General features: G+C 46.2%; 1 protein-coding gene across 4 annotated transcripts; it reads right to left on the bottom strand.

The window, feature by feature from the left end:
* Positions 1–23,132: 23,132 nt before the first annotated feature.
* Positions 23,133–47,966, bottom strand: Utp25 (UTP25 small subunit processome component). Of its 4 annotated transcripts, none has more exons than XM_059280818.1 (12): positions 47,790–47,966; positions 47,284–47,323; positions 46,110–46,344; positions 44,341–44,511; positions 41,997–42,085; positions 39,183–39,593; positions 36,692–36,911; positions 35,903–36,105; positions 33,057–33,239; positions 32,828–32,940; positions 31,958–32,203; positions 23,133–23,784 (listed from the first exon to the last, which is right to left on the bottom strand). In XM_059280818.1, exons 1-12 carry the CDS (start codon positions 47,894–47,896, stop codon positions 23,541–23,543), a joined length of 2,262 nt encoding a protein of 753 aa, XP_059136801.1. In that variant the 5' UTR covers positions 47,897–47,966; the 3' UTR covers positions 23,133–23,540. The 4 variants fall into 4 exon arrangements, with proteins under 4 accessions (XP_059136801.1, XP_059136802.1, XP_059136803.1 ...); XM_059280819.1 differs by lacking the exon at positions 47,790–47,966 and adding an exon at positions 47,586–47,721; XM_059280820.1 differs by lacking the exon at positions 23,133–23,784 and having other exon boundaries at positions 31,964–32,181.
* Positions 47,967–59,004: the final 11,038 nt, after the last annotated feature.

Here is a 59,004-nt window from a genome sequence, read left to right as displayed (position 1 = left end):
AACAGCTGGATTCATTATGTCCAGTTCCATGAACAACCAGATGGACTCTAATTGGCACAGACTCCGGGACTGCCAGCTGAGTGGCTGGTGTGGCCTCTGCCCTCCCACCGCTCTTGTAGTGTCCCACCACTCAGAGTCATCATTTGCTGTTCATAGGGCAACATACAGCAGACTCATGACACCCCATGGTTTCCGAGACAAGGGAGAAGACAAACAGGAGGCAGCCTGGGTTTAGGTGGAGAGAGGCAGTGGGTGGCAGGGGATGTGAGGCTTGACTTAGCTATACCTGCTGTCACTCATCACTGCAGGGCTGAGAACTGGGTCAGCAGATGCAGCCAGCCACTTGTGCCACTCAGACTCATACCAAAGGAGCAGACTCATCCTTACACCAACCTGGAATCCCAGAGACTCAGAAAGAGATGACATGGCCACACCATCCCTAACTCTGAATAGTTGAAACTGAGTACAAGATATTCGGTGACAGTTCCTCGGTTAGAGGAGTGAGAAACTTGGAAAAGTGCTTTTCACTCCTTCTCAGGCTTCCACGGGCCCTCAATGGAGCAGAAAGTGGCCCATGGACCCACGGGACTTTGTGCTAGTCACTTGTTCCATTTAACACAAGGTCTCGCTATGCAGCCCTTACTGATCTACAATTCACTATGTAGATCAGGTTGGCTTTCAGCTCACAGAGATCTGCCTGCCTCTGCCTCCTGAATGCTGGAATTAAAGGCATGTGGCACCATTCCTGGTTGCATTAGCTCCTATTGTTTTGTTGTTGTGGTAAAACTCCTAAGGGTTTATTTTACTTCACAGTTTTAGAGTAGAGTCCATCGTGGTGGAGAATTCTTGGTAACAGGAGCTTGAGGTGGCTGATCACACTGTGTCTGCAGACAGGAAGAGAGAGAGATGAATGCTAGTACTCAGCTCAATTTCTCCTCTTTATTCAGTCTGGAACCCCAGCCTACAGAATGGGACCATACACTTAGCCTGGGTATTCCCACCTAAGTTAATCTAACCTAGATGATCCCTCAGACTTTGGCAGAAGTTTGTTCCCCTGGTGATTCTAATCCCATTAAATCGACCCTTTTATCCTCCAGATGTGGTGGCACACACCTTTAATCCTAGCACTCTGGAGGCAGAAACAGGGGATCTCTGTGAGTTCTAGGCCAGCCTGGTCTACATAGCCAGGTCCAGGACAGTCAGGACTACATTGTGAGACCTTGCCTCAAAAATAAATAAATAAATAAATAAATAAACAAATATGAAATAAAATCATGACTTTCTTGGCATTGTTACTTTACACCTTCCTGTCAATCCCCAGACTGCTCAGAGGGAAAAAGAATTGTCCCACCCACCTGCACACAGCCCCATGCTCCACCCACCTGCACATAGCCCCATGCCCCACCACCTGCACACAGCCCCATGCTCCACCCACCTGCACACAGCCCCATGCTCCACCCACCTGCACACAGCCCCATGCTCCACCCACCTGCACACAGCCCCATGCCCCACCACCTGCACACAGCCCCATGCTCCACCCACCTGCACACAGCCCCATGCTCCACCCACCTGCACACAGCCCCATGCCCCACCACCTGCACACAGCCCCATGCTCCACCCACCTGCACACAGCCCCATGCTCCACCCACCTGCACACAGCCCCATGCCCCACCACCTGCACACAGCCCCATGCCCCACCACCTGCACACAGCCCCATGCTCCACCCACCTGCACACAGCCCCATGCCCCACCACCTGCACACAGCCCCATGCTCCACCCACCTGCACACAGCCCTATGCCCCACCCACCTGCACACAGTACCCTGCCCCACCCACCTACACACAGCCCCATGCCCCACCATCTGCACACAGTACCCTGCCCCACCATCTACACACAGTACCCTGCCCCACCATCTGCACATAGTGTGATGTTCAGTCTTCATGGCCAACTTAACTGGACTTAGAATCACCATAGAAACTCACCTCTGGATGTGTCTATGAGGGTGTTTCCAGAAAGGTTTAACTGAGGAGGAAGACTTACCCTGAATGTGGATAGAAGCGCCATCCCATGGGCTAGGATCTCAGATGAAATAAAAAGAGAAAGATGGCTGGACAGGAGTATTCATCTCTCTGCTTCCTAACTGAACATGCTCAACTGTGGTGAGTCCACTAGCTGTCAACCATGGTGGGTCTAACGGTCATTAATTAAGCCATGTTCCCTTTGCTCTCACTTATGGGACTTGCTTGAAGCTCACCATGGACACCTGTCTTTACCGCCTATGGGGAGGTGACTCCTACCACATCTCCAAGACAAAGCTGCAGCTTTCCTGTTACATCATTATCAAGATCCCTGTCTATGGGGTAGTTAGGGTGGTCTCCTTCCTGGAAGAGGTGGAGGCCTTTTAGAAGCCATCTCTACCCACAATTTAGTACTGTTAATTAGATTCAATAATATATAAAAAAGGCAACAGTGCCCTTTGTATTTTCCTTAGGAAGGGCTTCCAAGAGTCCACCAGAGCCTGCAAAGACTGACCTTGTTTTCCTCAGAGCCCTGACCTCCCTCTTATCTGGGCAGCTTGGCTATCTCATGCCCAGATGCAAACTCTCTTATTTACCTTCCTTAGTAAATAAGGAACCTCAACATTTTAACCCTAACATTCCTTTTATTTTAGTTTTATGTGTATATGTGTCAGTGCATGTATGCATGCTAAAGGAGGCCAGAAGTAGTCACTGGATCCCTTGGAGCTTGAATTACAAGTGGTTGTGAATCAATCATTGTGGATGCTGGGAACTGAATTCAATTGAAGAACAGCAAAGTGCTTTTAATGACCGAGCCATTTCTCCAGCCCCTCACATTGCTTTTAATATTGTTTATCATTTGATGTTACCATAAGAATATCTAGGTTTTCAGGCCTCCATATAGGAGAGGGGAAGATGACAATGAAAGACAGGTTTCTGCAAGGTCGAGGGTTGTGATTCCTGAGAATAGAGACCATGTGACTCATTAGTGCCATCACCTACTGTTACCGATGGACAGCCAGTGAAATGAGAAGAAAGGGGAGGTACGGAGAGAGCAGAACAGGGCAAGTGCTTGGGGACAAATGATGGAGAGGAGAGAGGAGATGGAGGAGGAGGGAAGCAGAGAAATGGGAAATGCAAATGAGAAGGAGCTAGCAGAGCCCCAACTGTGGCGTGTCCTGGTTGCTTGTGTGGTGAAGGACCTCTGAGAAACTGTAGCAAGGAGAAGCTTGTTCCCAACAGAAGGAAAACAAATCCAAACAGCTGCTGCCTCAGTGTGTCAGCAAAAGGGTGGGCCACGAGGTGTCGAGCCTCAGGGGAGAATATTGATTCAAGCCATAGATTTCTATTGCCTAGCCGGATGGCATCGTGACTCACACAGAGAACTGGCCCTGGTCCATTAGCCTCCCCAAGGGACCCTGTGCCTAGCAGAGCAGGTCCATAATCATCGGGTAATCACAGGGGCCAAGAGACTAGTGCTGTCAGGATCATGAGCACTGATCTCTGTAGACTCAATACAATTACTCTGTGCTTATCATAGAAGGCTTCAGTGGAATTTTCCCTGGAGCCAAGCTGATGTGGAAACTTGAGAGAGAGTTGGAGGACAGGAAGTAGCCAGTCAGCGCACAGCCTTCTCCAGGGTCCAGTGTTGCTGACTGCTGAAGAGTAAAGGGGTGGCCTCTGGGTACAGGCAACTCAAGAGACCATGAGGAAAGGGTTCAGGGAGTCTGAACAGAATCTAGGGCAGGGTCAGGCCAAGAACACAAAGTGGTTCCATTCAGTGACAACCCTGCATGCTCAGGCCAACCACAACGGCTCAGTTCCCAGAGGTTGGCATCTTCCATGCAGGGACTGCCCTGCTTATTTAAGCCAACCACAAGCACTCAGTTCCCAGCCAATAAAAGTGCTCACACTGTAGTGCCAGTTTCTGTCTATGTCAGCCGCAAAAACATGCTCCTGTATATAGAGTCATGCAAAATCCAGAAGCACTCAATGGTGCCCTTGTGACCTTGGGCCTCCACCTCCCCAGGCGTGAAGAGGGGAAAGCTTTGGTTTTGTTCATCGGCCACTAACTACGTTCTCTGACTTTTACCTTCACCCTCCTGAGAGGTAGGAGTTACTGCCATCTCCACAAATGAGGAAAATCAGCCAGAGAGAGAGAGAGAGAGAGAGAGAGAGAGAGAGAGAGAGAGAGAGAGAGAGAGCCCTGCCCCTTGTCCAAGGTCTCCCAAACTGCTTTGTGCTAGAGCTGATGGTGATACTCATACTCCAAGCACTGTGGCCCCTCCAGCTGCCCTAACCCAGTACTGAATGAGGATGGAGGATGCTTCTGTTCAGATACATGGAGGCGGGACCATTTCCCATCACATCTGATCTGCAAAAGGGAAAGCCTCCTGTTCATTTTTCAGTTAGCAAAAGCTTTTGTTTTATTTATCACAGTGGCCCAGAATGACCCTATTATACAGCAGGCTGCCAAGCACCAGTTGGCTCCCAGGTCTCCAGCAAACGGAGTTTTTATAAGGACTTGCCATTTGCCAGCTTTCCCGGGAACCTTCCCTGGAGCCAAGCACATTGCCAGAACACCATGGCTGTTTCTGTGGAACATCAGCGGTTACAACCTTGGAATTCAACCTCCGGCTTATTAAAACAACAAATTACCCACCGTGAGAACTGCAGAGTGCATTCGGATGGAAAATGGCATATTTTTTATGATGTGATTTAATTAGGAGCAATCTCCCCATCCGCTCAGTTGTCAGAGTGAGGCCGAGACAGTGCTGAGATGAGCAGTTGGCCCCTCTGCCTCTGGCTCTTCCTTACTGATGCCACCTCTTGGAGGAGTAAAGTGAAACCACTTTGGGAAACCAATTCAGTCTGGGGGAGAAGACAGACTAGGCCCGAGGGTGATCTGCAGTTTTCAAAGGCCTTTGGCTGTCTGTTATCCAGCTGTGCTGAGGTACCCCAGCACAGAGGGGGATGGGGCTTTGATACCTGTACCCCTCCTCTGTTCCTTGCCCCTAGCTACCACCTTCTGCATTGTGGTGATGGAGAAAACAAAATGAATTCCAAGGATCCCTTTGATGGAAGTGTGTACATCTGAAGGATGTTTGCAGGGAGAAGCAGTGGGAGGCTGAACCCAGATGGGCTGAGCTTCATGGGCTGAGGCGTTTCTAAAATTGAGTTGGAAATGTGAGTTTTTAAAGTCTGATTTCCATTTTGGACCATTTGGTTTTGACATTTCCGTTGTATCCCATCACACTTTCAACATTCAAAGAGATACTGTTCTAACATGTAGATAAATCTCATTCTACGTCACACACATGGGCCTTCATCCTCAACCCCCAGATTTGGAAAGAAGCAGGTAAATGTCCCCCCGATGGCAATGGGAACCCTCTCTCCCTCTCTCCTTCCTTCTTCCTCTGTCTGTGGTGCAGACGGGGTGTGTAGACAGGGGTGACCTTGTTCCTCAGATGTCGCCATCTTTTTTTCTTTCTTTTTGAGACCGGGTCAGGGATCTTCCTGTCTCCACTTCCCCACACTGGGATTACAAGTACACACAACCATGCCCCGCTTTAAAAGCAACACAACGAAAATCGTGGGTTCTAGGGACTAAACTCCTGTTGTGTATCAGGTACTTTACTGGATGAGCTGTCTCCTAAGTCCTGGAATATTTTTATTTTTGCAATTTTCCTAGAATGACGGGGTTCAGCATAAGCACCTGAATCTGTTACATAAGTGCACATCAGTGCTGGATCAAAGTTCTGGGCATTTCGTTTGGGAAGAATTCATGGAGGATATGAGTTTTAAACAAAATTTGAAAAATTTTGACAGATTTGGGGCTTGCTTTATGCATATTTAAAATTTTTTCCCAAAGAAAACAAGTCACAAGTTCTTTCTATGTACTTATGAAACGTACCAGTGGAAATGGGGTCCTTCAAAGGGAAGCATGTCAGAATCACCTTTTTGGGATATATAAGGATGGCATGTGACTAGTTCCCTGATCCAGAACCAAGTTCACCAGATGCCTGCTCTGACTTCACCCTGGGCTCAGGGTCTATCTGGTGGGTCACAGAAAACACTTTAAAAAAAAAAAAAAAGATTATTTATTTATTTAGAAGAGAGCATCAGATCTCACAACAGATGGTTGTGAACCATCATGTGGGTACTGGGAATTGAACTCAGGACCTCTGGAAGAGCAGCCAGTGCTCTTAACCTCTGAGCCATCTCTCCATCCCCTAGAAAACACTTTTTAAAAAGAATAATCATACACATTTTATGAGTGTGACACTCTGGATGCCAGAGTGAAATTTGGTTCTTCCGTGGTTCAGTTTGACATATGACTTCAGAAGATGCAAGGCCCACTCTTGGGTCTTCCATTCACTGCCTAAGATAAAGCCTTCATTATTTTCTTATGTAAACATATTTTCCATTTTCTGTGCAATGAACGCCTCAGATAGGATTACAGTCTGGGGTTCTAGCTCAATGGGAGAACGTGTGTGTACACACACACACACACACACACACACACACACACACACACTGAGCGAGCGAGACAGACAGAGACAGAGAGACTCCTGTCCAAGTGTACTACCTGCTAGTCAACTAGACATGATCTGAGTTGAGCTACCTATTTGTCACCCTCCAGTGTCTCTGGGTGGCCGTTCAAGGCCTCACTAAGCTGAGCCTGTTGATCCATCCAAATTCGATTTTGCTGCAGGTTTCATGGGGAGGATATATCAAGTTGTAGTGACATTTCAGAAATAAATATGTGAAAGACAAACCTTGGCACCAAAATTTGCTTATGGTCCAAGTTACTCCCACACCATTGACCTGCCTTGTGGTCCGAGGACCTCCTTTACCATTGACGTGCCTCAGAGGGAAAGACAGACTTTGTGTAGTTGGGAAAAGAGCCTCCTGATGGTTCCTGCTCATGTGCAATGTTGTGTGTCATTTCCTGACAGGTCCTGCTGCATGCTCTATCATGCCTGATATCATAAACGGCACTTCCTCTGCAGCTGAGCAAGGCCTGAACTTTATCAATGATGGCCACTCTCCAGGCCCCCAGTGTAAGCTGTCAAGAGTCTTGCTGTGCAGGCCATTCCTGGTATGAGCAGGGGCTCTGAAAACCCATACCCATCAATTCTCCTGGAATATATTTCTGATATTCCATCCAACTTGCACATTATGTTGCCATGTCCTGGAACCTGTTAGCATTTGAAATGTGTATATAATGAAACAATGTTCTTTGCATTATTTATATTTAATGTGTCTCTGTGTATATACCGTGTGTGTGTGTGTGTGTGTAACCATAGAGGCCAGGGGAAGTGTTGGATCCCCTGGAGCTAGAGTTACAAGAGGTTGTGTGCCACCCAATGTGGGTGCTGGGAAACCAACTCAGGTCCCCTGGAAAGGACGTAAAAGCTCTTATGTACTGAGCCATTTCTGCAGCCCCGAACTGAAGTCAGACACGGGCCTTTAACCAGAAATCACAGTGACATTTGGTTGTGACCACTCTCATTTAGGCTGTGAGCAATCTGATGTCTAGGATTTAGTCATTGTTAGATCCCCTAATAGGGAGAACAGGACCTGACATATGGCAGGCTCTCAACAAATGCTGTCAAAATGCAATGAATCATTGGAGGAAAGGGAAAAAACGATATCTAAAATAATACCTAAACTGTTGGGGTGGTTATATTTAGACTTTTACTCAAATGACTTGAGTGTGTGTTATCAGAGGAGCTTACTGTTAGCCTGAAGGGACTAAAGTTTAAAGGACTTTTGGAGGCCACCTAGGCCTGGGACTGGCAAACTGTGATTGACATGTCTAACATGGGCTGCTGCCTGTGTCTGAAGATGAAGCTGCATCAGAGCACAGCCATGCAAAGCCTTTGCACTACAGCCATGTAATGGAGTAGAGGTGACTGAATGACCCGCTATAGTTTAGATATGCAATGTCCCACATAGGCTCATGTGTTTGGAAGTGGTCCCTAGTTGGTGGCACTGTTTTGGGAGGTTGCAGAATCTTTAGGAGGCAGGAACTAGCTGGAGGAAACAGGTTGCTGGAGACCTGGACTCAAGATTTGTAGCTTGGCCCCACTCCCCACCCCAGCTCTCTAGTTCCAGCTGCCCCATTATCCCACTACCACAGCTACAGAGCTGATCCTGTCTCCATGCTTTCTCCACCGTGATGGACCATGTCCTCCAAATCATGATCTAGAATAGATATTTCTTAAGCTGTGTCTGTCAGATGACCTATCACAGTGATGAGCAAAGTACCCACACACCTACAGAATGTCTCTACTTTGTCTTTCACTGACGAGGCTGGCCACCTGCAACTACAACACTCCCCTGGGGCATGCAACAGAACTGAGGCTGTGGATGGGAAATGACTTGACTCAGGACTTCATCATCACTCTCTTCTTGCCTGTCTCTTTTTGACTATCCCTCCATGTCTTCCCAAGTCACAAGAACACACTTTAAAGTGCTGGTACAGAGAAAGCTGGAAGCTTCCCCCTGGGCTTGATCTACAAGCTGAAGAGTCGATGGGTGCTGTCCTGTTTTCTCACTTATGTGACAGGACCTTCTTCTGAACCCCAGGTTGGTTTTCCTGAATTCAGGTACTACTGAGCATGCTGGGAGAATTGTGGCTTGCGTGCTTAAAGGCCTTCCCACAAGCCTCCAGGAGAAAGCTTGACTGAAGGGTGGAGTTGCATGACTGTCTCTCTGAGATATGTAGAGCAAGGATGGTGCTAAGGCACTTGCCTGAGTCCTACAGAGAAAGAGCCATACAGAGGTAGAGCTGAATTGTTCTGTAGGACTGTGGTGGTATTGTGTTCCCCAAAATATTGTGCACCCTAATAAACTTATCTGGGGTCAGAGAGCAGAACAGCCACTAGACAGACATAGAGGCCAGAAAATGGTGGCACACACACCTTTAATCCTAGCCTTCTGGAGGCAGAGATCCATACAGATCTCTATGAGTTCAAAGCCACACTGGAAACAGCCAGGCATGGTGACTCATGCCTTTAATCCCAGGAAGTGATGGCAGAAAGCAGAAAGGTATATACAGTGTGAAAACCAGGAACTAGAGCTGGTTAAGCTTTTAGGCTTTTGAGCAGCACAGTTCAGCTGAGAGGCATCCAGTCTGAGGAAACAGGATCAGCTGAGGAATTGGTAAGGTGAGGTGGCTGTGGCTTGTTCTGCTTCTCTGATCTTCCAGCATTCACCCCAATAACTGGCACCGGGTTTGATTTTATTAATAAGACCTTTTAAGATTTGTGTTATATAGGACTCAGGTAGTCACAGTGGCCATCACAGCGCAGGGGCTTTGTGGCCTTGGGGCAGGGGCTTTCATACCATTACATGGAGATATCTGTGGTTGTTACCTGTGGCTTACTAGGCTATATGATTCCTACAACAGAACCCAGTACAGGCATCCAGGATGGACTGGAGACAGTGGGTGACGGTGACACCTAAGGACTATTTTACGCAAAATGCTACTAGGATGTCCTAGAACCAGCAGGGCACAAGGGGAACATACTGGATGGTCCACAGCACTAATGAGAAAGGGGCAGGGAGGGCGGTTATCAGACTGGAGAGTTCAGAGGCCAGGGGGCTGAGCTGGAAATGTGTCCTTGTTTGGCTCCTGGGCTGGGGATGTGGCTCAGTGGTCAAGTGTGTGCCTGGCACGCATGAGGGCCTACATTCAATCTCAGGTACCACAAAAACAAAGCAGGGGACAGTGAGATGGCTCAGTGGTAAAGGAGACTGCTACCAGGCCTGGGGACCTGAGCTTGATCCTCAGGACCCACATGGTAGAAGAGACCCAAATCCTGCCAATCCTCCCTTGACCTCCACGCATACACTCTGTGGCATGCACCCATACCCTACACACAAAATAAATACGTGTAATAAAAAAATTTAGGATGAAACAAGCAAGTGTGAAACCTCTCACCCACTTCTGCCAGTTTTCAAGTGCGCTGGACACAAATGTGGGCTCTTCCCAAGCATTCCCTCTGAGGCAAATGGTAAAACTGCCAGAATTCCATCGATGAGTTTATTAATCCTGGTTCAATAGGGCTGGGATATAGTCCAAGCTGACAAGCAATTCCTTTGCTGTCAGATTCTCTTGCCTGTAAGTAGAGTCAGAGTGGCTGATGGGATTGGCAAAGCCAACATAGACTTGAGTAGGACCCAGAGAATGACTTCTGACCCTTGAGGGGAAAACAAAGAAATCAAACCCATGGTTAACAACTGGGACTCCTTTTGTAATGGGAAATACAGCTTGGAGATGTGGGAGGCGTGTCTGAGAGATGTAGGGCAATCTGCTCTGCCAGGCTGGTGCCTCTGAAGGAGCAAACGAGATTGGGGACAGGAGGAATGGGAGTGGGTTGCTTTTTGGGCTAGATCGTTTGAAAATCCCTTTTCTGGGCTTATAGGAAGTGAGGTGTGATGACTTCTTGCTTCTTTGCTTCCTTGTGGATTTCTGAGATCATATCTCACTGTATAGTTCAGCCTGGCCTTGAACTCAAGATCCTCCTACCTCTGCTTCCCAGTGCTAGTGTGTACCACTATGCTCAGAATTGGGGACCTTGTTTAGAAGCAAATATCTTACTAGGAACGAGGCTGTATATTTTTGCATTATTATTATTCAAAATATGAAACAAAAGCATTGCATGTATCATTTAATGCCAGTACCATCTAGTAACAGGAAGCTGGCTGATCACATTTTTATCTATACACAGGAAGTAGAGACAGTGAGAACAGGAAGTGGGCCAGGCTACAAAAACCTCAAGACCTGCTCCCATTTAATTCCTCAGACAAAGCTCTGTCTCCTAAAGGTTCTATGACGTCCTAAAAATAGGTGTTCAAATTCTTGAGCCTATGAAGGTCATTACTCACTCAACCCCACAGTGGGTCTGTATGCTTTGCACGCCTATGCAAATCTTTACTGATTTATCTTCCCCCTTTGATCTATCCCTGTCCTGCACAACAGATAATGTGTTAAGAGAGCCTACCTATTCAACTATATGAGAATCCTACTTTGACGGATGTATAGCACTTCCTCTTCCGCAGTGGGCTTCCAATTTTATAAGAATCCGCTCTATGCGTTGTAATGAGTTGAGTTTGTCTGGCTTTCATTTCTTAGCTGGCAGATTTAAGTTCTTTGTTAAAAAAAAATAACAAGGAGCCAAGAGTAGTGCCCCACACCTTTAATCCCAAAATTTGGGAGGCAGAGGCATGTGGGTCTCTGTGAGGCCAGCCTGGACTGCACAGAGAATTCCAGGACAGTCAGGGATACACAGAGAAACCCTGTCTCATAAATAACTAAGTGGAAAGAAGAGGCAAGGAGATGTTTCAGCGGTTAAAGTAACTTGCTGCCAAACCTAAAGACCCTGTAACCCACCTGGTGGAGGTAGAGAACTGATTCCTACAATTCTTTCAAGTTGTCCTCTGACCTCCACATGTTCCCTGTGTGTACATACACATGCACACAACTAAATAAATATAACTTAAAATTTTAGAACAATGACTCAAAAGACAGTTCTTTCTTGGTCCACTTTTAAGTGTTTTGCTCCTGTAAGTTCTGGTCCCAGGGTTGCTCTGGTCACTCCATCCATCACAGGAGAGATTGTACTGCCCCTGAGAGGGGTCATACCACGAGTGTTTTCTAATGGCCGTCTGCACCAAAACACTGCTGTCTATGTGTGGGCCATGAAGCCATCTTGAGCTTTGAGTTAATGTGATTTTATTCTAGGATCTAACAAGGAAGAGTAGGGCAAAACGATAATGACAGTTGTAACAAGCTCCAGCCCTCTTGGCTCCCACCAAAGTACTTGCCAAGGAGATTGATATTCTCTCCAGCCACCGTCTTGTTCGTCATTGCTGCCTCAGAGGACTGTCTATCATTCCAGAACTGGCTCTGGCCCTCTCGATAAATCAGCCCACAAGCTGGGTATGTAGAATGAAAACTCAGAAAACATCCCTACATTATGGGCTCAATCCCCCTCATGACCTTGGCTTCACATCAGGACCAGAGGTGAATCCAAGTCAGGAGGGAGGGAAGTGTGTGTGTGTGTGTGTGTGTGTGTGTGTGTGTGTGTGTGTGAGAGAGAGAGAGAGAGAGAGAGAGAGAGAGAGAGAGAGAGAGAGAGAGAGAGAGAGAGGTGTGATGTGTGTGGTGCAAGAGGAGAGGAGCAGTTCAAACAGGAGCCCATGGGCCCATCTGAGTTCCCACCCTTGAGCAATGCTTTAGACCCGTTTCCCTGTCATGTCAAGGCCAGCGTGTTCAGTGTGAATGCAAAAGGCCAAGCAGGATCAGGCCCACATGTTGATTTGGACAAGAGGCCAACGATTGGGGGTGGGACAGAGGGTGGATACAAACATCGAGGTATTTCTGCCAAATCACTCTCTAAATGGAGCCCAGCTGGGCCCCAGGCCCTCCTATCCAGAGAAGGCCGGCTGGAGCTGCAGGATGGTGGCTGGCAAGGGCTCTCTCCCAACGCTGTGGATTACTAAAGGGTTTCTTGAGCTCTGGCTCCAGCTGCCTCCCAGATGAGTCCTTGTTCTCTGTCCTGTATCTTGTGGTTGTTCCTTTATGTTCATGTCTGGGCTTCATCAAGAAGCCCCCACCCCCCCACCCCCGCCCCTGTCCTTACTTTCCACAAAATAACCGTTCGCACAAGGAGACAAGGAGGTTTCTGTGCAGCAGCATGAACTATTTAAAACTGAGTGGTAGACATTCCTCTTTGTAAGTCTTCTGGCTACCCACCTTCCTGCCGTCACCCCCTCTTCACTGTGTCCTTGTGGGGAAGGGCTGTGACACCAGTCTGTTCCCCATGGACTGTGGAGAGCAAGTCGCACTTGCTGCCTCATCCTTCTCTTGTGTAAGGGAAGCTAGCCAGCATGAACTGCACGAGGTAGTTGTAGGCACACAAGGAAATCACCTGTCTTTTTGGGATACAAATAAAAACTGAGATGAGATGTGCTGCACCCTCCCCTGACCCCACCCCTGAGAAGGGGTGGAACCAACAATTCAAGTGTTGATCTTCAGAGAGCTACATCATGACGTGGCAGTTAACCCCAGGTAGACATGAAAGAAATGGAAGCATGCACAGAGACACACTTACCCCTCAAAGTATATAGCAGCATTGCTCACAACCACCCAAAGGGGGACAATCCAACAGCCACCACCGGCCAATGGATGACTAAGTGTGTTACGTATCAGCTGGAATTCCAACTAGCCACACCAAGAGTGAAGCATGGATGCAGGCTCTAACTTGGGAGATCCTTGAAACATCACGCCAAGGGGAAGAAGTCTTGACAGCAGGCCACATTATTCTAGTCACATAAACCCAGAACAGGGAAACCCAGCTGGCCAGTGATTGCTTAGGTGTGTCTGGGAGTGGGTAACGAGGTAGCTAGAGGAAATAAAGGTTCTTTCTTATTATACGTGGATGTGAAGGTGCATACATGTCATAGTACATGGGAACTTTGGGCAGGTCTCTGCTTCCACTGTGGGATCTGGGGATTTGCATGTCTTTATCCTCTGAGCCATCTTGCCAGCCCTGAGGGTGCTTTCTGAAGTGACAAACTTATATATAAAATTGGCTGTGCTGATGTTTGCACATATGTGGGAATATTCTTTACACAAACAAACATTGGTTATATGGGTTTTTTTTTTTTGTTTTATTTATTTTCAGACACACTCTTGCTTTGTAGCTCTGGCTAGCCTAGAATTCTCTATGTAGCCCAGGATGGCCTCAGCCTCCTGAGTACTAGGCACAGGCATATATCACCATGCTTAGTTTGGCTGTATCCTTTCCCCCCCCGTTGAGACAGGGTTTCTCTGTGTAGTCCTGGAACTCTCTGTAGACCAGGCTGGCCTTGAACTCATAGAGATCCGCTTGCCTCTGCCTCCCAAGGGCTGGGATTAAAGGTATGCACCACCACCACCACCACCACCACCGGGCCTGTACACTTTTAATGACTCACTAATTAGGTGATTTGACAGTGCTGAGGACTGAACCCAGGACCTTATGTGTGTCAGGAAAGCACTCCACCACTGAGCTGGAGTTATAATCTTTAAATGGGTGAGTTAGAATGATATGGTATGGAAACTGTATTTCACCAAAGCTGTTTTTCTAAAGACGAGACACATATTTATATTGTAACCAAGCCCAGCACACAGGGAAGCTCAGGGCCCTGAGAGGAAACAGCTGGCACACTGAAATGAGTTATTACAGAGATTAATGAAAGTCTATTCATAAAGATGTGGGCAGGCTATAGGTGCCCAACCAGAGATGAGGGAGAGTCCTGGGGGGGAGGAATCCAGACAGTGCTGTGGCACACAGGGCTGCCTTCCAGGAGAAAGCAGCTACTGCCCACGGCAGCCCAGCAGAATCACATACAACTCACAACCTCCATCTATGGTAGACCCCACCCAAAGCCTGAAGACACGGAGTCAGCCTTGTGGGGAACACGGGACAGTTATGACAATCTTGGCCACCATTTAGCTTCCTTTGTTCTGTCCCCTCCCGCAAACCCCACTATGGGGCTAGGCTTGGGCACCATATGTTCTAATAAGGAACTTCTTGATTGTACCCAGGTGAGGTGGCTCACACACGTAACCCCAGCACTTGGAAGCCTGAGCTACAGAGTCAAACGACACAAATAAAACTGCTTATCACAATGCTTGAGTACTTTCCTGGAGGAAAATCCTTGCAGGCTTCTGCAGATGCCCCGGGTTTTCTTCTGGAGAGGCTGGAGAGAAAGCAAGGACTCCAGAACTTTCCCCAGGTGCTCAGAGCGGCAGTGGGAGAGGGGGTGGGCAATGGGACAAACTGGACTGGGACCTTGGTTCTGCAGGGCGGGTAGAGAAAGTACCAGAAGTCCACACCGGAAGGAGGCAAATTCTCCACTTCCTGTTCTAGTAACATTTGCTGCTCTAGGGTCACTTCTTCTGGAAGTATGGTCTCCTTCCTCAGCAGCCTTTTTTTTTTTTTTTTTTTTTTTTTGCATTTGGATCAGTCTGGGTGGACAGACGGAATGACTGACTGCTGTGGACAGAACTGTACCCCTGTCTGTTCTACACCGAAATCCTAACCTTCAGTGCAACAGCTTAGAGTCTTTAAACAGCAATTGAAGTAAAATGAGGCTATTGTCCTCGTCCTGTCTTCATAAAGAAAGCGCAGGGCACATACACACACAGAGGGAAGATCGTGGGAGGATAAACATGGTCACCATAAAATCCTCAGAAGGAAACCCAGGATGAACACCTTCGAAGACTGCAACTGAGGTTCTGGCTGTTGAACCCGCCCAGCCTGCATTGTTATGGCAGCCCCAGAAAACCAATGCACAAACACCCCGGTGGAGGTTTAGAACCAAGCAATGCCCTCTGTCTATACAGCAAGGAGGTTAGTTCTGCATGCAGAATCCTCCCTCCTGGCTGGCTGAAACAATGTCAATTATAGTTGGGAGTTCTCCGGATTTGTAGAGACCCTGAGTGCGGACCCAGACTCTAGGGAAGGTGCCTGACCTGGCCTTTGGTCACTGGTCTCTGACTACTCATCACCTGGAGCTCACTGCAGCCACTTTCCTGCTGTGTCCCATTTGCGACTGGGGCCTTTGCAATGTCCCAGTCTGGACAAAGTCCACAAAACTCTCTGACCCCCTCACCCCACCCCCAGTCCTCAAGACAGCATCCTATCTCCAGGCTCTCTCCACAGTGCTCCCTAGGCACCAGGAAGAACTAGTTAAGTCTTGGAAATATGTCCTCAGCAATAAGAGCAGCATTGTACCTCAATGTACATGCTGCTTTGCTCTGATGCAGTTCAGACAGATGTTTAAGGCAGTGCAGCTGGGTTCTGCCACCTAAGGAGCTAGAAACTGCTTGGTGTTTCCTGTGAGTCTGAGACCCCCGTGGGCACAGATGAGACTGCTGGGTTCTCGCTTTTCCTGACCCAGGGAGACAAGTCAGGCAGCCAGATTTAGTCTTTGCCTCAGGTTTCCTAGCAGGGAACCAAACTGGTGCTGGGAGAATGATGCACAGGTGTGACACCCACCTCCCGACCTGCTGTGGCTGGAGGTTGTCATGGAAACAAAACCCTCCACTTCCAGGGTGTAGGTAGCCACCTTCTGGGACCTGTGTTCAGGGCCATGAGCAGCCTTTCACTAAGAAGCCAGAATTCGCTTTGTGCAGGCACTGATGGCTCTCTAGGGCAGAAGGACCAGGAGACTCAGTTCCCCTCTGCTGGCCTTCACATGAAAACGCCTGCCAGAAATAAAGCCCCCTGCCCAAGTCTGTTTTGTTTTGTTTGAAAACCAAGTATCTCTGTCCAGAATGTTTTCCTCTCCTATCAGCCTTTATCCTGTTTAATACACACACACCATGGAGGAATGACCCATTTTGTTTGGAAAGTTTTTCTTGGTACTGATTACAGGTGGTGGGAGACCTGTCAGTGTCCACCTGTGTTCACAGAGGATGCATCGTCTTCACGCTCACACAAAATCTGTGCAAACTAGAATTTGTGTGTATGTGTGTGTGTGTGTGTGTGTGTGTAAACATATGCCACATGGGAGCAGGTCCTTCAAGAGGCCAGAAGAGGACATTATAATTCTTGTTTGGGTGATAATGTCAGCTTTCTTTGGTATATTTGGGGAGCTCTTCTCGAGGGAGGACCCTCAAGATGTAATGTAATGGTGGGCAGGACCAAGTGTCCCCAGCTACCAGAAAACTCAGGTGAACTTCAGGAAAGCCTGGAGAAACAGAACTGTAGGAATGGAGGACTGCAACATGGTGGCAGGGACTGTCTCTCAAAGAAGCCTTGGGGGTGCTCAGAATTCAGCAGAGGTTCTAGATCAGATCTCATTCTTCACTGTGATGCATCTGCTTCTGCCATTCACCAACACCTGAAATCAAACACACACACACACACACACACACACATGACTTTCTGAGACAGGGTTTTGCCCTTGTCCCTGGCTGGCTTAGAACTAGCTATGTAGACAAGGCTGTTCTCAGAATTATGGCTATCCTCTTGTCTCTGCCTCCAAAGTACTGTGATTACAGGCATGTGCCACCATCCCCAGCTGAGATTTTACATGTGTGTGTAAATATTTTAAGATTGTGTGTTTGTGTGAACATATGTCACATGGGAGCAGGTGCTTCCAGAGGCCGGAAGAGGTCATTAGATCCCCTGGAGCTAGAGTTGTAGGTGGCTGGAGGCCACTCAATGTGGGTGTTCGTAAGTGCTCCTAACCACTGAGCCATCTCTCCAGTCCCGAAATTGGGTTCATTCACCTCCCAATTGTTTCTTTCCCTTTCACTCATGCTGACATGTCTGTCTCTTCCACCACCATGTGCTGCAGGATATTTGACTGCACTGTGACATCCCGAGACCGTTAATAAAGTTAACCTTGAATTGGGACGGAGCCAGCAACTAGCTGACCAGGATTAGCCATAGAGAAGCCATGAATATGGACAGAGAAGACACACAGGAAGGAGAAGGGAGGGTCTTTGAAGTCTCTTCGATCTGGGATGTGTGGAGAGAGAGGCACTTGCTGGGTCTCCAGTTTAAAAAAAAAAAAAAAGAAAGATCAACTGGCTGCTCCTCTGCTTCTTTGATCTGTCAGGTTTTCACCCCAATATCTGACTCCTGAGTCTTTACTGGTAATAGAACAGCTTAGATAAACACAACAGCCATGAGCTAAGTGGAACGGTGGGAAGGGGGTGGTGGTGGTGGCCAGGCCGGGCCTGAGGCTCTGGGAGCAGCAAGGCCAAGGAACCCAGAGGGAGCTCTGGACTACACTTGGTCCCACTGCCACCTGGTGTTTGTAATGCATAACACTTTCAAGCCTCCTCACCCTTGAAATCTGCAGTGAGGCATGCTCAAAATCTTCTTTCACATAAAAAGTACAAATGTGGTGGCACACAGCTATAATCCTAGCACTTGGGAGGAGTGAGAATCATGAGTTCAAGGTTATCCTCTGCTACACATGAGTTCAAGGCCAGCTTGGGACATTTAAGACCCTGTCTCAAAACACACACACACACACACACACACACACACACACACACAGTGCCAAACATGTTTCACTTTTCGTTTGCACTATTTTTGGTTTGCTTTATTGATTTTGGTTGTTTTGAGACAAGATCTCACTATATAGACCAGGCTGGCCATGTAATCAGGATCCTTATGCCTAGGGCACAAATGCCTGGGTTGTTTCACTTTTTCTGTTTGCTTGTTTTGATCGAGCAAGGATTACTCTTTTAAAAGACTAAAAGCAACACATACTTTTCAGAAAAAAGTCTTGAAGGAAGTCGGAAAAATTGCCTTGGAGAAAACTAGGCTCATGGACAGGGTAGCTATTTTTAAACAATAGGGAGGTCGAGAAAGATCTGCGTGCAGCTTCAGAAACAGGACAAGGACTAGGGAGACTCAGAGCATCTCCACGCAGCACTGCTGACTAGAAAAGCCAGTCAGACAGAGCACACCATTTGGAAGCATTTGAGGTCCTTAAAGCCACTGCTCAGTGACAACCCAGACATCCTTTTTATAATCCCCATAGGATCATGTCTGCTGGCCCCTCCCCCATCCTTACAGTACAGTGTGCACTGGGGATGTCCGAAGTGAAGGCCCTGGGACTTGGCAGTGTTAACTCTGCGCTGCTGCTTGCTAGCAGTCAGGCAACCATCATGGAACACTGTCCCAGTGCAGGCCTTCATGTAAAGTGAAGGGACTATGCAGGACTGCATGGAAGCTGCCCTCTGCTGCACCCTCTATGCAGAACACTTGACTTGCAGAGTTTCAGCCTTTACTTAGTCCTGGTAGGTGAAGAAAGACAAAGTCCTGGGTGTCCCCTCCATTGGGAAGCACTCTCCCAGCGGGCTCCGCCTTTGTCTCCCTGGGCCCATCTAACCACCAGAAAGGTGGTGGGAAATGCAGGTTTTCACTGGATACTATTTCACCCATTAAAGTTGGGTTCTGATGAAGGGCAGAGAGCATCCTCCACTTTTACCCTCTCTAAGGATAGGGCAGACCGTTCCCTGCTCCATGATGGTAAGTAGGGCTGGGACTGCAGCTCAGTGAAGGTGCTTCTACTGCATTGCAAGACCTTTGGAAAAAGCAAAAATCAACCCAATACAAATCCCAGCAGTAACTGGACTTGCACATAGTGTGTCAGGTGCTACGCCATCCAACACCAGGAGACTCACTCCAAAGTGAGTGTCTCTGGCTTCCAGGAGACTTAGACAAAAGTGAGCATCCCTAGCCTTCAGGCTGACTTTGAAGAAAGACTAAGAAGAAGTCTAACCTATACGAGTCTGTGAACAGACCAGCTGTGAGCCCAGAAAATCTCACCCTGCATGACCTTGCTGGAGAGAGGAACAGAGTTCAATGAGGACAAAGATGGCAGGATGCTGGACACCCCTATCATTCCTGGCCTTGCTCAGCCAGGAAGGCAGATGGGCAGCTCTAGAATAGCTCCCCAGTCAGATGTCAGCTGAGGCCATGGTGCCCAAATGGTCAGCCAAACGCAGAGGCCCCAGAATGACAACCACAATGACTTGGTCAGGGCACCTCTGACTTGTGGGCCTTTGGGAGAGCAGGCTAGCAGGATGCTTACCTCAGCAGCGAGGGGACAGTCAGGTTGAGCTGCCCACCAGCACAGGCTCAATCTCTGTAGAACAAAGAGTTGCTTACGGCATTCCAAGCCCAGTCCCGACTTCTCAGTACCAGGACTCCTCTACTGAGATGGCCACCATCTGCTTCTGAGATTGAGCTCTGTCCTCATGTACATGATCCCAAGTCCCATAGGAATGACAGTAGTGTGGCCAGAGGCATAGGGGCATTTACACTAAACACAAATCATAGGCATCTAGAAAAGGGGTGGAAGGGCAGGAAAGCTAGAGGCCTCAGACTCCAGAGGACGTACCCTGAAGAGCATGGCTTCCAAAGCACTCTTTCTGGAAGCTTCCAGCACTTCACAGCCATCTATAGCTAACACATCAAGGCTCTTCAGGTGGTGTAAAGAACTTCCCAGTCCTGCTTTCTTTCCCCAGGCCTTTCGCCATCTTGAGACTCTAGGCTCATCAAATCTAAACTTGAGCTGTCTGAAGACAGATCCCAGGGAGGCCCAGCAGAAGGCAGTCAGCAAGTATGAGCACAACCTGTCTCTCTCTACCTTACCCTGAGCAGCCGTATCCTTACCCACACACGGGGTACAATCAGGCATCAAAGCTTCTGGAAACCCCTTGGTCCTCTGAGCTATGAGTCATCAGGAACATGTACCCCCCATCTTGCCTGGGCCATCTGCACTCAATTACAAGCCCTTTGGAAGCCGGCAGAGGGCTGAATCTCTGCTGTGGGCACTCTGTGATTAGCCTGTTCTTGTTTTGAACACTGCATATGGTGCAGCCAGCTGTGAGCAGCGGTCACGATTCAAAGCCTTTTTCCTCAAAAAGAAAAGTGCCAAAGTAGCTGTGATGGCTATGCGGAGTCTAAAAGTCTCACTTTCTGGATAAGCCCTGCCTTCCTGGGATCACTCCAGACTCTGTGGGCTGCAAACGAGCCTGCCTGAGAACTACCAAGTTAGACACTGGGAGAGGGGAGATGTCTCTAATCAGAAGACTGGAAAGACTGGCAAGAAGATTCTAGTGCACATGACCACCGTGGCTGCTGTCTGAGGCCACTCCTCCTTCGCTGTGATGTCATCTCTTACATCAATCACACCAGCTCTCGGCAGTCCACACACTCTCGGAAGTTACAACAATCCGTCCTGTGAGCTGCAGTTCACATGAAGTCTGTGCAGACAGACCTGAGGAACTATGGTTCCTTTGTTTCACGGTTTTCAACAAAGCAACAAACATTTCCTTTCTCATTATTAATGAAGAATACGGCAAACAGTGGCACACAGATGCCAATAACCACAGGGAGATCTGTCATCCAGGAAGTTCGTGCTTGTTTGGGTTTGGTTGGCTTCTATCAATCATTTAAATATCCTGAAATTTAGAACTCAATCTGGAATAACTGGTTTTGCTTATGCTGAGAAATCAAAATGCCTGTTTAGCATAAAAACTGCCCAAAATTACATCACTTTAAAAAAATTTTTTTTTAAAAAAAATAAATCTGTGTGGTATGTGTGTGTTGTGTGTGTGTGTGGTGAGGTGCCATGGCACCCATGTGGAGGTCAGAGGAAAACTGTTGGAGTTGTTTGTCTCCTACCATGTGAGTTCTGGGAATAGAACTTAAATTCCCAGGCTTGGTAGCAAGTGCCTTTATCTGCCAAGCCATTACTGTTTTGTTTTAAGAAACTTTAAGTATGTACAAGAATAAGAAAATATGTACCCATTGTGGCTTGTCTCTGAGGACAGGTGAAATCACTCAGAAGGAACCCTGCAGCATACACTGGAAATAGAAACACTAATCTGAATTCGCAGTTTCTAATATGTGGACAAAAAGTAAATTTCAATGTTTGTGTGTGTTCACACATGCATGCACATTCAGACAAACATTCCGAAGCTCTGATGAAGAGCCTGGGGCTGGCAGGGAAGGTCGCCAGGAGCCCAGCACCCAGAGCTGCTGGGTCTGTGATCCTCACTGAGAGGCAGAGGCAGGAGGGTTATGAGTTGAGGCTAGCCTGGGCCACAAGGCCATGGCTGTCTAAGTGTCATAGCAAGATCCTGTCTCAAAAATACAAGGGTTGGGGACTTGCATGCAAGGGCCTGGGTTTGATTCTCAAGCACTGTAAGTCAATCAATGGATCAATCAATCAATCAATCAATCAATTAAAAACACAAGACAAACAAAACTCTCAACCAACAGCCTTGAGGACAACAAACAGCCAGATGTGTTAGTGGCACATGGGAGGTGGAGGAAGGAATAGTAAGACGTCAAGGTCTTCTTGAGCAACCTGGACCTAAACACAAGACCCAGGACACACATTACTGTCCTCACGACAGATGGGGCTTGAAATAGAGAAACTTGAATGCCGTATCAGGAAATACAACAATCCCTGATCCCTAGGTAGAAGGGGACAAGTGAGAAGGACACAGGATCCAGCTTGAAGGTGATCCTACTGGTCATATCTGAGACCAGGGTAGTTCCTGAAAAAATAATGATGGCAAGATTGTAACCCATTCAATGAAAAAGGAAGCACGTCTATAAATTTAAAATAAAGTGAGGCCAGGCATGGTGGCTCAAGCCATGTGATTCCAGTGCTCATTGTCATGAATCCCAGGCCAGCCTGGGGTGGATCCTCTACCTAAAAAAAAAAACAAAAAAAAACAAAACAAAAAAAAAAAACAAAAAAACAAAAAAACAAAAAAAAACAAAAAAAAAAAACCCAAAAAGAATAAAGTAGAAATTAATTTTTCACTTTAAAGTGAAGTCTGACAAATCCTGTCTTAGACAAGTGTTCAGTCAGGTCAGCAGTAATGGGGCTCGGTGAGGCTCCTGCCACAAGTGCCATTTAATCTAACCTAAGAAACATCTGAGGGAGTTCCTGGCCTCAGAGCGTCACGGTCAATTCAGTCCATAGGAAACTGTGTTTCCGAGTTCACCGGGAGGCTGCAGTCCCGCCCCGTCTTCTCGCTGTCTAGAACAAGGCTGGTACACGTGGTTAAGGCTCCAGTGGAGCCAGGGATCTGGTGGCAGCAGCGAGTTTGCTCACTCGAGGCAGGCCGTGCTGAGGTCCCAAAGAACAAGACTTGCTCACGTGAACACACAAAGGGATGGGGCCACACTCCTGTGAGGTTGGCAGGCAACTGCCAACAACCTCGTCGGCTCAGACTCCACTCTTCCTTGTCACCTGAAGCAACAGTCATCTGTGATGGTTCTTTGTTTGCAATGGCGTTTGTTTTTATAATAAGGCTTAAAGTAATGTTTTTAATGTTTCAAGTATGATTTCCTTTTCACTTTCACCTGCTACATGACTTGAAAACCAGCTAAAGCAACAAGAGACAGTGGCAATAAGGACAGGCATCAAACATGGGTCCTAAAAGGTGTTTCTGGAACTGTAGAAATAAACGCTGCTTTATATAACTTGACTGTAAATGTGTTAGCTATTAAAACACCGTGAGGAATTTCAAAAGAGCAGTGATGGATGTACTCTTCTAGATTAGAGTGTTTGTATTTTTTTACTTTGGCTGCAAAGGCAGTTCCACAGGACATGTGCCAAGACCGAGACGACACAGCAGTAGGCGTCACCAACTCTCTTGGCCAGCCTCACAAACAACACTACCAATGCTTTGAGAGAATGGAGAGCAAGTCAGAGAATCCTCCTCATGTAAAAAGTTAAGATCATAATTGGAGAACTTACAGCTTACACGTTTGACAAGCACAAGCTTCATTTCTGAATGTGACAGTTCTTGCAGACTGCTCTTGGATCTGGCAGTTGTGTCACCAACACTAGTTATAATGCACTTCACAGGGACACAGAACTTCAGTGTGTCTGGAGCTTGCTCCTGGGGAAGTGATGAGAATCAGGTCTATGTGGCTCATCCATGCAGACTGTCCTGCTCCACACTCATTTCTCTCCGGTGACAAAGAGGTGGACATTCTTTGGAGACCTGAGCATCTGTGCCGCCCGCTCGACACCAACCACAGCGGCTAACCTTTGGGCATCGTACTTGGAATAGAGCACAGTACAGGTCCACGTGGCCTCCTCTCCTCTACTGGTGGCTCTCAGCATATTACAGACTTCACTGTAGAAGTGAGGATATGTTGGCAATTCGTAGAATATCAGGTTCCTGATGCCTTTTATTGTGTACCTGTGAGAGAGGGAGGGGGCATGAAGAAGCCAGCCAGCGGAGCTGTGCTACCAATGGCTTCAAAGACATGGCTCACTGTGTTGCTAGATGCCTGGGGTGAAAACAAGAGCACAAACCATGGACAGAAAGCAACCAGTGAGCCAGAGGGTTAATTTTGTGACACCATAACTGAATTCCTAATGCTGAGTTTAAGATAATGGTAACAAGCCGGGCGGTGGTGGCGCACGCCTTTAATCCCAGCACTCGGGAGGCAGAGCCAGGTGGATCTCTGTGAGTTCGAGGCCAACCTGGGCTACCAAGTGAGTCCCAGGAAAGGCGCAAAGCTACACAGAGAAACCCTGTCTCGAAAAACCAAAAAAAAAAACCAAAAAAAAAAAAAGATAATGGTAACAAAAATTTGTTTGTGGTGATATATTGTGTACCCTAACAAAATTTGCCTGAAGATCAGAGAGACAAAGGAACAAGCCACTGCCACATTTCACCTCACCAATTCCACAAATCCTGACTGAAATCCTCTGAGTCTTCATCCGAAAGACTAGCTGAAAAAGCCTCTAGTTGAAAGGGACGCTTCTGCTGAAAAGCCTTTAGTTCCTGTCTCCTCACCCCTTATATACCTTTCTCCGCCCAGCCATCACTTCCTGGGATTAAAGGCAAGTCTGCTTCCCAGTGCTGGGATTAAAGGTGTGTGCCACCACTGCCTGGCCTCTATGTCTAATCTAGTGGCTTGTTCTGTTCTCTGATCTTCAGGCAAATTTTATTAGGGTATATAATATATCACCACATTTCCCCTTTTTTGTCTAAAATAATAAATTTGTATTTCTTAAAAATACATATTTTTTTGAGACAGGGTTTCACTATGTAGCCCACCCACCCACCCACCCACCCACCCCCACACACAGGGTGTCTGTGTAGCCCTGGCTGTCCTGGAACTTGGTCTGTAGCCCAGGCTGGCCTTGAACTCACAGACATCTGCCTGCCTCTTCCTCCCAAGTGCTGGGATTAAAGGCGTGCGCCACCACCAACACCCAGCCAGCATGTAGCTCTTGCTGACCTGGAAGTCAGATAGTAGACCAGGCTGGCCTCAAACTCACAGGGAACCACCTGCCTCTACCTTCTCCTGAGTGCTGGGATTATAGACTGCACCATGATGCCTGGCCCAATTTTTAAATATTTATTATTGATTTATTTTTATGTGATAGGATCTCACAGTGTAGCCTTGGTTGGCCTGGAATTTGTGGTGTAGGCCAGGGTGGCCTCATCTTACAGAGATCTACCTGCCTCCCAAGTGCTGGTGTGAGCCACAATATCTGACCTTAAAAAAAAAAAATTTCTTTTTTACTACATTTATTTATTTTACTCTGTGTGTGTGTGTGTGTGTGTGTGTGTACACTACAGCATACATGTAGAGGTCAGAGGACAACTTGTGGGAGTCAACTCTCTTTTCACCATGTGGAAACCAGATGCCTTTACTGGCTGGGCCATCTCATCAGCCCCATTCTTCTTTAGAGACAAGGTCTTTCTATGTAGCCCAAGCTGGTCTCAAACTCATTATGAAACCCACAACTCACAACAATCCTCTCGCCTCAGCCTCCCAGAACGTTGGAGTTACAGCTGTGTGTCACCAGAGCTGGCTGAAATGTACATTTTCTGAGCCTGTTCTGCATGGGCTGAAGTAAAGACAAGACAGCAGAGCAGGACTAAAAAGCTGCCAGAGGAGGAGGGATGCTCCGTGGGTGAGGGAACCTGAGGTCCATCCCGAGCTCAATTCCTGGAATCTACACGCTGGAAGAGAACCAATTCCGTAAGGACGCCCTTCGATCTCTACCTGTGCACATACTAAATAAAGACTAATAAAAAGAAAATAAAGTTCTGCCAGAGAAACTACACACTGAACAATTTAACATTACCTTCATAATCAAGCAAAATGGTGATGAGGTTGGAGCCAGGGCATAAAACCAACGGCACCGATTCTAGCACCTGTCGGTCCTTTCTCATCTCCATGGACACAGATGCCCAAGTCCATCCACCTTACTAGATGCTGCCTGAGGCTCCACTCAACATCAGAACAAGGCAGTTAGTTTCAACAGCTCACAAATTTCCACCTCATTCCCTGCAGCATGGTGGGGTGGCGGGGTGGTGCAGACCGTATGGACGCACTTAAGCAGTGACTACTAATGCTCAGGTCTGTCATATGAAATGATATACTCGAACAGAACCTGCATACTTCTGTCCTGAGAGACCAGGACACCCAGAAAAATCCATCAGTACCTCAGACACCAAGCTAAGCGTGCCCTCTATCTGCTACAGGAATCTGAATCCTGTGGTATATGAAAGGTCCCTATGGCAACCACCAAATCCAGACAAGACTAAAGCAACCACCCACACCAGTGGCTAGCAGACAAGGTGCATATGAACATATGGACTATTCATTGCAGAGTGTGTATCCAACTGAAAATTACAGAGAACACAGAAAAGCAAGAAAAAGACACTGTAACAATGGGGTGTCGTGTGTGTGTGTGTGTGTGTGTGTGTGTGTGTGTGTGTGTATATGTGTGTGTGTGTGTGTGTGTGTGTGTGTTGCGAGGGATGGTACTCAGAGCCTCCTGCACACCAGCCCTTGAATTTGTGGAGTGAGGCAGAGGAGAAGATGCAAAAGGGCGAGGGACAACGGACTCACTTTTAACTGTATGCAGCCTTTATGACGGTAAGTTTTCCTTTCAAAAATCTATTGTAAAGAAACAACTAGGGGCTGGAGAGATGGCTCAGAGGTTAAGAGCACCGATTGCTCTTCCAGAGGTCCTGAGTTCAATTCCCAGCAACCACATGGTGGCTCACAACCATCTGTAATGAGATCTGGTGCCCTCTTCTGTATACATAATAAATAAATAAATCTTAAAAAAAAAAAAAAAAGAAACAACTAGGTAGGTCTATCATCAAAACACATGCATATGGATGTACTTGCAGAATTGAGCACTCAGTTTGCCAAGGAACCAGGACAAACTGGGCTGAACACCCTCTCTAACACCTAAGACTACAGATGCTCAGGTCTATCACACGAAAGATGCAGTATTTGCACAGAACCTGATACTTCTGTACACTCTAAGTTACCTCTTATTTAACACAGTGTCAGTGCTGTGTGGAGGGCTGGAGAGATGGCTCAGTAGCTAAGACTACGTGCTGTTCTTTCAGATGACCCAAGCTGGGTTCCCAGCACCCACATCACAGCTCACACTGTCTGTAAGCCCAGTTCTGGGGGATCTGATACTCTCTGTGGGCACAGGCGCACACATATGCACACTCATACAAAGGAAATAAATATTTTTTAAAAGCTGTATTGCTTAGGGAACAATGACAAGAAATCTGCACTTCAGTACTGATACACAGCCTTATTTCAGTATACAGTTAGTTGAATCTGAGAATACAGAACCCACAGATATGAAGGGCTCACCATAATTTCAAAAACTGAAAAAAAAAAAAAAAAAAACCAAAACTACATGCTCATTAAAAGGAAATGAGGTTCATTTCATAACTAAACAACTGAATGGCACATATCCATGGCAAATACAGCATAGACTATGTATTAATGGATGAGAAAGGCTCTTTTACACCAGGAAAACCTGGCAGACCCACATTGACCCAGTGATTGTGGTGAATGGCACCATCCCAAATGGACAGGCTGCCATCATGTGTATGGGTTTCTGTTGCTGTGAAGAGACACCATGACCATGGCAACTCTTACAGAGGAAAAACATTTAATTGGGGTGGCTTACATTTTCAGAGGTTTAGTCAATTATCATCATGGCACAACTAACTTTTGAATGATTCAGGAAGAAAAAAATAAGAGAGGTGAGTGGAGAGACATAAATGTGCATACATTATGTATACATACATTGTTAAGTGCCCGTGGCTGGAATAGACACAAGCAAAGTTACATGCATACGTGGTAAAGTACCCACAGCTAGAGTACAGAGACACAAATGTGCACACATATGTGATAAAGTACCCATGGCTGGGGAACTCAGAGACAAGGGCTACAGATGCTTATTAAGAATCTTACAATTTCCTTCTGAAATGAAATCTTTCCACACGGGAAATCTTTCTTTCTCTAGAAATCTAGGGAAAAGGAGGATGTATGGGAAAGCTGTATACATTAGCTTAAAAATGTATCCACAATATGCAGATAGTGAGATAGTACGTGTTTGAATTTTGCTTTACAATGAGCACGTGGGACACTTAAAAAGAGGAAAACCCCAATGCATACAGTGGTATTTTAAAAAGACTAGTGAAGGGTTCAGGCACATATATATGCTCATATTTCTCATGTAAAAAATGAAAGTAAAAACACATTAAAATATTTATGTAAAGGATGTATTCTTTAATTTTTAAAACTTAGTTACTGTGTATGTGCATGTGCACTATGGCATGCATGCAGAGGTCAGAAAACAACTTGAGAGTGTTGGTCTCTTTCCACCACGTGGGTCCTGGGGATGGAACTGAAGTGATCAGACTTGGTGAAGCAAGCCTTTACTTGCTGAGCCATCTCACTGGCCCAGTTGTTTCTCTTTAACCCTCACCCCACGTAACTAGGCTGGCCTCCCACCCCTGACCCTCTTACCTGGATCTCCTAAGAGCAAGCATTACAACAGGTCTAGCTAATAAAAGTATTTGTACTGATCATGGGTGACTATGGTTTCTTTTTAAATTCAATCTCCAAGTTATGTACATTTAATAAATACCCTCAGAAGTGGGAAAACCAAAGAAGACAAGAGAAGCATGACCACATTTTAAATAAAAACCAAAAAGGGTCTGTTTCAATTTGCTCACAAGAGAGACTAGGAACTTCCTAGAAACAGCAAGACTGAGCCTGTTCAGAGGCAGTTCATGAGAGTCTCCCGTCCTGAGCCCCCTTTCCTATCCTACTTTTATCTGTATACCTCCCGATTGTGAATGTACCAAGCCATCAAATAAGCCTAATCCTGACAGGACCTTTATAAGGCCTAGGACATCCCACATGTCTGTTTTCCCTGACAACTAGTAAAGACTACTGTAGCTGCATTCCAAAGCTGCTTCTGTGTGGTGCAAACACCAGATTCATCACTTCTAGAACCTGGACTCACACAAGTGCAGGGAGGACCCAGCCCCGCCCCAGCAGCCATTCTAAATGCCATGCAGCCTAAATCTAGTTAGCAACTTGTCTATGGCTTGGAATCTTGCCCACCGCAGCAATATGCAGGAAAGGTACAATGAACCCTCCTGGAAGAGAAGTCATGACCAAACACCCACCCAGCTCTAAGTTGCTTTCATTCTCCTCTTCTCAACACTGTCAGCCAGCCAGTGGGATACGACTATGACAAGCAGGGCCAGCCCAGCAACCCGAGGCACCCCAATCCTGTAATCCATGGCTTGCAATAAAGAGACTGGTGTCGGGCACAAGTACAGTGAAGGCCTTATCTGTCCCTGAAGGAAAAAACCATACCAAAACAAACAACCCCTATTTATGACCTCACATGTACACATGATGGGACATACATATGCTTACAATTATGGATATATGAACCAAATATATACAGATTATCCAAAGTTATAGAACAGCCATCTGTCAGGGTAAGGACTGCTGCATACCTTCCCCTGGTCCATATGCTTGCTACTGCCTGCTCTACCCTGTGGAGTGTTCTCTATCTTTACTTCCACTTTTTTCTCTCTTATTCAACTCTTTGTATGAGACACAGAACCCTGAGACCCCCCTACTCGTAATACACATACTGTAATGCTAGGCTGAGCTCAGTGGCAGAGTGTCTGCCCAGCACATGCAAGGCCCTAGGTTCCATCTCTAGCATATGCCCTCAGGTGCTTCCTCCTCTCAGGTTAAATATAAAACTGGATCCAAAGTAATTAGAGGTTAAATTTTCATCATCTCTTTGATAACTTTTTTGTTTGTATTTTAGAGACAGGGTTTCTCTGTGTAGTCCTGGCTATCCTGGAACTCACTCTGTAGACCAGGCTTGCCTTGAACTCACAGAGATCCGCTTACCTCTGTCTCCTGAGTGCTGGGATTAAAGACGTGCACCACCACAGCTGGCAAAGATTTATTTTTTTATGTACACAGGTGCTTTGTTTGCATGTATGCATGCAGACCAGAAGAGGGCATCAGACTGTGAGCAGCCATGTGGGTGCTAGAAACTGAACTCAGGACCTCTGGAAGAGCAGCCAGTGCACTTAACCACTGAGCCATCTCTCCAGCCTCCCAGTAACTTTTTGACAGAAGGAAACCCTGAGATCATTAGCCATGGCAGAGATGTGTGGCACTACTGCAGTCTACCTCCACCCTAAGAAACCTGTGAGTGGCATAGGCTGAGACTTGTCTTCACAATGAGCTTGAGGAAAATTTGATCTGAGTGTAAACAGTATACATTGGGACTGCTCCGTCTCCAGGACTCCTTTCACAGATGCCTTGAAAACCTGCTGAGATGTCTGAAAGCAGTGCCTAGCCCAGTTACATTTGAAATGGCTAGAATCACCCTGGGAAATTTTCCAGCCATGCAGACAGCATGCTTCCATTTGCTGGAATGACACAAAGCTAACAGCTTCAGTGAGTGTGACTCCACCATGAATGGAAGCAACCGTCTAGAACCCAGCCAACAATGCGGCCAGCAGCAGGCACCCATGAGCTCCCTGGCCAAGCAGCCCAGGTTGCCAAGAATGGAGCTGGGAACAAACAACTCAGTTTTTGGCAATTCATTACATGTAATGTTACATCTTCGTGTATCACTAGGTATAATATGTAAAGAAGTCTTCATGCCTAAACTGTCAAGCCTGTGCAGGCTGCTAGGATACCTCCTTCATCATCCAGGAAAACATAACACACTTGGGAAACAACATTCCCATACCAGCATAAATGAAAAGGCCTATAGGGTCATGGTGCATGGCTGAATGTCCATCAAAGCTTGGAGAACAGAATTCTGGCTTATATGCCTGGCTGATCCTTGTTGGTCTATATTATGGCAAGTTAATAAAACAGAAATATCAGCTAGGTGTGGACGTATGTGCCTGTAATCTCAGAATTTGAGAGGTAGAAGCAGGAGGATCAGGAGTTCAAGGTTAGCCTGCGCTACACAGTGAGTTCAAGGCCAGCCTGGGCTACATGGATAGTTTGAAATTTCCCTTAATAAAACCTTGTCTTAACAAAATGAAATGAAACAACAACTCAAAATCCCACCATAAGAAGTCAGAAAGAGGGCTGGAGAGATGGCTCAGCGGTTAAGAGCACTGCTTGCTCTTCCAAAGGTCCTGAGTTCAATTCTCAGCAACCACATGGTGGCTCACAGCCATCTGTAATGAGATCTGGTGCCCTCTTCTGGCCCGCAGGGATATGTGCAGACAGAACACTGTATACATAATAAATAAATAAATCTTTAAAAAAAAAAAAAAAAAAAAGAAGTCAGAAAGAAGGATTTGGATATAATTTCCTTCTCTATAGTAAAGCATTAGAAAGGTTTGCATCTGGCAGCAGGAAGCCTGATGGAGATTTGGGGAGCACATAAAACCACAGCTTTCTGGAGAACCCGTGTGTCAGTTCTCTCCTTCCACCATGAGGGTCCTGGGAAGTGAGCTCAGGCCATAGCCATTTAGCAGGTCCAGAAAGCTCTTATTAACTAACAAGCAAATTAGAATTTAAAAAGTACTAGCAAAACGGCCAACATGTTCTGTTCTGACTGGTAGTAATCTAAGCACACACTGAAACACTAAAAACACTCAACTTGGAGCCTCTTCAGGTTTTGCCCCTGCCACCATCAAGGTGTTTTCCATAGTGAGATAGTCACCCTGGGCATGACTCCTCAGTGAGGCTGACACTGCTCAGCCTCCACCTCCCCAAACTCACCTGTGTGGATCATGTCCTGCTCTTCAACTCTGGACTGGTTTCTGTGAGGTGTTGGACCACAGCTGCATTCCAGACCATACAGGGCAGTTTCTATCCTTCCCAACAATGCCCATTTCTGGAAGTAACCAACTAACCAACCAAGCAACCAATGAACCACCTACCCACCAATCCACAATGCAGAGACCAGCATCACCAACCCCTGTGGCTTCTCTGAAAGAACAGAGGTAAGGGATGTGTGCACAGCCCCACAGAGCATGCCCAGGCCTCTCAGGGGTAGAGCCTGTACTGTTTTACCTCTTGTAGAAATGGAAGCGTTCTGTGAGGAGCAGAAACTGCTTCTCTCCTTGGAGGAAGAAGTGTCGAGCCCTGGAGACCCCAGACTTCTGTGTATACTCGCAGATGTGTGTGAAGTTCAGCTCTTCCTTCTTGAAGTAATTTCGGAGACGCACAAAGTCAAAGTAGGAGGGGACATAGATGAGTGTATGGGACATGACGGCATCCCGGTACTGAGGCAAAATCTTGTTTATGAAAAAGTGAAACCTGATTAGGAAAGGACAAGGACAAGGTTAACAGTCTAGAGCTGAACCTACAGTAGGCAGTAACAGTGTGGGCCAGCAAGCCACAACCTGAGGGATCCTGAGGCCAAAGACTGACTACAAAAGGGTAAAACTTGATAAGCACGTAGAAAATGAGGTGCTCACAGTAAGTGTAAAGGCAGGCTCAGTGCCATATATGCCAGAGAATTAGTGCAGTTCAGACCACACTCCTCAGTCACTCAATAACAAATAAGCCCTGCCTGTCCAGCACACGCTAAGCACACAGGCCCACAGAGGCAAATGTGGAGAGAGTTAGCTCTTCTCTGAAGGGTTTACAATTGAGTGGAATGGCATTGGAGTATATCACAGCCCACAGCAGCACGGCGTGATTTTGCAATGTCTCAATCAAGGGGCCAGGAGCACAGGCTTCAGTCCCAACCTTGCTTCTTTTTAGCTCTGAGACTGAGGCCAAGCCCCCATTTCTCCCCGGCTTCCTTCTGTCATGCTTGAGTTCAGTTTTGGGACCTAACTGGTAATCAGTACTTACTAAAAGCAACAGAGTCCAGTGCTAAATATGCATCCAAAATCCTATCTCTCTAGGAGGCCCTCTGGGCATGGGTGGAGTTACCTGGCATCAATCACTGAAGGTAGATCTTGGGCGTCCATTCTCTGGAAGACATGTGGGAGCTGTACCAGCACGTGACTGATAGAGCCTGTCACTGGGACATTCCTCACAGCCACCTGCCAGGAGGGAAGAACTTTAGGCAGGCGTCCTTTGTTGATCACATGCCATCAACTCTTGTATTTCATGACCAAACCCAGTCTGGGATGCAGGACGATCTGAGGACAGGACTCACCTGGCCTTGCGCATTGACACAGTGCTTGTTGAACACAGAGTTGATCTGGGCATCCTGCAGGGCACCAAAGAGCAACGTCTGGCGGTAGTACTTGGCCCAGTTATTGAGGCTCCACATGCGAACTCGAGAAAAGTCCACCCCATGTGAGTCCAAAGGTAGCAGGTTCATGTGGTTCATCAAATGCTTGGAGGAGCAAAACAACACCACCATTAGTGTCCACTGAGCATGTGTGCTGGGCACCCACAAGCATTTATAATCCACCATCTCCTTAACCCCATGAAGTAAGTATTACCATCTCCTAGTGACAGCAGAAAATAAGGCTCAGATGTTGACCTGCTCAAGGTCAGCTGAACATTCAAGGAAGAATAAGCACAACAAAAGAACACAGGCTAGCTATTGGAGTATTCCTTTAAAAGGAATTTTTAGAACTAGGCATGGTGGGGCACTATGAGTCAGGAGGACTTGAGGCCAGTACTAGTTACATAGTGAGTCTGAGATAAGCTGAGGCTGCAGACTGAGATTGTCTCAAAGACTACAAGAACTACTGACGGGATCAGTGGGAGGGTGGACGGGGTGAACATGACAAAGTACAATACACATTCATGAAAGGGTCACATGAAACCCACTACTTTATATGTCAACAGAGAAAAATCAATAATAAAAATACAAAATATAAAGAAAACAAGACTGATAGAAGAAAGGAACTTGTGAAATGGAGACGGGCCACTCTTGGGGCTGCTGTCCCAGACCTGGACAAAAAGGGGAGCCACAATAGAAGCAGAACCTCTGTGCTTCAGTGACTGGATCTCAGAACACTGGTGACAGGGATGCCAAGGATCCTGTTCGCCTCCTAGCATGGCAAACAAGAGAAACCAAAGCCCTTGCGGCCCAGAGCTGTGCCACTTGCTCCTCCTCAAACTCCTTTTCTGTGTTTTCTTTCTTGAGACAGGGTGTGTAAGGTCAAGGTAGCCTGAATACTGTAGACCAGTCTGGCCATAAACTTACTGTAATCCTTCTGCTTCAGCCTCCCAAGTGCCAGGCTTACAGGTGTGAGCTACCACGCCAGGCTTGCCTTGCCTATTTCAGCTGCATTTTAACATACTGCAGGACACACTCCAAGAGTCATGAGTGCTACAAGTTTATTTTTCAAACGTGTCAACTGTCCTTGATGTACCCCAAACTTCCCATAAACTCTAAGTCCTTAGGTGGAAGCAGAGGTGAGCTGTCACCTGCCTTAAAACTATCATAGCTCTGTGGTAAGAGTAGTTCCACAGTCTTTTCATCCTAAAACCAAGGGCACCACATCATGTGGAGGAAAGAAAACTAGAACGTGAAGACAGACTTTTCATGAAACAAGGTCTCACATAAGAAATGCTAGTCAGAGCTGAAATGTCTCAGCAGGTAAGAGCACTCACTGCTCTTCCAGAGGACTCACATTCAATTCCTAGAATCCATACTAGGCAGCTCACAACCTGTAACTCCATTTCCAGGGGATCAGATGCCTCTGGCACCCCCACACAAACAAGCAAATTAAAAATTATAAAATTCTTTAAAAAAAAAAAAAAAAGACAAAGAAACTAACAAGAAATATTAGGCAGTTGGGTATGGATGCATGTGTATAATCCCAGCACTCCAGATGCTGAGGCAGGAAGATAGGGTTTAAGGACTGCCTGGGCTACATCGCAAGCCTTTGCCCCTCTCCTAAAAGAAACTTTATGCCATGTTTTCCCATCTTGGCTGAGAACTGTATGAGGGCTTGTCTGGTAAGTGGGTTCTTGGTGAGGATTTCCATCCACCCATTCATCTATCTATCCTTACTAGAAAGAGACCTTTTTTTTTTTTTTTTTTTTTCTTTTTGGTTTTTCGAGACAGGGTTTCTCTGTGTAGCTTTGCACCTTTCCTGGATCTCTCTCTGTAGACCAGGCTGGCCTCGAACTCACAAAGATCTGCCTGCCTCTGCCTCCCAAGTGCTGGGATTAAAGGCGTGCGCCACCACCGCCCAGCCCAAAAGAGACCTTTTAATGGAAATCTCTGGGGATTTTTGAAAACACTGACAGGAACTTCTCCCTCTCTGGGTAGTTTAATAATTGACTGCCTGTGGTGGTATTATATTCCCCAAAATATTGTGTACCCTAATAAATTTATCTGGGGTCAGAGAACTGACAGCCACTAGATACAAAGGCTAGAAAATGGTGGCACTCATACCTTTAATCCTAGGATTCCAGAGACAGAAATCCCTCTGGATCTCTGTGAGTTCAAGGCCGCATTGGAAACAGTCAGGCATGGTGACACACGCCTTTAATTCCAGAAAGCAGCCTTTAATCCCAGGGAGTGGTGGTAAAAAGCAGAAAGGTATATAAGGCGTGGAGACCAGAAACTAGAAGCATTTTGCCTGGTTGAGCATTTGGCTGGTTAAGCTTTCAGGCTTCTAGCAGCAGTTCAGCTGAGAGCCACTGGGATAAGGACACAGAAGCTTCCAGTCTGAGGAAACAAGACCAGCTGAGGAACTGGCCAGGTAAGGTAGCTGTGGCCTGTTCTGTCTCTCTGACCTTCCAGTGTTCACCCCAATAACTGGCTTCAGGTTTGATTTTATTAATAAGACTCTCTAAGATTCATGCTACAACTGCCCTATTGGTAGAAGAAAAAGAAAAGAATTTCACAAACTGGAAGATGTAGAGTAACTTCTTATTTCCAAATTGAGGGTTACAACCCTTTGAGACACAGCACTGCTCTTAGACCAAGCTAGCTTGGATTAGACACTGCTGCAAACAGCCGTTTCAGACTAAAACCATCCAACACACACTGAGTAAGGATCCTGTCCCTCCAATGGGGAGACGCATTATTACCAAGACATGTTCCCAGTTCTGCATCAGGTAAATGTCAGCTTGGTCAATGATGAGAAGCTCAATAGAAGACAGAAAGTCAAAGTCTCTCTTCTTCTCTCCTTCGCCACCAATGATGGTCCTCAAGCCCAGGGGGGAGGCGATGAGGATGTCAGAGGAGTAAAAGGGGGCATAGAGACGAATGCTCCTCTGAAGTATTGCCACTCCTGAAAAACACCATTCGTCAGCATCCATGCCAGCCGTGAGTGCTTGTCACCCAGTGCTGTTTCCTAGGTTGGATTTCCTTCAAAGTACAAATTTTAACTTCTAACTCCCAGCTTCTTAATTCCTAACTATGTCAATCATGCTGCAGACACTCAGTAGATGTTTGTGAATGAGGCCCAAGGTCATGAACAATGAGCACTTTCCCAAGAACTTATAAAGGTAAACAGTTACTAAGACACAAACATAAAAGCTGGGTGGGTGCCTAAGGTTGGGTGGGCACTCAACAAACAGACACGATGGAAATCTAGTCTTACCCCCACACACTGAATTTTCTCAGCCTCCTCAGGGTGATCCCACCCAGTATCTGTGATTCCTGACTCTCTGAGAAGCCTGAGAGCGCAGCCAAACCATTTCCACAATAATGTACAAGGCCTTTCTACGCTGTCTTGGAGTCTCCAACCACTAACCAAGGCAAGACTCCTGTCCCTGGCAAGCTAGAGGTCTCAAGAGCACTCAGCTCTGCTAAAAGACTGAGTCAGGGACCCCTCCAGCTTTCCCACGGACCTCCACCTTGACAGGGGGCATTACCAATCCTGAAGTGGTCATCAATATTGCCTACGAACACTGCTTCATAATCCTCAGGCCTCTTCAGGTTGGGAGGTCTCTCCTCAGGATCGGATCCATACTCCCCCTGAAACCTCTTTTTGTTGCTTACAATGATTTTCTTCTTGCTGTCCCCCTCAAGGAGGCTGATGAAGAGCTGGACGACCCGAAGAGCAGCTTCCCGAAAGGGCACCACTATAAGCACCTGTGGGGCAATAGCAGATCAGAGGTGAGTATCTTCTCAAAAGGCCTGGCTCAGCACCAGAAGCTGTGTCTCCTGTATCCACACAAACACGTTCTGTGAACTTTAGTCCCATAGCTCCATGGGAGACATTTCAAGCAAAACTGGGAAATATCTTTCAGTATAAAGCGATGCCTGCGCAGCAGCAGAAACTCTAAGACAGAAATACAAGGGTCTTTGAGGGCAAAGTAAGGCCCACTCAAACGTGTACAATGGCTCCTGTAGCCTTATAGGTTTGAATGCTTGCTCCCAGGTGGTGGAACTGTTTGGGAAGGATTAGGAGGTGTGATTTTGTTGGAGGAAGTATGTCACTGAAGGTGGGCTTTGAGATTTCAGAGACTCCTGCCATTCTCCATGTGCATCTCTCTCAGGCTCTTGTGGATCAAGATGTGAGCTTTCAGTTGTTCCTGCTGCCATCATTGGTCCACCCTCATGGACTCCACCCCTCTGAAGCTGTAAGCCCAATTAACTGCTTTCTTTTATATGTTGCCATGGTCATGGTGTTTTGTTACACCAACAGAAAAGTACTAAGAGATTGAGTAAGAAAAAAAATACAGAAAAGGACTAATACACTATTATTTTTCTAGGGTATTCTATAAACAGTTTTTGAAATCAATGATGACACGTTTCTGAATTGGAAAAACAGGCTTCAATTTTCCAAGCCTCTTAAAAATGCTTCAAGATAGTGCCTAGGAGATGATTCAGTGGTTTAGAGTACCTGTTGCTCTTGCAAGAACCAGAGCTTGATTCCCAGCATTCACATGTTGACCCACAACCATCCTAACTCCAGTTCCAGGTGATCTGATGCCCTCTTCTGACTTCTACAGACACCAGGCATGCATGTGGTGCGCATACATACATGTTGGCAGAACACTCATACACATAAAATTAAATACACCTAAAAATAAATGCATAAAGTTTCTGCTGAGCAGAGAATCAGAAGATGTTTAGCAAAGAGCTAATTTTTAACTACCTGCCATTCTTGTTCAAGTAAAAAACTCAACAGTGTGTGTGATTCTAGTCAAACCAGGAGATTCCAATCACAAGTAAGTTAGGGCAATCTGTGACAGTGCACAGACAGCCTTGATGTCATGTCCATGCATCTGAGATAGCCAACTAGAAATGCAACCGGCTGGCCAAAGGAGTAAGTAATTTGCCCTGTTTGCCAGGGCAAGATTTAAGAGGCTGGATTACGGGGCTGGTGGTGACGAGGGGCCAGACTAAAAAAGTTTTAAGAGACACATCAGTATTTACACTCTTGAATCCTGCTGAGCTCCATAACAGTCTGAAAACATGAGCTTCTGAGAGGAGATAGGTGGAGCAGGTACGAGAACAAGGCCTGGCCCTTCACATCACAAAAAATGTGGACAGAATTGTATATATTTCCTTTCCTACTAGAACCTCAACGTGCAGAGGTCAGGCTTGAGAGCACAAGTAAACAGAATCATTACTTCAAGCACCTTTGGCTTGAAGGTTTCTGTGTATGTGGCTTGGTGCAAAGCCTGATTTTTGTCCATCTCTGCTAATCTCTCCTCTTCTCTTTAGCAGGGTTTTCTGTGAATCTGGGTCCGTCCATAGCTGTCACATATTGGGACTGGGTAAGAAACTGTGAGATGTCTTTCTGTATGATGTGAATGTGTTGCTCTGATGGGTTGATAAATAAAGCTGTTTTGGCCTACAGCAAGAAAGCTTACAGCCAGGCAGGAAATCCAAGCAGAGACACAGAGAGAAGGGTGGAGTCATGGAGATGCCAGCACGCCTCCGAAGGAGCAATAAGATGCCAGCAGACCACTAATGCCACAGCCACATGACAACATACAGATTAATAGGAATGGGTTAAATTAAATTGAAAGAGCTAGCTAACATACGCTGACCCATAGGCCATACAATTTGTAAGTAATATAAGCCTCTGTGTGTTTACTTGGGACCAAGCAACTGTGGGACACCAGCAGGAGAGATTCGCCCAGACTGCACCATGAGGCTGGGCAGGACTGGAGAAACTTCCAGCTACAGTACCAGTGAGCCTTAAGTCACCAGGAAGAGACCCCCAACAATGGGTGCTTCTGTGTGTTCTGGGTTCATCCCTGAGAGCACCTGAAGCCCCTTTCACTGTCCTGCACTGCCTGTCACTCAACAGCTCCTGAGGATCCACTAACCAGTCAGCTGTCAACACACTCATGATCCAGCAGTGCCTCACGGCCCCCTCGAGGGCAAAGCTCTCCTGTTGCCACTCACCTTAGGCCTGGTTAGCCCTTGGTCCCTGAAGTCATCATCTTCACCCACCCCAAGCTTCTGGCTCCGGCGCCTGCTGTTGTTAGCCAACACTTGGGCATTCGCTTTGAGGACGTGGTTTATGGCATGCAGGCAGTACACATGGCGGACCTCTTCTCCATTCTTCAGGGCAGTCCTCTCTGGGTAGAACAGGTCTCGGTAAGAATTCATAATTAAGAACAGCTCTTTCTGGAGTGGGGTAAAGGGGCTATTTGATTTCTGAGGACCAGATAGGAACTGGCTATTGGTTTTTTTCCAGGTGGACTCTAGAGGCTTCTGAAGATGAAGTGACTTTAGGTCAATATCCTTTGGAGGTTTAAATGTTTCCATCTTCTGGAACTTTGATGAAAAGACAAGCTGTCCCAGGATGGGCCACTAGGGGTAGACAGACCAAGAGCTAGGTTAGGCATGAGTAACAACCCGACACTCAAAAACACAGTACAGAGGATTCACAGACCATCCCACCCGCTCCTCACCCAGCCTGCTGTGTAGGTAATGCACATACTCCAGTGCAGGGAATGCTGGGCCTCACAGAGGGAGAGGGTCCAGACAGCAATTACACAGAGGTAATTACACATCCTGGAGCCTGACCTCACACCTGAGCTCTGCCTCTAGCGCTGCTCTCACTATCTGTTGGGAGCAACGAGGTAAGACACCTGTGTAAACAAACTCTCACTTGGTAAGGAGGTAAGGACCAGTGCTCCACAGGACAGCACAGGAATTTGCAAAATCTGTGTAGCTTGCAGGCTTTTTCTCTTTACATCGGTGATTCTTGGGGCGGTTTTTAGTTTTACTTTGTCAGTCACACATGGAACAGCTGTAATTTCCCCTGAAAATTCTGTTCCTTTTCAAATAGTTTCCCCTAGATTCAGCAGGGGGTTAATGTGTCTCAAATCTCTTATCTGGAATTACTAACTATAACCCCCAACCTGGGAACTTTTCTGACTCAATAGAGACAGTTAGGTGCATACAAGAAAACAACACTTGGAACATTAATCATGTTTCACAGTTTGGGAAAGGAGAGCGGGGCATGTATACTCAGACTAGAAAGAAGGCCTCAGGACTACACATAGTGCCAACTGTTGGGAGTAAGTTCTCTGGATACCAAGCATAGAATCTGGTATGCTCTAAGAGGAAAAAATACAATGCAAAAATGTAGGGTGGATAGATCCATCCTTACCATACATACGAGCTTACTTTGGTGGAAGAAGTATGGTATAGTGAGATTGGAAGAGTGCTTTGTCAAAACCTGCCTTTTATAGAGATTGAGACACAGGACTTTCTTGTAGAAAAGGGACCTGTATAAAAATATATCTTGCAGACATGAAAGAATTGTCTGGGTTTGAATATTGTTGTCCTTAAAGCATTGTGCCCATATCTGTTAATGAACTCTATGTCTATAATAAGGTTATGCAGGGAGAGGGAAGGGTATTTGGGGAAGCACAGAGGGGAACAATGGGGGCTTTCGTAATGGTCATGATGTATTCCTTAAATTGTGATGTATTTCTTAAAGTCAACAACAGAAGCCAATAATAAAGCTATTCATGTAATCCTGGTAAGAAAAACTCTTGAAGTATAAAGGCAGCCTGAGCTATTCAGGGCCATTTGAGTGTAATCCACTTGGTGGTCAGAAGTCTTCCTTGCACCAATGCCCCATCTCAGGACCTAAACCCTAGTCAAGGCTGGATCTTGGCACCTACCATAAGGGACACGTCTGGGAAGAACCAAAATTCCTTTAGACAAAAATGGTCAAATAACCATTTTTTTATGCCTTCTCTTGAAACTGATTCATCCCTCCCTTCCTTAATCTCCACTGCTTCCTTTTTTTCTTTTCTTTCTTAAAGACATACCTAGTAGAACTTCAAGGGATGCTACTTTGTGAGGTATGTTTAGAAATTTTTCACTGTTGAAAAATTGCTGACCTAAAATTACAGCAACTTCAGGAATAAAAGAAACAAGCCACGGATAGCTGAGCAACCTGGGTGACTCTCCAGGAAACTGTGCTGAATGAAGCAGGCGACCTCACAGGTCCCACCCTGGGTGACTCCAGTAGACCAGTGAGCTGACAAGCACCCAGACACAGACAGGCGCTCAGGAGGTGAGGGGTCAGGAATGAGGCATGTGAAAGGAAGTGGACATGGTAAAAAGGAGCAACAGAGCCAGGTGTGGCAGCACACACCTCTAATCCTAATACTGGGGAGACAGAGGTAGACGGATGTCTTCTGATTCTGAGGCCAGCCTGGTCTACATAGCAAGTTCCAGGCCTGCCAGGACTGCATAGTGAGACCCTCTCCATGAGACATACAGTGCCACAGTGTTGCACACCCTACTGAGTTAGTAGAAACGGGATCCTACAAGACAACACCACAGAGAACCTGAGTCCAGGGATGCAAGGCCACAGTAGACAGTACTGAGCCTGCGTGCATGAGCTCCAAGCAGCATCAAGGGCGTCTAGGTCTACTTTCTGAGTGATACTGTACTGTACTCTGCTATCTGCTATCATGGGAAAAATCGGGCAAAAAAGTCAGTCTCTCACTGACTTCTTACATCTGCACATGTATCTGCAAAATCAAAAAAGGGGGGAAAGTCAACTAGATCATGTGTGATATCACACCCACAACCCCAGCCCAGCACTTGGGAAGCTGAGGCAAGGGGGCTGCCACAAGCTCAATGTCTGACAAATGCATCTCCCCATGGATAATATACGCCAATAAACCAAAGACCACAGCTTCTGTGGGGCTTTCCTCCGTGGAAAACCAAATAGCACATAGCACTTACTTTCAGCTGCTGGGTAGTCGGAGAGCTTGAAGCAGCAGCTTGAATTTCCTCTTCTTTCAATTCTCTGTTGACATGTTGTTGAAATGGATCTAATTCAGAATAGAGTCATAAGCAGTGAGCAAATGGCAGGGCTTTCTAGTCTCCTGAGAGTGCTCTGAAAACTACATGCTCATCTCTAGTCTCTGCTGAGACTGACATGCTCATCTTCCTGGTGTCAGCTCACCCCTCTTTCCAACCTCATCCCCATCCTCCAGCACCACTCAAAGCTTAACAGAGTGTCTGGCAAGCTGGCCCCCCAAAAGTACACCCTGACCACAACACCCCAGCCCAAAGCCTCGGAAGACACCTCAGCCTGAGGATCAGGCCTTGACCACTGCACGTGAACCCACCTCTTCGTGACTTCTGAACTACACAGCCCTGAATTCTGCATCTGAGCCTTTCCTTTGCACCAAAAATCTTACCTCTCCCACCTGTATGTTATTCCTTCTCAGAAAGTGCCTCACAGGGGTCTACTGTGCCAGGTATAGCACTGGCTCCAGGCAGAGGTCAGAGCTGGTTACCCCTGACAGTCACACTCTTAGTCCCTACCATGCCTCATCAATTCAAACAAGCCAGTGCATGTTCCTGTCTTACCTGGTACATGGCAAGATTCCTGAGAGCATGCAAGGCTCCATGCATTCTGCACAGCTAGACACACTAATTCTCAGTATTCACCTGAACTACCAAATGATCCAAATGTCATCCCTTGCATGCAGGTTACCCCCAGCTCTGTGCTCACTGCACTCAGGTGACCCTCAGCCCTCTCTCCACACCCTCTCATTGAGAAGCAGCAAAGTGAAGTAAGTAACTTGCTCAAGGATCCAAAAGGAAACACGCCAAATGACATGCAGCTACAGTAGATACCCAGGACAACAGTGAGCAACGTGAACAGGGAAGCCCCGGAAGTCCATCTGCACAGCAAATACGTAGAGGCTTCAGGACAGCGGCTTCCCACTCTGTCCAGGCTTAGAGCTGTCTAAGATCCCACAAATTCTACCTCTACTCCTCCTCTTGCATAAAAGTCAGAAGATCCAACTGGGCCAAACAAGGACTCAGCTTCCTCCACAAAGAAGCCCAATGGCAGAAAACTAGGAAAGGCAGACACAGCTTGGCCTACCAACCCACGAGCAGATTGACAGTGTGGAAACCCACGTCCAGCTGGCTGCCGTTTGGTCACAGGATGGTGGCCATGGCGGGAGTTGAGGGGTGGCTTTGGGGAGCTCCCCTAGTAATAAGAACACTCGGACTGGCCTTGCTGGGCCTCACAAATCTGAAAAAGTACTGCTCCAGTGAAGAGTGGGTGAGGGGGAGAAAGAGAAGAGTCTTTATCCCTTCTCTTCTGCCCATTAGCAAGGCAAAGTCTTCTCAGACTCCAACTCTAGAAACCTGAAGCCTGGGGACTGACCTCCCCGATTTCCACCATTCAGCCCCTTCTTCTCCAACCAGTCCTCATCTCTACTAAGTACTGAAAAGCACAAATACCCAAGAGGTGTCTACTCCAGCTCCCCACATGGCTCCTACTTAGCTGGTTCTGCTGAATTCCCTCAGTCAGGAGACCAAACACGAGTCAGCACACAGCCCCAACACATTGGAGACTAAACCTGAGTCAGCACACAGCCCCAGCACACTGGAGGGGACTAAACCTGAGTCAGCACACAGCCCCAGCACACTGGAGACTAAACCTGAGTCAGCACACAGTCCCAGCACACTGGAGACTAAACCTGAGTCAGCACACAGCCCCAGCACACTGGAGGAAACTAAACCTGAGTCAGCGCACAGCCCCAGCACACTGGAGACTAAACCTGAGTCAGCACACAGCCTCAGCACACTGGAGGAGACTAAACCTGAGTCAGCACACAGCCTCAGCACACTGGAGGAGACTAAACCTGAGTCAGCACACAGCCTCAGCACACTGGAGGAGACTAAACCTGAGTCAGCACACAGCCTCAGCACACTGGAGACTAAACCTGAGTCAGCACACAGTCCCAGCACACTGGAGACTAAACCTGAGTCAGCACACAGCCCCAGCACACTGGAGGAGACTAAACCTGAGTCAGCACACAGCCCCAACACATTGGAGACTAAACCTGAGTCAGCACACAGCCCCAGCACACTGGAGACTAAACCTGAGTCAGCACACAGCCTCAGCACACTGGAGGAGACTAAACCTGAGTCAGCACACAGCCTCAGCACACTGGAGACTAAACCTGAGTCAGCACACAGTCCCAGCACACTGGAGACTAAACCTGAGTCAGCACACAGCCCCAGCACACTGGAGAGCTGGGGTGACAGGAGATACTCTCACCTTGGGGTGCTCTCTGGGAAGAACTGCCTCCACCATCCTCTTCCAGAAAATTGGTTTCCAGGCTGAACAGCGACTCATGTTTCGCATCTGTGAACTCCTCTGGGGACTTCTGTGATCCATCAGGCGGCTCCTCCCCATCTTTTTCTTTTGGGTCATCAACTGGGGACATACCTGAAATGTTGAAAATCACTTTGTAAAATTTTCGGGGTGTGGTAGAGCTCTGTGGGTTCCAGGCCAGCCTGGTCAACAGCAATTTCCAGACAGCTAGACCTACAGAGTCAAACCCTATCTCAAAAATAAATAAACAAAATGATTTACTCATACTTAAATGTTGACAATATCAAATTAAAACACTGATGCTCATTGCTATTATTTATTTATTCTTGGTTTTTCTGGGCAGGGCTGTTCTGAAACTCACTTTGTAGATAGGCTACCCTCCAACTCACAGAGATCCACCTGCCTCTGACTTCCAAGGGCTGGAATTTAAAATTACAGGTGTGGGCTGGGCAGTGGTAGCTCACGCCTTCAATCCCAGCACTCGGGATGCAGAAGCAGGAGGATCTACGTGAGTTCAAGGCCAGCCTGGCCTACAGAGCAAGTTCCAGTACAGCCAAGACTGTTATACAGAGAAAGCCTGTCTCAAAAAAAACAAAACAAAAAAAATTAAAAGCATGCACAACCTCACCAGGCATTATTTTTAAACAATAATAAGGTAATTCAGTGGAAGTGACCTTTCAGAATTAAGCTGGGCCTCTAGCCTGGAGGTGTGCTTGGACATTACTAGGGATATCACTAGATTAAATTTATGTTGGACTTAAAATTATGGTGGACTTCCATCAGGAAGGCAAATGACTATTTTTCAAGACAGGGTCTTTTGTAATTTAGCCTTGTTGTTGCGCACTATTAGCTCAGGATGACCTTGAACTTCTGATCCTCCTGTCTCTATCTCCTGAGTGTTAAGATTAAAGCCATGCTCCGTCTTTGCCTAACATATGTAGTACTGGAGATGGAAACCAAGGTTCTGTGTATACTAAGCAGACATTTCCAACTGGGCTCTGTCCTGGCCTTCCACACTGTGCTGCGCCTCCTCCCATTCGTAGAAGGCTTGAGTAAACAGAGGAAGCTGGTCTGCCCTAAGAGGAAGACTTCCATCAGACTGCCTTTGAACTCCAGCTGTAACAGGGGCTTCTCTTGGGGCTTGCCAAATCTTCACAGTTACATGAGCCAATTCCTTTAAATAGATTTCTATCACAACTAGGAGTTACTCTGAAGAAGTCGAATACACCCAGTTCTAGAACGTACTCTAAAATAGTGCACCAAGATACACATTCAAGATGTTCAGAGCAGCCTGAATTATGATAAGAAATAACATAGAACAAATCTCCTTGCCATCTTATCTCTAGCTGCTTCATATAAACACAAATCTACAACTTAAAAATTACTTTGTGTTTTTATGTCTACCTTCCATCACACTTGGTCTCTTACTGAAGAGGAACAACAACCTCTTCCATGAACTGAGCTGTCATAGTGACAAAATTATGTTCCTCTGGTAAGCAGGCAGTCTTACATTAGGTCAGAAGAAACCCCCCAAAGAGTAAGCCAATAGTATTCTACTGATGAGAGGGTCTGTGTTCCCATCAGATTCTCAAAATATAACCAAATTCAACAAGGCTGAATCTCTGCTTTGGAGCCAAATGCTCTCATTCAGCCCACAGAGCACAGGACACTCTGTCCTGGCAAAGAGGACAGGCCAACCCCCAAACACTCACGCTCATGTGTCTCAGCCGACTCCACTGTTTCTTCTTCCACATGGACATCTTCATCACCATCTTCATCATTCATTTCTTCATCAGCTACAGCACTGTCATCCTCCTCTTCTTCCTCTTCCTCGTCTTCCTCTTCAGAAACATTCTTTAATGTAGCAAGCAGTTTGTGGTACCCTGAAATGTGCTCTTGCTCTTCTTCAGATTCACTTTCAGAATGTGAAGTATCTGAACTCTCTGACTAGAGGAAAAAATAAGAGTTTTTTTAAAAACAAAATTATATTGTTTTTATCGTCACACTAAAAGAATATAATAAAATGTGAGACATACATATTAATGGAATTTCCTTAGCCTTAAAGAAGGAAATTATATCACGTGCAAGGAAATGGGACAGAATGGGAGATAAGTAAAAATAAGACAGACTAAAGGCAAATGTTTTCTCTTGCATGAGAAAACTAGATTTAAAAGAAGTTAGAAGGCATGAAATTAAAAGGAAAAGTGTTTGCAAAGAGAAAAGGGACCAGCAGAGGTAGAAGACTACGGGCCAGAAGAGGGCAATGAATGGGTAGTATGAATACAATCAAGTAATTATGCCTGCAAACGTCCTAATGAAACCCACTATTTTGTATAATGAATATACACTGGTTAAAAAGGAAACAAAAACCCAATGAACTTTTCTGCAACTATTATACAATCTCATCTCTTTAACCAAGCCCAGTATGAAATTTACATAAAACAGTTGACCAAGCTACAGTTCCTATGAGCTGCACATGGAATAAAAACTGGCTTTTCAAACAATTTTAGACTATGGGCTTTAACTTACATCTCAGACATTAAGCTTCATGTTTCAAGGTGCAAGAGGAAAATTAGAAATGAGTGCCATTGTCTGAGTCTGCTGGCCCCTCATCTACTTCACACTGTGTGTGAATACTTTCATGGTGAATAGACACACCAAAACCCAGCACAATGATGAACCTCTTCAATTGAGGTTCATAACAGTGTCATGGGGCAGTTTCCAATTCATTTCTATTATCTCCATCATTTAAAACTAATTAAGAAATATTACCAAAATGACAGCTTACATTCAAAAAAGAAAAGCACATGTACCCAAGCTTTACTTTTACACACAATCTTAAAGGTAATAACCCAATTTCAACTACTATAAAGAAAAGAGCATTACCAGCTGACAAATCTGTGGCTTTGCTTCCTTTTTGGAAACCCTAAAAAGAAATGGGACAATGTTAAACTTTAGCTGCTTATTTGTCAGGATCACGAAAGGTCTAATGATTCCGCTTTAAATGAGAAATGCAGAAAACACGATAAAAACCAGTCATTGCAAAAAAAAAAAAATAATAATAAATAAAACATCCTGCATGCACAAGGGCAGAGACGACCAGAAGACGAATGGGCAACAGGCAAGAGTTCAACGACATCACATGACGAAGTTAGAAGCTGGTTTTTAAATCACAGGTCGGGGTTCACCTCTCGCTGGCCAACTCGATGTCGCACCTTTCTTTCTGTCTTGCTTTTGAGATCTCCTGCCTCAGCCCCCGCGTGCCGGGACAGCACACCCGGCTGTCTCCGCGGGTCTATCGGCAGGGCGCACCGCCGCAGCTGGGGTGCCCCGGCCCGCCCCGACCCCGCGCCTCCCGGAACCGGCCCTCCCAGCGGCCCGCGCGCCACGACCTGTCGTAGAAGGGGTGCTCCTCGCCGAAGTCGCGGAGGTGCTTCTTCTGCTTCTTGGTCATTGTGCTGAGCAGCTGGCTCCGGCCGCGGCTCCGGCGTTTGCCCATAGCAGAAACGTCAAGCTGGCCACCGTAAAAACACCAAAGTTCCCAGTGGGAAGTCGCCGCACGTGGGCGCGCCGGCTTTACGGCGGAGGCGGGTGCCGTAAAACAGAGGTGCTTTACGTCCTGTGAGTACGACAGGCGTTACATCCTCCGGGTGGCGATGCTGCCCCCTGCCGGGAGCTCCTCCAGAGCTTGGGAGTGTTTTTGCGTGCGTGCTCGGAGTACTAGCACCAGCTTTCCGGGCTGCCTGGGTTCCCTGGTAGGAGAGGCGTAGCCTGCTCTGTGGTTATTTTTTACCTTGTTTTTTGTTTTTGTTGTTTGAGGGCCGAGGTCGGTGGCCTTTTTTCCCCCAGGAGCTAAGAACTGAACCCAGAACGTCGCGCTGGTTTTCAAGCACCGTACCAGGGCCTAAATCCTCAACCGCGGACGCTTCGCGTCGGGATGTGGGAGTCAGCCTGTGTCGATGTGTGCTGCAGAAATGGTTGAATGCTACGCAGAAAATAACGACGGACATTTAAGGGTGCCTACTTTAATGGCACACTGTCCAAAGGGGTCTTATGAGTCAGTCTGATGAGGCAGATTTGGAAACTGATGCTTCATAAGAAAGGGGAGAGAGGCGGTGGTGGCCCATGCCTTTAATCCCAGCGTTTGGGAGGCAGAGCCAGGCGGATCCTGAAAGTTTGAGGCCAGCCTGGTCTACAGAGCAAGTTCCAGGACAGCGAAACTTGCCCCGAAAAAAGCAAACCAAAAAAAAAAAAAAAAAAAAAAAAAAAGGAAATCTGGACTTCGGCTGTTATACACTAGGCTCTTCGACCCACGGGTTGAGGTTCCCTTCCCACGCCACTGCTCTTTTGGGAGTGTTGAGGAGAGCCTCTGAAAAAAACATCTTTCCCGACATTCTTTCTTTAACAAAAGCAGGAACACATTAGATAAACTAGCATCTTTATCGTTTTGCACTACCACCAAAATGAGTCAAAGTGTACTTTTAAAGTTCATGTGTTTTAGTGTGAGTGTGAGCTAGGGGCCTAGCTCAGTGATAGGGTGCTTAGCCAAAGTACTTCGCAAATCCTGGGGTTTAATCCTCAACACTGAATAAAATAAAACAAACCCACACACCAAATAAACAAGCTGGGCATGGTGACTCATGCCTGTAATCTCAGCCCCAAGGAGGCTGAGGCAAGAGAATGGATAGTTGGAGACCTTTATTTAAAAAATAAAATTAACCTGGCATGGTGGTACACACCTTTAATCCCAGCCATTGGGAGGCAAAGGCTGGCAGATCTCTGTGAATTTGAGGTCACCCATAGTAAGACTTTACTGTAAAACGAATTGCTAAACAGTCTTATTAATAAAAAACTCAGGGCCAGATATTGGGGTGAACGCTGAAAGATCAGAGAAACAGAACACGCCACAGCCAACCTCACCTCAACAACTCCTCAGCCGATCCTGTTTCCACGAATTCCCAGACTGAAAGCCTCTGAGTCCTCACCCCTCAGGGTCTCCGTTGAACTGCCTCTAAAAAGCTTCTAGTTCCTAGTCCTCATGCCTTATATACCTTTCTGCTTCCTGCCATCACTTTCTGGTATTAAAAGCGTGTGTCCTTCCCAAGCAAAGACATGAGATCTCAAGTGCTGGGATTAAAGGTGTGTGCCACCACACCTGGCTCTGTTCCCAGTGTGGCCTTGAACTCACAGAGATCCAGACAGATCTCTGCCTCCCGAGTGATAGGATTAAAGGTGTGTGTCACCACTGTCTGCCCTCTATGTCTAATCTAGTGGCTGTTCTGTTCTCTGATCTCCAGATAAGTTTTATTGGGGTGCACAATATATCAACCACACCTTACTTCTCAAAAACTAAACCTGAATAAAAATGGAAAGGTGGGGAAACAGAGCCGAGGCCTGTATTCCAAGGACACACAGCAATAGGTAAGGCTGTGTGAGACCACACACGCCACACTTTCCTTCAAGAATAACTGAAGTTCAACGGAAACAAAGAACTGATCAGCACTGACCCCAGACTCAAGGCACAACAGGAGACACCGAAGCCTGTTTCTGTGGGAGTAGTCAGGCTTTACTCAGCTCCACATCATTTGTTCCAGGGTCACCTACTAATAATAATTCAATGGAGAGGTGATGTGGGGAAGAAAGGACAGGGCAAGAGGGTATCAAAAGCCATGCAAACAGAAAGGGTGGTGGCCAGCAGCTGGCCTGGCCAAGGGACCCATTAATAGACATCTGATTTGTGTCTAGTTGAAAGATAAAAGGTATAGTCACTTAGATAAACAAAAGGCTGTTTGCAAAGTGTCCTCACAGGTTTTATGGCTCTGGTCACATTGTAACCTGGCTCTGCCCAATAAAGAGCCATACTTTTTCCCCTTTCACTGCATTCCAGGTGCCCCAATCCCACCCCCATGCCCAGACATGCAGTTTCTTGTTCTTCCAGGGATCTCCCATGAGAAGCTGGATGCTCCAGCACTTGAGGTGACTCTCACTCTTACCTGGTTTCCCGCATACAAGTTTAGACTGTTCCCAGGTTTAGGCAAAAATTCTACCTATCTCCAGTGAAGCAGTCTCAGCATTGGCTTGCTGAATATTGGAGTCCCTTTCTCCCCAAAATATTTATATTCACCTTCAACAAGGGATCCTATGTGAGTATAACCTGATAGCTAAGAACTTAGTCATTGTCTCTATGCTTCTTGTAGAAGTTTCCTATTTGTGTGTTCAAGTGCGTGTACACACACACACACACACACACACACACACACACACACAAAACACACACATACTTCCCTGGGATGTTTTAGCAAAGACAGATTTTTTTTTCCTTTTTCTTTCTTCCTACTCTTAGAACTCATTTTCTCTCCCCTAGGATATTCCTTTTACGTATTCAAAGTCATGCAGTCTTTTAGGAATTAATGGTCATTCAGGAAATAATCTTGTATATTACTTTACAAAAAGATGATAATGGATTTATAAGTTACTATTCCTGGACTATTTGAAGTTTACAAAAGACTCTAGGGTAACTATTGAGGTATGAGAGAAGGACAAGAATATTCCTTAGAAGAGCATCAGAATATTCAGGAAACTTTAATAATTTAAAAGAAAAAGATGTATGTTCCATGGGAAATGCCAAATACAATCAGTCAAACTTGACAAAAGGATGTAACAGACTTCACATGCTTGACACTCAGTCACAGTAATTATCCACTCAAGGCTATCCCATTCCATATTTACTGTGCTACACTCACTACATATTTTTGAAGCGAATTGTAGGAATCACTTAATCTGTAAATATTTTAGTATACTTCTGTAAAACACAATATGGGCATTATTTTATCTAATAGCAACAGTATTTTTTAAAATATATCAGTCAACATTCAAATTTCTAATTATCTCATAAATACCACATAATTTTTATTTCTGTACTCTGTTGGTTTAATGAATCCTGTAGTTCTTTGTATTTCTCATGAATTGGTGGCTGTACATAAAAACTTATCAGAATTTGTAAGACTCAGGATTTTGTTCCTATTATAAGACAGACAACTGACTTCCTTTCTTTTTATAATTTTACCAAACATGATACATAGTGTCTAAATTCTTTGTGTGGACCTGGCAAATGGCTCAGTGGGAAAGATGCTTACAGCCAAGCCAGACAATCTGAGTTTGATTCCAGGAACCCACACAGTAAGAGGAGAGAACTAATTCCTGAAAGTTATCCTCTAACCTCCCCCACGTTGTGCATGTGCACACCCATGAGCGCTGACACACAGACACACACACACAAATAAATAAAAACCTTGAAAAATTCTTTGTATAGGTTTGGTGTGTGTGTGTGTGTGTGTGTGTGTGTGTGTGTGTGTATGTGTGTGTGTGTATGTGTGTGTGTATGTGTGTGTATATGACAAGGCTTCATACACTGGTGGCTGAAGCTGACCTAGAATTCCTCCTCTCTTGCTCCCATGCCTAGCTAACTATGTTTAGATCCATTGATGTTCTCACTGTGCATGTGTGCAGGTATAGGAGGTTAGAGATGAAACCCAGGGTCTCTCACATTAGGCAATTATCCACCACTGAGTGTAGCCCCAATCTTCATAGTCTTCCAGTTCTTCCTACTGGCAAAGCCCTTTTATGCATTTCAATTCCCTAGTAGTCCAGTTATATAGGAAAAAATAAGCTGGGTAGTGATGGTGCACACATTTAATCCCAGCACTTGGGGGCAGAGGCAGGCAGATCTCTGTGAGTTTGAGGCCAGCCTGATCTACAAAGTGAGTTCCAAGACAGCCAGGGCTACACAGAGAAACCCTGTATTGAAAAACCAAGAATAGGAAAAAAGAACAGAAAAGAAAGAAAGAAAGAAAGAAGAGAAAGAAAGAAAGAAAGAGAGAAATAAATAAATAAATAAATAAATAAAAGAAAGAAAGAAAGAAAGAAAGAAAGAAAGAAAAGAAATGCTTGCTTCTTCATCTTTGTCAGTTTTCAACACAAGAAGTTGGGCACTAAGTCTTCCCGTCGTCTGTGCTTTTATTTTTAAAATCATGAACTTATGGAGCTATAAAAAGAATGTATTTTAATGCCTTGCACATACATATATAAGGTTTGAATGAGCCTGTGTGGTATCTGGCAACATCTTTAAAAAGACAAACCCGTGTTCTAACACAAACTACAGAAAGTGAGCAAGGCTTTGTCTAAGATTGTCAGTGGGGCCAGGGGGAGCACCATTTAAGGCTGGTCCTGATAAGGTCTTAAATTTAAAACCTGATAACAGGCTGGAAAGATAGTAGTGAAGTGTCCACTGCAAGCATAAGAACATGAGTTTGAGTCCCCGGAAGCCATATGCAAACAAGTCCGTGTCTGTAACCCCAGAGCTGGGAAGGTGAAGACAGGTAGACAGATGGAGGCCACTGACCAGCCAGCCCAGTCAATCAGTGCGCTCCAGGCTCAGTGAGAGATCCTGCCTTAGAAAGTAAGATGGAGAGCTTGGCATGATGGCACACACCTTTAATCTCAGCACTCAGGAGGCAGAGAGTCAGACAGATCTCTGTGAGTTTTATGCCAGCCTGGTCTACAGAGTGATTTCTAGGATAGCCAAGGCTACACAGAGAAACCCTGTCTTGAAAAACAAACAAACAAACAAAAAGTAAGATGGGGAGTGATTGAGGAAGACACCCAACATTGATCTGGGGCTTCCACATGTGCGTGTGTGCATGCATACACACACATACACACACACACACACACACACACACACACACACACACACCACAATAAATAAATGAAATGTTAACACAAGAACACACCAGGAAGTGAGCCATCAGAAGTCAAAGATACCAATTCAGATGTCCCAACTTCTGGTTTGAGGAGACTATGGAAAAGTGTGTGTGTGTGTGTGTGTGTGTGTGTGTGTGTGTGTGTGCGTGTGTGCATGCTCATATGTGTGGGCCCTCCAAGTAGTCCTTTAACACACAATTTCCTACATACAAGATCATCTTTTCACCAAATTATACAAATGTCTTTTCCCACACATAGACCCATCCAGTCTTTTAAGAATACTGACAAATTATTCACATCAACTCACAAAATTATGAAATAAGCTTAGTTACTCATTCAGAAATATTTACTGAGCACTTGCCTTGTGCCAGGTGCTGTGCCAGCAGCTGAAGAAGGATAAGATCCACACCAGCCTCCTCAGGGAGTATTCCATGTTGTCTGTGTTCAGAGAAGCATGAAGACAGTTACAATTCACTGTGATAGATGGGGGCACTTGGAGCCCTGTCTACCCTGGCTAGAGTCTGCTGTCTACTCTCATGATGAGCAGCTGTCGATCAGGGCATCCACTGAACTACCTGCAGAACATCAGAACGTCCACTGACTATGAGCAAATATGTGTGGGGTTTAGATGGGACCTTAAGTATGTCAGTCTGTGCTGCCTTTGGACTTCACAGTACTCACTGGGCAGAGAAATAAGTTCCTTCCTGGTAGAGCTGGCTCCAGAAAATGAGATTATGTTCCCTTTCTTTCTATTCCTAACAGTTAACCAGGGCCTGGAATATAATAACTTTTTATTTTCAGTCTTTTGAGACAGAGTCTTAGGTAGCCTACATCGGCTTGAACTCAAAATCCTCCAGACTCAGCCTAAGTGCTGGGATCACAGGCACACAGAGCCCTCCACACAAGCTATTGTGACCCTTTTAAAGAAAACGATGACTTTAAGTAAATATTCTTCCTGGGCATTGACTTATCAGTAGATATAGACTACAAATGAAAATATTTTGTTTATTTGCATCTATCTGATAATGTGCGGACATTTCAAGGGCTGCTGTAGATAGTTTGGCATGGCCCCCTCTACTGGGGGGCTATGTAACTGCACTCTGCTTTCCATGTTTTCTGGTGAGGGCTCACAAGCGCACACAGCGCAAGGTGATTCATTTATCAAACAGGAGGCAGTTACAATATTACAGTCACAACAACAGGCATAAAGGGCTTGAAAGGCTCAAACTTCAGACTTTTCCTTTGAAGATCTCAAGCCATGGGAGACAAAGCCATTCGCAAATAATTACATTGTTGTAGGCTGAAAAATGCACAAAGAGTTACGGGAACCCACAATATAGTCATTCAAGCCGTGATGCAGAGAATCGAGAAGTTCTTGCATAAGGAAGGGGGCAGCAAAGAGGATGGGGGTAGGGGAGTGGGGGTTTCCAGAGTAAATGTGTGAGAAAGAATGTTACAGGCAGAGGGACTGGGATGGGCAAAGGTGCCCAAGTATGTTTGGAAACTGCAAGTGTCCTGTAGCCTTCTGCTGATGGGAGTGGTGCTGTCAGAGAGTCAGGCAGGTGAGGAGCCCCTGCATGAAAGGCCTGGATACCTTACTGAGGAATTTAGTTTTGGTGCCATAAAAGACGAGGCATTCTTCAAGGATTTCACCCAAAAGGTCTGGACTTCAGGACTTCAGAGAAACCACAGTGATGTGTGGTATGTGTGACAAGGCTATTACATCTTCTCTGATGATGCTTTCTGAGTGTCATGCTTTGAGACTGTTGTGAACTGTTGGTCACTAAACAGTGAACAGACATGTTCATGCTGCCTATGGTATTCACTGTGTGGGTATAGTTACACATGATGAGGTGCAGGAGTACCTGAGGGTCTTACTCTCAGCATGGGCTCAAAGACCCTGCATCAGGATGCCCATGTGAGCCTTGAGACTCCAATCAGTCTTGCAGGTGTAAAGGTCCTGGAAAAGGCCAAGTATATGTGCATGGTGGGAGCCTAAGGAGAGATGCAGGAAGCTAGAAAGCCGCACATATCTGGGAGTGACCACCAATCAAAGGTGGCTGCCTTGGCTTGACTATGGCTTGTCCTCTTCAAAATTTGTGTTTTAATTTGATTTCCAGTGTGAAGGTGTTGAGAAGCCCTTTAGAGGTGTTGGGCTTATGAGGACTTTGCCCTCAATAGTGGGATTAATCCTGCTCTCAGGAAACTGGGTTAGTTCTCCAGGGAGTGAATGAGTTCTTGAGGGACTGGATTAGTTATCAAGAAAGCACAGTTACTACAAAGAGTGGCTGGCCCTTGAGCTTCAACTATGCTCTTGCCAGATGCCAGTATCATGCTCTGGATTTCCAACCTCTAGAACTGTGTGTTAAACAAGCTTCCTTTTTTGTTCGTTTGTTTGTTTGGTTTCATTTTTAGCAACAGAAAATGAACTGAGCAAGGGCTCAAACAAAATCACTTACTGCAATACAGAAAATAGAGATCTAGAGCCCTGCATACGGGGCCCCCTTTGAACAGAGATGCTGCAGGTATGAGGCTCAGAAGAGGAGGAAGAGCCAGTGATGACTGTGATGGAACACTCACAGAAGAGAAGGAAAGATAAAACTGTGCCACACTTGTTGACTGGTTCCTCTCAGAAAAAAATAGATCTGTAATGGGGCTGAGATGGAGGGCACTGGACTGGGGTGTTCCCGATACAAGTCCCCTCTCGTGTTCAATGCTAAATAACTTTCACACCACATTTGCCATTGGACTCAGGATAAGACCTGGAAGTTATTTGTTGGCTGAGTAATTATTGATTTTTTAAATTGATTTATTGTATTTTGTGTGTTCCAGTATTTTGCCTGCATGCATGTATATACATCACATGCAGGCCTGTTGCCCATGGAATTCAGAAGAGAGTGTCTGATCCCTTTAAACTGGAGTTATAGATAATTGTCTGCTGCCACATGGTGCTGGGAACCAAATATAGGTCTTTTGTAAGAGCAGCAAGTGCTTTCAACCAGAGTCATTTCTCCAGCCCCAGTAATTACTAATTTTTATACCACTGTGCTGTGAGTATATGTTGAAAGCCAGGGGAATTTATGCAAAAGAATAAAATAAAGTCCCTGGCCTAAGGGAGCTCACATTCCAGAGGGAGGAGTAGTCACAGAAGATCCGTTAGTCAGAGATCTGAGAAGGCTCTGTGGGTATAAGCACTTGCCCTGCAAGCATGAGGACCTGAGTTCAAATCCCCAACATCTACATAAAGAACAAACATGGGCAGAGATGAATGGGTCCTGGAAGCTTGCTGGCCATCTAGTCAGCTGAAATGGCAAGCTTCAGGTTCTGTGAGAGACCTTACCTCAAAGGAATAAGACACAGCATGATAGAAGGTATCTAACATCTTCCTCTGACCTCCACATAAATGCACATAGACATATACACCTGTGTGCATGTGTGTATGTGCATAGGCATGCTCACACGTACACATGTACACATGTACATACACACACACAGAGGATGAGTTGATCAGCTTTTAATCATTTTAATGTATCAACTTTAAAAGAATGTATCTTTATCATATGTATTGTATTTAATGTATCTTTAATGTGTGTATTTAATGTATCAACTTTAAAAGAATAAGCAACTTACAGGTTCCGGAGAGACAGTTCAGCAGTAAGAGCACTTGCTGCTCTTCCAGAAGACCCAACTTTAGTTTCAAGCACCTATGTTGGGCAGCTCACAATCTCCTGTAACTCGAGCTCCATGGCATCCAACACCCCTTTCTGGCCTCCACAGGGAACCTCCACACACATGGCATACACATACACACAGATTAAAAATAAAAATAAATCTTAGAAAAAAATTTATAAAGAGCAAAGGCATGGTCACCTTGGAGACCAAGATGGAAAGATGCACTGATTCCATGGGCTGGGGTCCTGGACTGAATAAAAAGAAGAAAGGAGCTGGACACCAGTATCTGTGTCTCTGCTTCTTGACTGCAGGGGCGATGTGAGCAGCACACATTCCGGCCACCATGCTTTCCCCACTAGGATGGACTGTATCACCTCAAACTGTGAGCCGACATTACCTCTTCCTTCCTGAAGTTGCTTCTGTCAGGTCTCTGGCCCCTTGGGCCTTTCGTCCTGAGCCTGTGCAGAGGAGGCACATTCTTGTGGAGCAGGTGGTATCCCCAAACCCTTTAACTCAGAGTCAGGATGGAAGAGAGCAAGACAGAAACCAGGATTCTGTCCCCTTTCATTGGAAGGCATCCCCGTAGTCCTCCTGATAGTATCACAAACATGTCTTTGGGGTATGTTTAAGACTCTTAGAACAGAAGCCAAGCCTCCAAGACATCATGACATCACCATATAATAAGTTCATATACATATATATCTGAGAACCTCATAATGCAGATAACATTTTAATGATAATCGCTTTCCATTTCTCCCTCAGCTACTCCCAGATCTATTACCCCTATCCCACCTCCTCCAAAATTTGTGTTTTTTTAAATTTTCTCTACAGCCCTCTGGTTTCAGTGTATACTGCCCCTGTACTCATGGGTGTGAGGCCACACACTTAAAGAAAACCGACACTCCTATCAACTGCCAATAGTTTCTGAACTCGGGGTTGGGGTTCATGAGCCCCTCCCTTCCATGATGGAATATTGACTGCTTTGATCTTGTTTGGATCTTTTGCAGGCAGCCAAAGCTCCTGTGCGTTCATGAGCTCAGCAGGCCTGTCATGCCCAGAAGACTCTCTGACTCTCACAATCTTCCTGCCCTCTCTTCTGCCATAGTTCCTGTACTGGCTAGTTTTATGTCAACTTGACACAAACTAGAGTCACCAGAGAAGGAACTTCAATTGAGGAAATGCCTCCATAAGGTCAAGTTGTAGGCATTTTCTGTTAGTGATTGATGGGGCAGGGCCCAGCCCATTGTGGGTGATGTCATCACTGGGCTGGTGGTCCTGGGTTCTATGAGAAAGCAGGCTGAGCAAGCCAGTAAACAGCTCCCCTCTGCATCAGCTCCTGCCTCTAGGTTCCTGCCCTGTTTGAGATCCTACCCCCACTGCTTTTGATGATGTGGAACTGTGATTTAAAAAAAAAAAAAAAAAACCCTTTCCTCCCCAAGTTGCTTTTCGTCATGGTGTTTCATCACAGCAATAGCAACCCTAAGATAGTTCCTAAGCCGTTTGGGGGGGGGGAGGGAGGGAGAGATTCTTTAATGAAAGTGTAAGCTATGCACTGAGAGCAAAGAGGGAGTGACTAACACAGCCTGGGATGGCCCGACCTGGAATCAGTGCAGGTTTTCCGAATTCATCCATCACATGCTGTCTTGCTTATGGAAACCATGACTCCTCTTAGCACAGTCAGCCGATGTGATGACTTATGGGAAAAGAAAGGGGGTGGGGGAATCCCGAGGCAGGCACTATGGTCCCACTTTGCTTTCTGTGAGGTGCTTGGGATGGAGCCCAGAGCTTTGTACCTGCTAGGCCAGTGCTTCACCAGTGAGCCAAGTTCTCAACCTTGTGACCTTACTTTTTAAAAAATTCAGATTTATAATCTTAGCAACTTCTATAATCACAGAACTTAAAAGGTGGAGGCAGGAAGATTATGAGTTCAAGGCCATCCTCTGGACTGTTTGCTTTTCTGTTGCTGTGATTAAAAAAAAAAAAAAAAGACAAAAAGCAACTTGGGGAAAGAAAGTGTTTACATTTCCACACCACAGTCCATCACTGAGAGAAGTCGGGGCAGGAGTTCAAGGAGAGAACCTGGAGGCAGGAACTGAAGGGAAGCCCGCAGGGGAGCACAGCTTCCTGGCTTGCTCCCCATGGCTCAGGTGGCCTGCTTTCTTACACAGCCCA

This window comes from Peromyscus eremicus, chromosome 15, assembly GCF_949786415.1.
Source record: "Peromyscus eremicus chromosome 15, PerEre_H2_v1, whole genome shotgun sequence".
Taxonomy (NCBI): Eukaryota; Metazoa; Chordata; class Mammalia; order Rodentia; family Cricetidae; genus Peromyscus; species Peromyscus eremicus.
Note: the sequence above shows the minus strand (reverse complement) of the source record. Positions and strands in the feature narration are given on the sequence as shown.

Bases quoted from the DNA above. Each gene is read 5' to 3' on its own strand.
- Utp25 (XM_059280818.1), bottom strand. From the start codon at position 47,896: ATGGGCAAACGCCGGAGCCGCGGCCGGAGCCAGCTGCTCAGCACAATG. The intron at 39,594-41,996 runs GTAAGTGCTATG...GTCTACCCCTAG, and splicing joins CGACTACCCAGCAGCTGAAA to TGGCCCATCCTGGGACAGCT. The intron at 32,941-33,056 runs GTGAGTCCTGTC...CCCTCCTGGCAG, and splicing joins GTGTCAATGCGCAAGGCCAG to GTGGCTGTGAGGAATGTCCC.